At 38.3% G+C, this 72,089-nt stretch overlaps 2 protein-coding genes across 2 annotated transcripts; one reads left to right on the plus strand and one right to left on the minus strand.

The window, feature by feature from the left end:
* The first annotated feature begins 43,694 nt into the window (after positions 1-43,694).
* On the plus strand, positions 43,695-49,541 carry LOC100804721 (uncharacterized). The gene is made up of 6 exons (XM_003556848.4): positions 43,695-44,194; positions 45,370-45,515; positions 47,200-47,368; positions 48,300-48,398; positions 48,819-48,901; positions 49,010-49,541. Exons 1-6 carry the CDS (start codon positions 43,727-43,729, stop codon positions 49,134-49,136), a joined length of 1,092 nt encoding a protein of 363 aa, XP_003556896.3. The 5' UTR covers positions 43,695-43,726; the 3' UTR covers positions 49,137-49,541.
* Positions 49,542-51,158: 1,617 nt separating this feature from the next.
* Positions 51,159-52,191, minus strand: LOC102659563 (myb-like protein J). The gene is made up of 2 exons (XM_006605540.2): positions 51,482-52,191; positions 51,159-51,396 (listed from the first exon to the last, which is right to left on the minus strand). The coding sequence occupies exons 1-2, from the start codon at positions 52,189-52,191 to the stop codon at positions 51,159-51,161; spliced, it is 948 nt and encodes a 315-aa protein (XP_006605603.1).
* Positions 52,192-72,089: the final 19,898 nt, after the last annotated feature.

The raw sequence follows: 72,089 nt of genomic DNA on the forward strand, positions 1-72,089 counted from the left end.
AGCCCTCTGATGGCGAGGATATGTAGTCCTCTGAAGGCGAGGACGTGTAGCCCTCTAAGGGCGAGGATGTGTAGTCCTCTGAAAGTGAGGACTTGTAGTCCTCTGAAGGCGAGGGCGTGCTACCCTCTGAAGGCGACGACATGTAGTCTTTTGATGGTGAGGGCGTGCAGCCCTCTGAAGGCGAGGACGTGTAGTCCTCTGAAGGTGAGGACGTGCAGTCCAAAAAAGGCGAGGACGTGCAGTCCTCTGAAGGCAAGGATGTGTAGTCCTCTGAAGGCGAGGGCGTGTAGCCCTCTGAAGGCAAAAGCGTGTATTCCTTTGAAGGCGAGGGCGTGCAGCCCTCCGAAGGCGAGGACGTGTAGTCCTCTGAAGTGGAGGACGTGTAGTCCTCTGAAGGCGAGGGCGTGCAGCCTTCTGAAGGCGAGGACGTGTAGTCCTCTGAAGGTGAGGGCGTGTAGCCCTCTGAAGGATAGGACGTGTAGTCCTCTGAGGGCGAGGGCGTGTAGCCCTCTGAAGGCAAGGACGTGTAGTCCTCTGAAGGCGAGGACGTGTAGTCCTCTGAAGGCGAGGGTGTGTAACCCTCTGAAGGCGAGGACGTGTAGTCCTCTGAAGGTGAGGACATGTAGTCCTCTGAAGGCGAGGGCGTGCAGCCCTCTGAAGGCGAGGGTGTGTAGCCCTCTGAAGGGGAGGACGTGTAGCCCTCCGATGGCGAGGACGTGTAGTCCTCTGAAGGGGAGGACGTGTAGTCCTCTGAAGGCAAGGATGTTTAGTCCTCTAAAGGTGAGGGCGTGTAGCCCTCGGAGGTTGACGATGTGTAGCCCTCTGATGGCGAAGACGTCTAGTCCTCAAGGGTCCACCCGTTTGAGATAGCAAGAGATTGACTCATTGAGAGGTCCGGTCATTCCAAATTCAAAAGGATTGGACAGTAGATGTAGGAAATCTATGTAGTTAACATGATTTTTAGGGATCCAGATGCATGCAACCTTTGTCTTGAAATGAGGTAAATGCGGACATCGTATGCAATAATGCAATGTAATGGAAAGTTGTACAATGTTCATGACATTCTTTCCATATTTTGTGATTTTGATTTTGATTTGATTTTTTCGGAAAACACAGATTGACTGTCCTTTTGAAAGAGGTAATAATTCATGCAACCTCATCCTATCTTTTGCAAATCTCTTCGAGAACTCCCTCAGAGTGTATGTTCTGTTTGATTTACACACTTAACCATTTTGGAGTGATGGCAATGGAACCGTTTGACGTTTAATCAATCCATTGAAATCCTAGGGTTTGTCCCCCCTTTTTTTGTTTAAAAACATCGACGTGTGAGAACTTTTGATCTTCCCCTAGGTTCGCTCGAGGCTTATGCAATGCCCCTCATTGCCCCAGTATAGGGCTTTGAGATATCAACCTTGTCTTTTGTCATGACCTTGTAGTAAGGAAGAAACTGTGCAGGTTCTCAAAAATGAATTTTCAAGGACAAGAAACATTTGAAGGATTTTTTTTCAATTGATAGATTAAGTCAAATGATTCCTATTTTTGATAACTCACATTCTCTCACAAAAAAGACAAACTTTCAGGAATGATAAAATGAGGTCACATGAATGTTTGTACTTTATTTGAGACACAACCAATCAAATGCTTTTTTTCTTTTATTTTGAAACTTATTGTTTTGAACTTTACTCGTCATTTTACGGCACCCTCACCAAATGTGTAGCACGAGTAATTTCTGATTGAACAATCTTGGAAGTCCAAACTGAAGACCGCAGGTCGCTGGAGCAAACAAACCAATGGCTTGCACCCACATTCCAGTGGAAGCAAAGATGTAATTACGAGAGGATGAGGGACAAAGATGTCAAATATATTTTATTTAGCATTGTAACTGTGGTTTACAATAATGGCATAACCTTGAAAGTCCTGATGAGTCATTAGAGACATCTAACAACAGCTTTCAAAATTGCCCCATGTGTGGTGTTGCTTGTCAATGTTTAGGATTCACAAGCGATTCTCCTCGGATTTCAGTCTGCCTGCATTAATTAGACTTTGCACCTTACACTTCAAGGTCATACAGTGCTCAATGGAATGTCTTGGAACTCCTCCATGATATGTGTGACATCCTGGAAATTTCTACCCGGAATTTTGTAAACGACGCATTTTGAATAATTATATATAAGTATTATTCAGTGTATATGTATATATATACTCCTGGTAGAAGTAGGTATATTGGGGGAAAGATACGCGGGTTAGGCTAATTAAGGAAGAGAAATCCATAACTGGATAGTTATAGGTTAATTCTCAATTAATTAGTCTAAAAAAAAAATATCGTTTTGCATGCAACTTAAAATTTAACAAAACCAACCTCTGAACCACGCTCGGGGTTTCATTTTGAGCGTTTTGATATATATATTGCCTACCTTCGAAAACTGGCCCCGATGGGTGCAGAGAAACGCGAGGGACTGGAACCAGAGAAACTGCACGCAAACCAAGGCAGGATTTTAGCATTTCAAAAAGGTAAGATTTTTCTCTTCTTGTGATTGAGTATGAGTCACATCAAGAGAAAAAGTGGGCCCCTTTTTGCTCCACTCAGAAGGAGACATGTGGCACAGCTTTTAAAAAAAAAGAAAAGAGGAAGCCTTTTTAAACTAAAACCCACGTTCTCTCTCCTCACTCAGCCAAAAAGAATTCAGAAGCTTTTCTTCCCCTCTCTCTCACGTTGCTATTCTCTTCTTCTTCCTCACCATTGAAGCTCCATCAAAGCTTCAACCTTTGCTCACCATTTCTGCCCCAAATCGCGAAAGGAAGCCATTTTCGGAGTCGTGAAGCGCACCTCTACATTGTGGGACTTCAAATTTCAGGTTTGGGTAGACTTCTTTTGATGCAAGCTCCATTGGAGCTTGTAGGCCTAGTGTCACACCCTAATTTTGTCCGGGGATTATTACTTGATGACATGCAACCTTTGGTTAGCCGCTTTGAGATACTTGGCGTCCTTTGTTGCACAATAAATGAAGTCCCGAGACGTGTCAGAAATCAAAAGGAAGCAGGCTTGCACGATACGTAAAATTCCGTGGTGTGGCAGAAATCGAAAAGATGTGTTTTTGCGCAATCCGTGAGTTTCCGTAACTCCTTCGAAAGCTAAAAAAGAGTAAATATATATTCCGTAAGGATTCGTAACCTTGCGGAAGGAAAATAAGTATCGTTACGAAATTCGTAAAGTTTCGTAACGTTACGAAAAAAGAATTACCAAAAAAATAGAAGGGGGTGCATTTAGTAAAAAAGGGGTACAAATAGCAATCTGGCCAACTTATGCCTTCCAGATCCTTCCTCCATAAGGCTGTTGCTTCTGGAGGAAGCAACCTTGCTTGCCTGGGCGAGCTGGGTGGCAAGCTCCTCCCCTATTTTGCTATAAATAGGGGGAGGAGTGAAGAAAAAAAGTGTTCAGCCTTCTTGGCACTTCTCCCTCTCTCAAAATTGCTGAGGAAAACTATTTCCGTGAAGAAAATCCAAGCCAAGGCGCTTCCGTAACGTTTCCGTGAGTAATTACGCGAAGATTCTCGACCGTTCTTCAACATTCATCGTTCGTTCTTCGTTTTCTTCAGTCTTCAACGGGTAAGTACCTCAAACCGAGCTTTTCAATTCATTCTATGTACCCGTGGTGGTCCACATTTTGTTTCATGTATTTTTATTCTCGTTTTCATTCGCTTTTTATACCCCCTTTTGACGTGCTTAAGCCATTTATTTAAGTCATTTCTCGCCTAATCTAAAAATAAAATAAATTTCCACCGATCGTTTGAATTGTATCATCCGTTAATTTCAGTTAAAATGAATTCCGACCGTTCGGTCGTGCCGTAACCACGTTGGAAATCAAAAAAGACGTAAAATAATAATATAATAATAAAAAAAATATCTTTTAGTAAAATAAAGCAAAAAATCAATCGGACGTTTTCTCTTTGGGATTTCTCATTCTTAATTGAATTGACTAATAACTAATGTGAAACTAAGGCTAAAATCAACTCGCCTAGTTAAGCTCGTCCACAAAAATAGGTTTTTTTGAAAGTTTATCATTTCAGTTTCTTACTAAGTAAAATGGATCATTTTTAAGGTCCAACGCCTTAAAATGATCACCCTTCAAGTAAAAAGAATCGCTTGATTCACGCACAACGAAGAACTACGTAGGTCTGATTTACTCTTTGATGGAGGGTACATAGGAGCAAGAGCCTCGCTTTTGTCGACCTCAAAAAATAAAAAGAAATAAAAGTTAAGGTAATACAATTTCCACAATTCTAAAAAAATAGGCTGTTGTCCTTTGAGACAAACGTGAGAGGTGCTAATACCTTCCTCAAACGTAAATACAACTCCTGAACTTAGAATTTTCATTTTTGACCGGTTTCCTTCGGTTTTTCCGACGTTTTCTACAAATAAACGTTGGTGGCGACTCCGCGCACCCTTCCTCCTTTGGAAAGCGCACTCGTGAGCCTCGCCTCGCTAGCCCGCAAAAGGGCACGTTGCGACAGTTGGCGACTCCACTGGGGACTATTTTTGTGAGTTAGGCCTATTTTAAGGAATTGTGGATTTGTGAAACCTTGTGTGTGCTTTTGTTGAACTGTGTAAAATGTAAATAACTGTTGTCTATTTCGCATTCTTTACACTGCATTCTAAGCACCCACGGGTTTGAGTAAAAAAGGGCCCTATACCCGGGTTCATGGGAATTTAAGGAGTGGAGGTGAATCTATCATCATGCTAGGTCTCCGACTTGCTTGATAATAGTGAAACCTCGTCTAGAGCTTTCTCTCTTTATAATGTGTTGTCGCTGGTATTCCATACCGCCACAATATTATTATCTTGAGTGATAATACCTCTAGAGAACGGCCGTGTGAGTTATAAATTGTTGGGAAGTAATTATTAGAGACCCCTAGATATTGTCCTATAGGTTCCCAAATAGGGGCAAAGAGCAAACACGCTCTTGTGCCATTCTTTCTCATGCATTTTTGGTTTATAGTTTTTGCTAGTGATGTTTGGTTTCTTTAGAGTAATACGTAAACCTTTTTAATGCTACGTTGAGGCGCTATCATGCCCAAAACGTAGCATTAAAAATTGGGTCTCTACGGTCTCGTATGTATGAATTACCCCTTTTTCTTGTTTTCTTTCCGTTTCATGCATACGCATCGCATCATTCATGTCGGAGTCTTGATCCTCCCCTTTTTTAGGTAAATGATGGGGACAAATCAAAACGGCAAAAGGTTTTATCAAGTCAAGGTTAAAACTCTAGATGCCACTAGCCTCAAGGAATTAGGACGATTGATGGGACCTCTCCAAAGGCAAGCCTTCCGCAAAGTGTACAGGAAGATTCTAGATTTGGCCGCAACGGAAGTATTTACGGAAGCTATCGTATCCCTCGCCCAATACTATGACCAGCCATTGAGGTGTTTCACGTTTGCGGACTTCCAAATGGTACCAACTATTGAAGAGTTTGAGAAAATATTAGGATGCCCTCTTGGGAGGAGAAAACCGTATCTTTTCTCCGGCTTTCTTCCTTCCTTGAGCAAGATTGCAGCTGTGGTTGGTGATTCAGCAAAAGAGTTGGATCGCACGAAGCAAACTCAGAACGGCGTAGTGGGCCTGCCTCGGAAATACTTGGAAGGTAAGGCAAGGGATATGGCGAGCCAAGAGAAGTGGGGCCCGTTTGCAGATATTTTAGCTTTGCTGATTTTTGGGGTTGTCCTTTTCCCGAACGTCGACGGTTTGGTAGACTTAGCCGCCAATGATGCTTTCCTCGCATATCACCATAGCAAGGAAAGTCCAGTGGTGGCTATCTTGGCAGATTTGTTTGACACCTTTGACCGGAGGTGTGAGAAAAATAGTGTGCGGATTGTCTGTTGTTTACCCGCTCTCTGTGTGTGGTTGATTTCACACCTATTCCAACAAGACACGAGACACCCGTGTTCGCTTCAAAGCTATCGCTCATGCGCCGAAAAAGGAAGAGTCGATTGGGACCAACATTTGGCTGGGATAGGGGGCAACGCGATCAATTGGTTTCCTTGTTGGAAGGAAGGCAAGGAAGGAGTTCTTTTCTCGTGTGGGGACTACCCTAATATTCCATTGATAGGGACTAGGGGGTGTATTAATCCCGCACTCGCCATAAGACAACTAGGGTACCCCATGAGGGGAGCGCCAACCGAAGAAAGCTCTCGCCTTTCCTTGTGAGGAATCTAGACGCACAAAGTCTCAAGGCGATACAAAGAGTCCACAAGGCGTGGAGAAGTCCGTTGAGGAAAGACAAGGAGCTTAAGGGCATCCGTAATGGCATCATCGGAGGTTATCATGGATGGCTAAGAATTCACACGCGGGGGTTAGATTGGCTCTCCAAGTTGAAAGTTATCGATGAGGAGGACTTCGAAGCTCCGAAGGAAGATGAAGAAGTCCGAGCTCTAAAATTAGAGTTAGGGAAGGCAAGACTCGCCAAGGAGAAGTTCAAGTCAGCTGCTACACATATCCGGAAGGAGTGCACCGAGTTACAAGAGGAAAACGCGGCCACTGCAAAAGCCCTTGAACAAGAAACCAAAAGGGCCCGCAAGGAGGAACATGGCCGAGAGAAATTCCGAGGAGCATTGTGGGGTAGCAACAATGAGCTCAAGCTCCGAAGAGAGGAGAGAGATCGGTCACGGGTGCATGGCATGATCTTAAAAGAAGAGTTAGTTGCCTGCGCGAGGTCCAAAAGAAGTTTGGCTCAACACTTGGAAGCCACGGAGCAAAGCATGCTAGCTATCATAGGGCAATACAAGGAAGAATTGAACCAGTCTATGGCCCATGAAGAAAAGCTAGTGGAGGATTTTGCACAAGTGTACGCCGAAAAAGAAGCAAGAGGGAGGGTGATTGATGCGTTGCATCAAGAAGCGACTATGTGGATGGATAGATTCGCCTTGACCTTGAATGGAAGTCAAGACCTCCCGCGTCTATTAGCCAAAGCAAAAGCCATGGTCAAAGTATGTACGGCCCCCGAGGAGATTCATGGGCTAATCAATTACTGTCAACACATGATAGATTTGATGGCCCATATAATTAGGAATCGTTAGGTTCTCTTGTAACACCTTTGTATAATCTTGGCTAAATGAAAGCTTTGTTCTTTTTATAAAATGAGAAGTTCTGGACTCATCACGTTATCTAAAACCCTTGGGGTGGATCCAAGTGCTCCGATCATCCATTTGCATACTCATGTTTTGGTGGCATACTCACCGTTGTTTATTTCTTTAGGAATTTCATCATAACTAAGAAAACACCAAGGCACCCCTATAACACTCGATCCAGGAAAATGGATAATGAAGAGGGTGTGCAGGAACAGATGAAGGCCGATCTATCGGCCTTAAAAGATCAAATGGCTTCCATCTCGGAGGTCATGTTAAAACTCCAGAAAACCATAGAGGATAAAGCCACGGCAACCGCCTCCAGTACGGTTAGGGAAGCGGAGCCGGTACCGCAACCCGCTTTAAATCCGGGCCGAGACAGAAACACGGCCGTGTTTGGTCGAAGGTATAGTCCGCAAGCTTATCCTTATGGCTTGCCTCCGGACTTCACTCCCCGTGCCACCTCGGAAGATTTAAGCCAAGCCCTTACTTTTGAGGGGCAACTCCCGCCTTATGATGACTATCCCGGGCAAGACGATGAGGAAGGAGATACCCATCTTGGCCCCCTGCTCCACCTCAAAGATCCGTCCCCCCATGAACTACCCCAACCGAACATAGTCCGCCATATCCCAGCCTCACCCACACCCGTAAAAGAATCTGTTCCCTTCGCGGAAGATAAGGGAAAGATTGAGGCGCTTGAAGAGAGGTTAAGAGCAGTCGAGGGCCTTGGCAATTACCCATTCTCGGACTTAGCGGATTTATGTCTCGTGCCCAATATCGTCATTCCTCCCAAGTTCAAAGTACCGGACTTTGATAAGTACAAAGGGACGACATGTCCGAAGGGGCATCTTCAGATGTATTGCCGAAAGATGGGGGCGTATTCTGCGGACGAAAAATTGTTGGTCCATTTCTTTCAAGACAGCTTGGCCGGGGCAGCTGTAGCATGGTATACCAATCTGGAAGCTTCCCAGATCCGATCATGGAAGGACTTGGCAACTTCCTTCATTAGGCAGTACCAATACAATACGGACATGGCTCTCGATCGGAACCAGCTTCAGAGTATGACTAAGCGAGAGCATGGGTCCATTAAGGAATATGCCCAAAGATGGAGAGATCTTGCAGCCCAAGTCGTACCGCCCATGACGGAAAGGGAGATGATCACAATTATGGTAGATACGTTACCCACGTTCTACTATGAAAAGCTGATAAGCTACATGCCAGCTAATTTTGCGGATCTCATCTTCACCGGAGAAAGGATTGAATCTGGACTACAGAAAGGCAAGTTCGAATATGCTTCCAATGTGGCCCCCAACAACAACAGAAGAGCCCCAGTAGTGGGCACGAGGAAAAAGGAAGGAGACGCCCACCCAGTCACCACCTCCCCGACGTGGATGAAAGCACCCCAAAATATCCAAAGCTCATACCAGCCCAATCCCCCAAATTTTTTAATCCGAGCCGGGAATTCCCTCCCGACTCAAGTAAAAGGACCACCCGCAGCAGAAAGAGCGTCGGCCCAACGCACGGCTCCAGCCGCTCCCCGCCCAGTTAATAATACAACCCCCGGCGCGACCTATAAATATGCACAGCACCCGCCCCTGAATGATAACTTCTCCCCTATTCCCATGGCATACTCCGAGTTATGGCCTTCATTATTGGAGAATCATTTGGTGGTGGCCATACCCGGGAAGGTCTTCCAGCCACCCTACCCCAAGTGGTACGACCCGGGTGCCAAGTGTGTGTACCATAGTGGAGCTCCCAGACACAATATTGACTCCTGCATCCCGTTCAAGTATAAAGTGCAGCACCTGATTAGTGCCGGCTGGCTAGCGTTTCAGGAGGAAGGCCCAAATGTTAAAACCAACCCGCTAGCTAGTCATGGAGGGGCTAGCGTGAACGCCGTCGAAAAGGACGGGCCATCGCGGGCAAAGAGGATAGGAGAGGTGGTTACTTCTAGACGCTTCATTTATCAATCACTACAAGCGGCGTGCATGGTCTCCCGGGGTGGAGACGAAAGGGATGAATGTTTGTTTCACCTCGGGGAGTCGCATGACATGGAAACCTGTCCCGTGGTGGAAGAATTGCTTCAGCGGCTCATGGATTACGGGCAGCTTGAAGTGTCCGTAGGAGGGAGGGAAGAACCACAAATTTGCATGCAGTCGGAAGAGAAAGGTTCCTCTAACCCCCAAGGCCCTAGTGATATGTTTTACTAGGAAAGGGACCGGCTCCACACCCATATACCCCCGGACGGCGCCCAAGCCAACGCCATTTGCATATCAAAGTAATAAGGCCATTCCGTGGAAGTATACCCCTCCCGCGTCTAGCGAAAGAGTTGCAACCGAAGTTGACTCCCTATCAGCTAAGGTAACCAACATCACCGGCCTCAGTGGCGTAACCCGCAGTGGTCGGGTGTTCGCTTCCTCTCACTCGGTGGAATTGCCCTCTAAAGGGAAAGCACCCATGGTCCAAGAGCCCACAGATATAGCCACCCCCTCGAAAGAAGTAGATCCTCCAGTGGTAAGAGGGGCCGAAAAGAAAGAAGGACTTCAAGGAAAAACAGTGACTTTGGAAGAGGCCCATGAGTTCCTCCGCCTCATCCAACAAAGCGAGTTTAAGGTAGTCGAGCAACTGAATAAAACCCCAGCAAGGATCTCTTTGCTTGAACTACTCATAAACTCCGAGCCTCATCGTGCGCTATTGATGAAGGTCCTTAACGATGCCCATGTAGCACATGATATCTCAGTGGAGGGTTTCGAGGGCATCGTTAATCATATAACCACCAACAATTATATCGCGTTTGCGGAAGAAGAGATTCCCGTTGAGGGAAGAGGACACAACAAGGCTCTACATGTGTCGGTGAGATGTATGGACCACGTTGTCGCAAAGGTACTTATCGACAACGGATCGAGTTTGAATGTAATGCCGAAGACCACTTTGGAAAAGCTTCCTTTTAGTGCGTCACGTTTAAAACCCAGCTCGGTAGTGGTGCGAGCCTTTGATGGTACTCGGCGGGAAGTGATGGGGGAAATCGACATTCCCATTCAGATAGGCCCCCACACTTGCAACGTGGTGTTTCAAGTAATGGATATAAATCCCGCCTATAGCTGCCTCTTGGGAAGACCGTGGATTCATGCCCTGGGAGTGGTCCCCTCAACGCTTCACCAGAAATTGAAGTTTGCAATGGGTGGACTTTTAGTGATAGTGTCGGGTGAAGAGGACATGTTAGTGAGCTGCCCATCCTCCGCACCATACGTAGAAGCGGCGGAAGAATCATTGGAAACGTCTTTCCAATCCTTTGAAGTGGTGAGCTGCGCCTCTGTGGAACCAAGTCCGTCGCTACCTTCTCTCTCCAAAGCAGCCATAATGGTGGTGCGTGTTATGCTCAGGAACGGATTTGAGCCCGGAATGGGTCTAGGCAAGGACTGCCTCGGGAATGCCGACGTGGTCGATATCAAGGGAAATCCATACAAGTATGGATTAGGCTATGAACCCGGGATGCCGGGGAGGAGGAACGTGCCGTCAAGATTTCGGGCAGATAGGGTATGGCCCGGCCGTATTAGCCAGTGTTTCACCAGCGCTGGAATGGTGTCCGAGGAGGAGGTGGCAGCAATAGAAGAGGAGTTCCCTCAAGACCCACCAAGTTTTGTGCAACCATGCCACCCCGATTCCCAAGTGGGGAACTGGCGCGTGATAAGCCAGTCAGAAGTCTATATCGCTGATTCAATGTAATTGGAGCCTATAGATTTCCTTTCTCTTTTGTTTTGTGAAACCTACCTTATTAAATAAACGAAGAGATCTTGTTTCATCTGTTCTTGCGGTCCCACCTTTTCTCATATCATTTTTCATGTTTTTTGTTTCTTTTGTCTTGTTTGGTATAGATATGAGGGTCGATTCTTTGAGGATCCTAACAACGAGGGTTTGACAATCGATTTCGATTGAGATATAAGCCAAACGATAAACGAGGAAGAGGAAGAGGACGTCCTGTCACCAGAGTTGGAGAGGTTGGTCGCTCAGGAAGAACGTGAAATGAAGCCTCACCAAGAAGAAACCGAATTGGTAAACTTGGGGACCACGGAGGAAAAGAAAGAAGTAAAGGTAGGAACTGGTATGACCGCGCCTATCCGTCAAGGCTTGATAACCCTTCTTCAAGAGTATCAAGATGCCTTTGCGTGGTCATATCAAGACATGCCCGGTCTAGATTCCGACATTGTGTAGCATAAGTTGCCTTTGAATCCTGGGTCTTCCTTGGTTAAGCAAAAGTTACGAAGAATGAAACCCGAGATGTCCTTAAAAATTAAAGAAGAAGTAAGGAAGCAGTTTGATGCAGGTTTCTTCGCTGTGGCGCGGTACCCGGAGTGGGTGGCCAACATTGTCCCAGTCCCGAAAAAGGACGGCAAGGTTCGAATGTGTGTAGACTACCGGGACTTGAACCGAGCCAGTCCTAAAGACAATTTTCCCCTGCCACACATTGATATATTGGTAGATAATACAGCCAAATTCGCCCTTTTCTCATTTATGGATGGTTTCTCGGGGTATAATCAAATAAAGATGGCACCCGAAGATGTAGAGAAGACCACTTTCATCACCCTATGGGGGACATTCTGCTATAAAGTGATGGCCTTCGGGCTGAAAAATGCTGGGGCAACCTATCAGCGTGCCATGGTGGCATTGTTCCATGATATGATGCATAAGGAAATAGAGGTCTACGTAGATGACATGATTGCCAAGTCTCGGACTGAGGATGAACACCTTGTCAATCTGCGTAAGCTGTTTGGAAGGTTGCGGAAATACCAATTAAAACTAAACCCAACCAAATGCACCTTTGGGGTGAAGTCGGGGAAGCTGCTAGGATTTATCGTAAGTCAGAAAGGGATAGAGATAGATCCCGAGAAAGTAAATGCCATCCTTGAAATGCCAGAACCAAGCACGGAGAAGCAGGTTCGGGGGTTTTTAGGCAGGTTGAATTATATCGCGAGATTTATCTCGCAACTCACCCATACCTGTGATACCCTATCAAACTCACATCTTGAGATTAGCCAACTACTTTGACAACATTTCCTTCCACCACATACCTCGGGAAGAGAATCAAATGGCTGATGCATTAGCCACCCTGGCATCCATGTTTCAACTTGCCCCACACGGGGATCTGCCGTACATCGAATTCAAATCTCAAGGCAGGCCGGCATATTGTTATGCAATAGAGGAAGAGCGGGATGGGAAACCGTGGTATTTCGACATCAAGCAGTATGTCGAGAACAAAGAATACACACCAGGGATTTCTGACAATGACAAAAGGACGTTGAGGAGATTGGCTACTGGTTTCTTTGTAAGTGGTACCATCCTGTACAAACGAAACCACGACATGACCCTCCTACGATGCATAGATGCCAAAGAGGTGAACTTCATGATTGAGGAGATCCACGAGGGTTCCTTTGGGACACATGCCAATGGGCAAGCTATGGCCAGAAAAATCCTTAGGGCCGATTATTATTGGCTCACCATGGAAAGCGATTGCTGCACTCATGTAAGGAAATGCCATAAATGTCAGGCATACGCGGACAATGTCAAAGTTCCGCCACATCCTCTGAATGTTATGTCCACCCCTTGGCCTTTTTCCATGTGGGGAATAGACGTCATTGGGGCCATCGAGCCCAAAGCGTCGAATGGTCACCGCTTCATTCTTGTGGCGATAGATTACTTCACCAAATGGGTCGAAGCAGCTTCTTATACTAATGTCACAAGGAATGTGGTAGTTAGATTCATAAAGAAGGAGTTGATTTGTCGATACGGACTCCCCAGGTAGATCATTACTGACAATGGCACCAATCTGAACAATAAGATGATGCAGGAGATGTGCGAAGACTTCAAGATCCAGCATCATAACTCTACCCCTTATCGGCCAAAGATGAATGGAGCAGTAGAGGTTGCAAATAAGAATATTAAGAAGATTGTTCAAAAGATGACAGTGTCATACAAAGATTGGCATGAGATGTTGCCTTTCGCCCTGCACGGATATAGAACCTCGGTACGAACTTCTACTGGGGCAACACCGTATTCCTTAGTTTATGGGATGGAAGCAGTACCCCCGTTTGAGGTGGAAGTTCCTTCTCAGAGGATAATAGCAGAATCCGGCCTAGAAGAGTCGGAATGGGCTCAAGCACGCTACGACCAACTTAACCTTATTGAAGGTAAGCGTTTGACAGCCATGAGCCATGGGCGTCTGTATCAACGAAGAGTAAAGAACGCATTCGACAAGAAGGTACGTCCACGCAAGTTCAACGAGGGGGACCTCGTGCTGAAAAAGATGTCCCACGCTGTTAAGGATAGTCGAGGCAAGTGGGCCCCGAATTATGAAGGACCTTTCGTGGTGAAAAGAGCTTTTTCTGGGGGTGCTCTGATACTCACCGACATGGATGACGAGGAGCTGCCCTCGCCCGTGAACTCCGATGTAGTTAAACGATATTACGCTTGAAGTCTGGGGCAATCGAGAGGACCATTGCATGTTTTTTATTTTTGAGTTGTTCTCGTTCTTTTTGGTTTCCTCTAGGGATTCCCATTCACTGTATTTGTCTCGTTTCTTTAAAGATGGGCAAGGTTTCAGTCCTCCCTTTGTTTTCAAACCTTGTGTTTTAGATTTGTTATAACTTGAGCCCTCTTCGCTCGGTGTATGGGGTGCCCCAAACGCTTATTTAAAATTGAATCTAACCAGCCCTCACTAAAATAAAGTCATCGCATTGGGAACATTCATACATGCACATACACATGCATATTTTGTGGTAACAGGGGCAGGGCCTTCTTAGGTCACGGTTAGAAGTCAAGACAAGTTGACTGCGGAAATCAACCAAGGTAAGACGATGACCGGACACGATTGGCCACGGATTTTGTTTCCTACTTGCAGGTACATAGGGACGGATGCAAGTGGGGATAGGGTCACGACCGACCGATCGTTGCCCCTTCCCGGCGCTAAACAAGCAGAGAACATCGCTGCAAGGCAGCCCAGTATCCTTTGCATTCGCAGTTTCTTTTACTATTGTTTGTTTTAAATAAGTAATTGACACCTAATTCTAATTTAAGTAGGTTCAAGTAGGCAAACGCTAAACCGTAAGGGAGGGGGAGACATGGTCAATGTTCCCCTCAAAAAAAAAATGGCAGGTTAGCTCGCCTGGGCGAGCAACCCCTGCACCCAAATTATAAAAACGAGGGAGGGGAATGTTTTGGCATCCAAAAACTTCCCCTCCCCCCCTCATTCAAAAGAAAGAACGCGAAGGCTTGCGGTTCTTGCTCCCTCAAGCCACTTTCGGTTGCCTTTTGCTTTCATTTTTGGTGTTATTATTCACTCCAACAAGTAAGTATTCAATCCTTGATGTTTTTAGCTTCCCATTGGTATATTTTCTTCATCTTTTGGTGCTCCAAATTGTGAGAATGTGCTTATATTTGTGGGGCAGTTTTGGTTTGTTTTTATGCTTGTTTTCTTGAGTTGAGGATTTGAATGAGAAGGCCTTAGGCCTATGCTGTATTCTTAAGCAATAGGGCATGCCACATTGTCCCCATCCTCTTGCAATTTATGTCCAAACATGCGCTCACCAAGTGCTCGGTGAAATGCCCCAATGATGTATGAATATGATTTTGTAAAATTGGGAGAGTGGGACTGTTTCTTATACGTAGGTACAGCATAGGAGATTCAAAATAGGTGCCCAAATGAAATTCCAAGCTTAGGAACCCAAACTTGTAGCTTCAATGCAAGGAAACATGCTTATGGCTAGGAATCCAAAATTTGGTTTTAGAATTAGAAAAAACATGAAAATTAGGATTTGCTTGTGAGAGTTTTTGCTCGAATTTGGGCTGCCCCATGTTTTATACTTTACATAGAGGTAGTGTGGAAAACACCTTGCAATAGTGTGTATACATAGGTAAATATAAGGAGCATGAAATTCCTAGCAAAGTGTGAATAATTGTCTTCCTAAATGAATGTATGATAGTGTGGAATGCCTTTTTGAATGCAAATATGTGCAGGATGTAATTAGCTTTCCAATATGCATATAAATAAATATGAGTGAAACAGTAAAAATTTGTATGGTGTACTTCAAATGTATGTAAGTAGTTTGTGATAGCAAATGTTTAGGATATAAATTAGGTGTAAAGTTTGACGCAACACTTTGAGCACGAAAGTGTGTTTTCTTTTTTCATAGTGTATATAGGTGTATGGCAATTAGAATATGTTTGATGCTCTTGTATGTTGACATGAGTAATAGGATATTTTCTACACATGCGCGTGTGCATAAATGGGTTACATGAGTTTGGTCTAAATCAGGGGGGTTAGCACGACATTTTTGCATTAAGATAAGCATTATCTTGTAAAACTTACTTCCAAATGTTTGTTCTCGCAGGAAATGGCCCCGAGGAAACTTGCCTCAAAGAGATCCAGGAAGGATAAAGCGGTCGAAGGAACTAGTTCCGCTCCCGAGTATGACAGTCACCGCTTTAGGAGCGTTGAACACCAGCAGCGCTTCGAGGCCATCAAGGGATGGTCATTTTTCCAGGAGCGATGCGTCCAGCTCAGGGACGATGAGTATATCGATTTCCAGGAGGAGATAGTTCGCCGGCGGTGGGCATCACTGGTTACCCCCATGGCCAAGTTCGATCCAGACATAGTCCTCGAATTTTATGCCAATGCTTGGCCTACAGAGGAGGGCGTGCGAGATATGAGGTCTTGGGTGAGGGGTCAGTGGATCCCGTTTGATGTAGATGCTATCGGCCAGCTCCTGGGATATCCTTTAGTGCTGGAAAAGGGTCAGGAGTGCGAGTATGGCCAGAGGAGGAACCAGTCTGATGGGTTCGATGAGGAGGCCATCGCCCAGTTGCTATGTATACCGGGGCAGGATTTTTCCTGGACTGCTGCCGGGAGACGGGTGCGGATCATGCGCACCAACATGACCACCCTGACTCAGATCTGGATGACTTTGCTACTCAGCAACATCCAGCCCAGCGACCATAATTCCGACCTCCCCCTGCCGAAGTATCAGCTGGTGTACGCCATCCTGACGCGGATGAGCATTCACGTGGCTCAGCTAATCGCTGATGCCATCTATATATTTGCAGGTATGGCACCTACCAGGCACCCTCTAGACCCGGATAAGTCCAACAGGGCCCTGGGATTTCCCGCCTTGATCACAGGACTCTGCCAGTCGTTCGGAGTCCCTGTCGCACCTAGCAAGGTGATTCGGCCGCCCATCACCCGAGCTTTTATTGAGAAGTATTGCACGCAGAGACAGGTCCAGGGGGATGCTCCGCAGGCTGCAGACGCGCTACCACCTCATCAGGCCGGTCCAGCCGGATCGTTTGATACGGAGCAGTACTTGCGGCATTTGGTTCGCCAGCAGGAGGCCAACCACCGGGCACATGTACAGACCCATGATTGTCTTTATCAGATGAGCCTCAGCCTGCAGAGCCAGGGCTTTACTTCTTTTCCGTGCCCTACTCTGGACCAGTTCAGGGCAGAGGTCGCATGGCCTGGAGATTGGCCTGAGGCCCGAGCAGGAGAGGCACCTGCAGAGGCACCAGCAGAGGCTCCCGACGAGGCTCCCGACGAGGCAGATGAGGCCCGCGAGGACGAGGAGATGGTCGATTTACTTGATTTCTTAGGAGGGAGCGGAGCCACATGATTGGGAGACCCCTTGATCCATATTTCTTTTTGTTTCCATTTGTTTTTTCTGTTACATATCATCTTATTTTTGTTTGACTAAGGGACTAACGTTTGTTTCATGTTTTGACTTTTTGTTTTGTACATACATATCGTTTGAGTTGTTACGTCAGTAATTGCTTCGTTGTTGTCAATAGTGTTTGTTGAAATTCCAGAACCGTGTAGAGTTTTTCATTTAGGAACGTCGTCCTAAAAATAAAGTGAACCAAAAATCCTAATAAAAAGAAAGAAGCGTTGTGAATAAAAGTCATGTTCATAAAGAAAAGAAAAAGGTTTTTATTACATGTATGTAAAAGGAAAATGTGTATAGAAGGTTTTTGTGTGTAAATGATGCGTGGAAAGGAATTCTTGTGTGTGTGAGCAACGAGTGTATATAAAGAAACTTTTGTATGAACCATAGGTGTGCGTTGGAGAAAAACGAAAAAGATCTTTGAATGTAAATAGGGTTTGACCGTGTGACGTAAAGAGAGAGAGTTCCAATGCGTGTACAGAGAAAGTTTGTCATGTATAAAAATATAGATGTACAAAGAAAGGTTTTCCTCATAAAGGACCACAGGTGTATAATTTTAGTGAATATATATAAAAATAAAACAAAAAGTAAAAAGAAAGAAAGACCGCGAAGGTCGACATGTTAAGAAGTATAAATCATTCGTAAAGAGCAAACGCATCTTCTGGAAACAAGGGACTGATGCTAGGAGTTTATTTTCCGGAATAAACCGAGATAAGAATGGATGAATGCATTGAACTGATGAAAGAACATAACTTGGAAACGTTGGGTCTGTTTGTGTAAATTCCCAACCGTAGTGTCATAATGCCATAAACGGGATGCTTGAGGGCCCACCTGGCTGTAGCCATGACTAATTTTGCACGTTGTTTTCAAATCATCATTGTCACGCGTGCCTTATGGAATAATGTGGAAGTTCGGCCTGAGAACGACACCTTGACACCCAAATTTGTTCTACCCCAGATATCAAGATTGAGTTCCCACGATAAAAGACCCCATTGAAACACAACCTTAGACCTTTTTGAACCTTGGCCTATCAAAAGAATCCTCCTCCTTTTCCCCAAAGCAAAGGACAGCGGAATCTCCTCAAGGGAGAGCAAATAGAATGCTAAACCTGATTTCCCAAAGAAAGGGATGGGGAAGGAAAAGTGAAAAGAAAGAAAAGGAAGAAATGAAAAGAAAGAAAAAAGAAAAATGAAAATAAAGAAAAGAACAGAAGAAAGGAAAGAAGGATTCCCGATCAGAGATCGAAAAGAAGTGAAAAGGGAAAAGAAGCAATTCTCGATCAATGAAATAAAGAGGACAGAAATTCTTCAAAGCCAGATTGCCACTCAGAATCATTCTTGACTGGCAATATCCCACCCCACATGAACAAAGAGGAAAAGACCGAAACACCCAGCTTCCTCTCTAAAAAACACTATCCTCAAGAAAATCCTATTGGTCCGTGATCGTACGTTTGATCTTTGATTCGATAGGAAATCGTGTGCAAAATGAAGTCATGGTGCAGTTATGGTTTGGGAATAGGATAAAACACTTGCCTGTGTGAGTTTTATACACTATGAGTGATTTATTTTCAGCTTAGCCCGATGTTTCCCCTGCATGTTCATTTGAAAGCTAAAAGTTGACATCCTACCCTTCATTCTCGGTTACAAGGAAGATTACCCTTGGCACAAGTATATTGTTTCTCTAAGATGTGGTGCTCTCGCGAATGATTTATTTTTCTTTGCAAAAACGCATGTTTTCTTTTTAGGTGGAAAAAACCCGGTGGACCATTCGGTCCTGCCAACCCTTTTTCGGAGCCCCATGAATTGCGTTTTCGTTCATGTGTCCTCCACCTTCGAGTTTGGAGCCATGCGTAGTGATTGCTTAGTGCAATTCTCCATTCTCAACCCTTTTTCGGAGCCCCATGAATTGCGTTTTTGTTCATGTGTCCTCCACCTTCGAGTTTGGAGCCATGCGTAGTGATTGCTTAGTGCAATTCTCCATTCTCAATCTTTTTCGGAGCCCCATGAATTGCGTTTTCGTTCATGTGTCCTCCACCTTCGAGTTTGGAGCTATGCGTAGTGATTGCTTAGTGCAATTCTCCATTCTCAACCTTTTTCGGAGCCCCATGAATTGCGTTTTCGTTCATGTGTCCTCCACCTTCGAGTTTGGAGCTATGCGTAGTGATTGCTTAGTGCAATTCTCCATTCTCAATCTTTTTCGGAGCCCCATGAATTGCGTTTTCGTTCATGTGTCCTCCACCTTCGAGTTTGGAGCTATGCGTAGTGATTGCTTAGTGCAATTCTCCATTCTCAACCCCTTTTTCGGAGCCGCATGAATTGCGTTTTCGTTCATGTGTCCTCCACCTTCGAGTTTGGAGCTATGCGTAGTGATTGCTTAGTGCAATTCTCCATTCTCAACCTTTTTCGGAGCCCCATGAATTGCGTTTTCGTTCATGTGTCCTCCACCTTCGAGTTTGGAGCTATGCGTAGTGATTGCTTAATGCAATTCTCCATTCTCAACCTTTTTCGGAGCCCCATGAATTGCGTTTTCGTTCATGTGTCCTCCACCTTCGAGTTTGGAGCTGTGCGTAGTGATTGCTTAGTGCAATTCTCCATTCTCAACCTTTTTCGGAGCCCCATGAATTGCGTTTTCGTTCATGTGTCCTCCATCTTCCAGTTTGGAGCCATGCGTAGTGATTGCTTAGTGCAATTCTCCATTCTCAATCTTTTTCAGAGCCCCATGAATTGTGTTTTCGTTCATGTGTCCTCCACCCAAGAGTTTGGAGCTATGCTTCATGATTGACTAGTGAGGACCCTCTAGTGCAATCCTCCATTCTCTAGAGTTTTTCATCGTCAAGGGCGGATCCTCTTGACTGGGAAATGTGATCTTTGTTATGTTCCCGATTGTTTCCTTTCCCAAATGTGTATATGTATAGTTTGTTGTTCTTGTTGTTGTTTGTATTTTGTTTTGTGTTGTGCAGAAAAGAAGAAGGAGTAGAGACGAGAGTCGTCATCACGGAAAGGGCAGGACGGACGAAATCAGTGTCTTATCTTTGCTTTCCTCTCATCTCCGATAAAAGGTAAGTAAAGAGGGGCAACTGTCATACCCTAATTTCGTTCGGGGATTATTACTTGATGACGTGCAACCTTTGGTTAGCCGCTTTGAGATACTTGGCGTCCTTTGTTGCACAATAAATGAAGTCCCGAGACGTGTCAGAAATCAAAAGGAAGCAGGCTTGCGCAATCCGTGAAATTCCGTGGTGTGGCGGAAATCGAAAAGATGTGTTTTTGCGCAATCCGTGAGTTTCCGTAACTCCTTCGAAAGCTAAAAAAGAGTAAATATATATTTTGTAAGGATTCGTAACCTTGCGGAAGGAAAATAAGTATCGTTACAAAATTCGTAAAGTTTCGTAACGTTACGAAAAAAGAATTACCAAAAAAATAGAAGGGGGGTGCATTTAGTAAAAAAGAGGGTACAAATAGCAATCTGGCCCACTTGGGCCTTCCAGATCCTTCCAGCCTTCTGGAGGAAGCAACCTTGCTCGCCTGAGCGAGCTGGGTGGCAAGCTCCTCCCCTATTTTGCTATAAATAGGGGGAGGAGTGAAGAAGAAACAGGTTCAACCTTCTTGGCACTTCTCCCTCTCTCGAAATTGCCGAGGAAAATTATTTCTGTGAAGAAAATCCAAGCCGAGGCGCTTCCGTAACGTTTCAGTGAGTAATTACGCGAAGATTCTCGACTGTTCTTCAACATTCATCGTTCGTTCTTCATTTTCTTCAGTCTTCAACGGGTAAGTACCTCAAACCGAGCTTTTCAATTCATTCTATGTACCCGTGGTGGTCCACATTTTGTTTCATGTATTTTTATTCTCGTTTTCATTCGCTTTTTATACCCCCTTTTGACGTGCTTAAGCCATTTATTTAAGTCATTTCTCGCCTAATCTAAAAATAAAATAAATTTCCACCGATCGTTTGAATTGTATCATCCGTTAATTTCAGTTAAAATGAATTCCGACCGTTCGGTCGTGCCGTAACCACGTTGGAAATCAAAAAAGACGTAAAATAATAATATAATAATCAAAAAAATATCTTTTAGTAAAATAAAGCAAAAAATCAATCGGACGTTTTCTCTTTGGGATTTCTCATTCTTAATTGAATTGACTAATAACTAAAGTGAAACTAAGGCTAAAATCAACTCGCCTAGTCAAGCTCGTCCACAAAAATAGGTTTTTTTGAAAGTTTATCATTTCAGTTTCTTACTAAGTAAAATGGATCATTTTTAAGGTCCAACGCCTTAAAATGATCACCCTTCAAGTATAAAGAATCGCTTGATTCACGCATAACGAAGAACTACGTAGGTCTGATTTCCTCTTTGATGGAGGGTACGTAGGAGCAAGAGCCCCGCTTTTGTCGACCTCAAAAAATAAAAAGAAATAAAAGTTAAGGTAATACAATTTCCACAATTCTAAAAAAATAGGTTGTTGTCCTTTGAGACAAACGTGAGAGGTGCTAATACCTTCCTCAAACGTAAATACAACTCTCGAACTTAGAATTTTCATTTTTGACCGGTTTCCTTCGGTTTTTCCGACGTTTTCCACAAATAAACGTTGGTGGCGACTCCGCGCACCCTTCCTCCTTTGGAAAGCGCACCCGTGAGCCTCGCCTCGCTCGCCCGCAAAAGGGCACATTGCGACACCTAGGATCTTCTTCATCAATGGATTCCTTTGCTTCTTGGAAGATGAATGGTAGCGGAATGGAGAAAGGGAGAGAGAGAGGAGACGCCACTTCAAGGAGAAGATGAGTCTAGAAGAAGCTCACCACCATAGGAGGCCATGGATAAGAGCTTGGAGGAAGAAGGAGATGAATGAAGGGAGAGGGAGAGAAGAGCACGAAATTTTGTGCTCTAAATGAGCTTTGAAATCTGAAGTTTAATATTCAAATGATCAAAGTTAAAAAAAATGCACACACATGACCTCTATTTATAGCCTAAGTGTCACACAAAATTGGAGGGAAATTCAAATTTCACTTGAACTTGTGGAGCCAAACTTTGGAGCCAAAATTTCACTAATTATGATTAGTGAATTTTAGTTATGGTTCAGCCCACTAATCCAAGATCAATTCCAAGATTCTCCACTAAGTGTGCTTAGGTGTCATGAGGCATGAAAAGCATGAAGGACATGCACAAAGTGTGACTATATGATGTGGCAATGGGGTGTATTAATTGGATTGGGCTTCTACCAATTCAATTAAATTTATTTCCAACCACATACATCAAATATCCACTTAGTGCATGTGAAATTAAAAAACTACCCCTAATACAAAAACTAGTCTAGGTGCCCAAAAATACAAGGGCTGAAAAATCCTATATTTCTAGGGTACCCTACCTACAATATGGAGCCCTAAATACAAGGACCAAATATAATGACATCCTAGTCTAATATGTACAAAGATAATTGGACCCAACCTTGGCCCATGGGTTCAGAAATCTACCCTAAGGTTCATGAGAACCCTAGGGCCTTCTTCAACAGCTCTAGCCCAATCTTCTTGGAGCCTCTTGCTCATGGTTCTAGTGATTGGTCCCTTCCTAGGGAGGATTGCATCATCTTTCTCACATAATTTCGTGGGTATTGGGTGTTTGGGAGATATGATGGGTAGTTTTATTAGGTTTATGCCTTATGGTAGTTATTTGTGAAGAAATTTGTGAAAGCATGCTAAACTTGTCATGTTTGGTGTGAGTCAAGCTTACCCATTCTGTTTTAGGGTTTTATGATGATGCTTTGTGATGTTGTGTGCTGAAATTGCTGATGGAAAATTGATAGAGATGAAGGGTAGAGTTAACCTAGGGTTGAAAAGTGAGAATGTAGTGATATGAGTGGAAAAGTGTGATGCTTTGAGGGTTTGAAAGGCTAAATCTGGATTTAGTGGTAATTGGAGATTAAAGTGAGTTAGTCCTAGTTTGAAATGTCATTTAGGACTTATGGGAAAGCTTGGGCTGTGCAAAGGAGGAAAATGAGTGACAAATGGCTCTTTTCTTTCACATTTGTCACTCATTTTCCTCATTTGCTTTTGATTCGGTAGAGTTTTCGTTGTAAAACCAGTTTGAGCGAGTTTAGATTAATGTTATAGACTTGTTTGAGATGAGAGTTTACTCCAAAATTACCCCATTCTCATTTTCACTTCTCAAACCTTGAAAATCCATTAAATTGAGGGGTATACCTAGATTTTGAGTTGCTTTGGTTTGAAGCTTGTCTTTGGTTTAGATATGATTTATACATGATTTAGGACTTGTAGGATCCAATTTGGGCAAAATTGGATGATGGCAAGAGTGATTTCGAAAATCTGCACTATTATGCAGAATTTTGCTGTTGAAATGTGCAACAGAATTTTGTGCTTGTGCAGAAAATGCTTATGCATGGCTGGTTGTGGAAAGGGTGGTACATATTGAGTTCTGGACGTTTTCTAGCAGATCCCAATGGTCAAAATGTAGATTTATGTATTAGGGACCTCCAGTAAAATTTTTGAGTCGATCCAACGGTGAATAGATTGGAACGAAGAGAATGTTATTGGGGTATTTGAGTAAGGAAAGTTGTGGTATTGGTTTGTGTTTTGGGCAGAGTTTTCTGCCTCTGCCCTGTTTTCTTGGTTTTTGATAGTTCATGATGTTGGATGTTGAATTTCTTGAATGTTGTGGAAGCTTGGAGGGATTGATGGGGACCCGGTGTTGAGAGGAATGAGGATATGGGCTACGTGGGAGTACGTGAGCTCAGTTGAAGGTGGGCAACTGGGGATGGTGGATTTACGTGGGATTTGTGGATGTGGAGAGTCGACTTGCACCTAGTACCACATATGACGGGTACCCCATAATCCTACAAGCTTGAAGTGAGAAAGTGTGGAAGAGTCAGTCTTCCTACTTTTATTCGTTGACCACAGAGTGGTACCTGGAGATATGTCGCGGGGGTCAGGAGACCTTGGGGACGTCAGGTGGGGTGTTATTGCCCAAAACCAAGCTTGACCAATCCCGACCCACCCCGGGCATAGTCAGTCAGTGAGAACCTGTGACATACCTAAAGAGGCGAGCTCCTGGCAGTCAACCGATAAAAGAACAAAGACCACAAAGCAAGGAGGCTTGTGTGGTGGCTGGCCAGCTATGGATCTTGAGTGATATTTGGGATATGGCCTCTGGTAATCGATTACCAAGGGTGTGTAATCGATTATAAGGCTTAAAAATGAAGATAGGAAGTTAAGATGGTCTCTGGTAATCGATTACCAAGGATGTGTAATCGATTACCAGGCCTAAAAATGGGATCAGGAAGTTGAGATGGCTTCTGGTAATCGATTACCAATGGGTGTAATCGATTACCAGGCTTAGAAATAGAGACAGTATGTTGAGGAGGCCTCTGGTAATCGATTACCAATACTGTGTAATTGATTACACAGAGTAACAGGTCACTGGTAATCGATTACCAGTTATGTGTAATCGATTACACAGTGCATATTGCAGGTTTCCATGTTCTGAAGCTGTGTAACTCGAGTTTGGCCTCTGGTAATCGATTACACAGTGCATATTGCATTGGTAATCGATTACCAGAGATGGAAAGCCGTGAGGCACACCTTTTAATTGCGTGTAGTGGTTATGGGACGCATTGTGTTGCCACTGTAGTTAGATCTCTCGTGAAAGAGTCTACCCCTTTCTTTTATTTCTTGTAGATCACGATGGCAGCGCAATTAATCCATGACCGAGTGGAGATGGAGTGCCTAGAGGGAGTTTGGGAGACCCTCGAAGGCAATGCGAGGTGCCGATTCCGGGGCATGATTCGATTCACGGCTACTTCATTGGTACATCCAGAGGAACCAGCACGCACGCTTCAGCGCACTGTGGAGTGGATATTACCTACACCTACTCCATATCTACTAGTTGAGCCAGTCCAAGTGATAGAGGTGATGTCATCTGAGGAAGACCCTGAGGAGGACCCAGAGGAGCTACATCCTGAGCCTGCTGTGGATGCTCTTGACTTTCTAGAGGGTGATGAGGACCCACTCCCTGAGGTGGATTCTCCCGAGGACGTCATGTCGGAATCTGAGGCAGACTCTACGGAGGAGAGCGGTCCTGGAGAGATAGCGACTAGTGGAGGTTCTTCATCATAGCAAACGACTCCTTAGACTAGGTTTATATACTTTTTGGGGGTGGGTGTATCTAGTACAGATAGTTAGGTTTACTCTTTTGGTTTTTGTATGGGTAGACCTATTGTATAGGAATTTGATGATTGTATACATGTGGCTGAAGCCACCATAGTGGATACCTTTGCTCTGGATGTCACTATGTATTTTGCGAAACTCCCATATTTTGGACAGCTTTAAATGATGAATGTACTTATGATTAATCTTGTTATTTGAAAAGAATGTGTTAACAAACTTTATTTGCAAGAGAGTTTACCGACCGTATTTTATTTTATTATTTTACACGTGACGACCTAAAATGATGGCTGGTACACTTTTATTTTTTGAAAGAGCAAAATATTTTAGAGGTTATGCGTGATCAGAAAGAAATGACTCCGAATAAAGTTGTGAATTGGCCATTCAAGACTCTATAGTGATGATTTTCCGTCTGAACTTAATTACTGTGAAAAAGAGAAAGAAACGAAAAAGAAAAAAAATTCCCATGGTTTTTGTTATTTAAATCACTACTTAAACCAACCATTATTTAGGGACGCCACAATATGCATATGTTGCGTTCGAGTCATATCCTCAGAAAAATAGAGGTTGAGGAACCTTGGCTGGGGTTATAGCAACCATTGAATTATCGAGTAGATATGGGAGCAAGTTAGCATATGACACCGGAATTTGGGGTGAATCCTACAGGCTTTTTGCTGCAAAATTCCTTTTTGGTTGGTGTTTTGGTTTGTGCTAAAGGTGGTGTTCATCATTGGAAGTGCAGTAGACAGACTTTGTGGTTGATTTAGGGATGGTCTTTGTGGATGATTGGGTGAGAGGGACTGTTATTGGCTGAGTAATGACATTGTTGGGCTGATGGGAAATTTGATCGTGTAGGAATGGCAATCATAGCTAGGGTTTCTCCCTCATTCTCATCCTCTTCATTTGCCCCAGCTTTCTCACTCATCAAAGTAGGATGATCAAATTTGCCTCTTTTCAGACCCGCTTCGATCCTTTTGTCGGCAAAGACCAAATTCGCAAAGCTTGAAGGTGCATACCCCACAGTTTTTTCATAGTAAAACACTGGTAATGTGTGTACTATTATTGTGATAATCTTTTTCTCCGTCATTGAGGGAACCACTTGGGTTGCCAGATCCCTCCACCTTTGGGCGTATTCTTTGAAAGATCCGTGCCCCCTTTTTGCACATGTTCTGTAGTTGCATCCTATCCGAAGCCATTATACTGACACTACCTAACGAAGGCAACCATTAGGTCCTTCCAAGAATGGACTCAGGAAGGTTCCAAGTTAGTGTACCAGGTAACAGCTACCCCAGTAAGACTTTCTTGGAAGAAATGTATCAGCAGTTCCTCATCTTTTGCGTATGCCCCCATCTTCCGATAATACATCTTTAGATGGTTCTTGGGGCAAGTATTCCCCTTATACTTGTCAAAGTCTGGCTGGCACCTTGAACTTGGGAGGAGTGATGATATTGGGTACTAGGAACAACTCTTCTAGGTTAAAAAAGGCATAATCTTCGCCTCCTTCAATGGCCTTGAGCCTTTCCTCTAGATGATCCAACTTTTCCATTTCTGCCATAGCATGAGGGTTTTTAACCGTTGTGGAATGCGAGGGGTGTGGTTGTGGGTGATACTGAAATCCCTCCAAAGTGTTTTGCAGGGGTATACCACAAACTGCTTCCCTTTAGTGGCATACCTGAGGCAAGGCTCAAAGTCCGCTAGATAGTGGTGGGGCATTCCATGTGTCTCCCCCATGGGTTGAGAGACATGTGCATGATCAGTTTGAGGTTGTCGGCTTTCAATGAGTATAGGAGCAGAGTTATTGACATTGATGAGAATCCTGAAACTGACCAAATACAGGCTAAAGGCTCAAGTGGAGAAGGACGAAGGCCCAAGTGGAGAAGGATAAAGCCCCCGAGTGGAGAAGGGTGAAGGCCCAAATAGAGAAGGATGAAAGCCCAGAGTCAGAGACACTATCAAGACTATTAATTGTTGCTGAAGGCCCAAACTAATTTGAAGGCCCAAGTTAAATATGTTTTTTAGTTATAATTTTTATTTATTGTAATTTTGACCCAAACTGTTTAGAAGGCCCATGTTTATTTTTATCTTTTGTTCAGATACACTATAAGTATTGGTTTTTGTTTTCAATAAAAAAACTTTTGGCATCTGATAAAATTTGGTGAGAGCTTCTCTCTGGGTTCCTTGTTGAACCAATCTCAGACTTATCAAGGTAATCCTTGTGGCGTCTATCCTGACTTATCTTCCTTCACTGGAAGTGGCGTCATCCAAAACTCTGTAGCCTGTATCAAGCGATCCGCTCCTAGGTAGGATCACATCATCTGGTATCAGAGCTTCAGCTCTTGATATAGGTTCTATCCTATCCTATTATTTTTCTTTGTAATTTGTCCAGGTTCGTGTTTTGTCATTGTTCTGTTATTTGTTTTCTTGTTTGCGTCTTGTTGCGTTCTTGTTTGTGTCTTTGTTTCGTTCTTGTTCTTGTTCTTGTCACGTTTTTGTTCTTGTTCTTGTTTCTTGTGTCTTTCAGACTTTGTGTCAAAAAAAAATCTGTTTGAGTTCTGTTTCAAGTAAAAAAAAAAGTTGCAGAAATTTTTTAAAAAAAGAAAAGAAAAGAAGGAAAAAAAATGGGTGTTTGATCTTTGAAAACGAAATTGCGGCAGTTAGAGGCTTTTTTTTGGTAGAAAATCGTGTACCAAATCCCCTTATCTGAATTCTCCTTTGAATTCTGAGCATTTTGATATATAGTGGGCCTCAAACGGACAATCGTAGCAAAAGATATGAGCATTTGAAGTTTACTTGTCATATCTGTTATCTTATCTGTTATCTTATCTATTATCTTATTTGTTATCCTATCTGTTATCTTATTTGTTATCATATCTGTTTTCCAAATTAAATCTAATTTGTTATCCAAATCCAATCTAATCTATTATCCAAATCAAATCTAATATATTATCCAAATCAAATCTGATCCTTTATCCAAATCAAATCCAATCTGCTATCCAAATCAAGTCCAAGTTGTTATCCCAAATCAAATCTGTTACTCAGTTTGTGATAATTATATTGTCTTTCCTTTTATTTTATATTATTTTGTGTCTAATTTGGTCCATCCAGGAACTTAAGAGTGAACACGAGTGGTAAAAGGAAAGAGGGATACATTACACAAAAGCCTATATTGAGAGCATCAAACACGAGTGAACTACCATCAAAGAGAGAAACATGTGAGTAGAGTGTGGTGAGGTCCTGAATTTTTTTTAAAAAATTACTGCAAAATTCTTTGTTCCTTAATCATGGCAGGAGCTGGTGACAATGGTGGTGTATATCATCAACTGGACGGATTTCAGCGCTTATTACTGGACGCGATGACTACACAAATGCAACGTTTATTGAAACGTAACAATGAAGAGCTCTACAGGCGAATAGAATGACTAGAGCACCAAATGAATCCAAATGTTGGGAGACCTTATGGTGGCAACAGAAGGGTCAATGATGGATCGAACCGAATAGAGGGGCAAGATAGAATTAAGGGAGTAAAACTCAATGTATCCTCTTTTAAAGGTGTGAGTGACCCAGATGCCTACCTTACCTAGGAGATGAAGATTCAGCATGCATTCTCCTACAATGATTATCTGAAAGAGCAGAAGATGAAGTTAGCAGCAGCTACATTCTCAGACTATGCCCTTGTTTGGTGGAAGAAAAATCAAAGAGAGATGAAGAGAAAAGAAGGGCGGGAGATAGATACATGGAATGAGATGAGAAAGGTTATGCGAAAGAGGTATGTTCCAACTAGCTACAGTAGAACCATGCGACAGAAACTCCAGAGGTTATCCCAGGGAAGTTTGATTGTTGAGGACAAGGAGATGGAGATGGCACTAGTGAGGGCCAACATTGAATAGGACACGAAAGCAGTGCATGATGGCTTCACCAACAAGATTTCTTTCCAGCACCATGACCAGAAAATTATTCATAAACCTCTATCCCTTAGAGAAGTGTGTGATGACCAAATCAGAAGGAGAGAAAATAGAGAACAAGAGAGAGACAATAGTGAGGCATCACAAAGGAATAGAAAAAGGAAGAGTGATACACTTGAGAGATGGAGTGATACCCAAGAGAGAGAGAGTGATAATTCTAATCAGTTAACTATTTATGTTTCTCCTAGTGTTCAACCCTTAGTGCAGGAATTTAAAAATGTCTTTCCTAAGGAGATTCCTCATGGACTGCCACCTTTAAGTGGCATAGAACATCAAGTTAATCTCTTTCCCGGAGCTTCATTGCCTAGCAGGCCAACTTATAACAGCAAGCCCCAAGAGACTCAGCATAAGGATGCACAGGCCAAAGTTAAGTATGTGAAAAGATTGTATGACCAAGTGAAGGTGCAAATTGCAAAGAAGAATGAAAGTTATGCCAAGCAAGCCCACAAGAAAAGGAAGGAAGTGGTACTTGAACCCGGTGATGATCCTGGGTATTTGAGGGCAAATGTTTTCCAAGAAGGAGGGAATGATGAGAATCCTGAAACTGGCCAAATACAGGCTAAAGGCCCAAGTGGAGAAGGATAAAGCCCCCGAGTGGAGAAGGATGAAGGTCCAAATGGAGAAGGATGAAGGCCCAGAGGCAGAGACACTATCAAGACTATTAATTGTTGTTGAAGGCCCAAACTAATTTGAAGGCCCAAGTTAAATATGTTTTTTAGTTATAATTTTTATTTATTGTAATTTTGGCCCAAACTGTTTAGAAGGCCCATGTCTATTTTTATCTTTTGTTCAGATACACTATAAGTATTGGTTTTTGTTTTCAATAAAAAAAACTTTTGGCATCTGATAAAATTTGGTGAGAGCTTCTCTCTGGGTTCCTTGTTGAACCAATCTCAGACTTATCAAGGTAATCCTTGTGGCGTCTATCCTGACTTATCTTCCTTCACTGGAAGTGGCGTCATCCAAAACTCCGTAGCCTGTATCAAACGTTCTGCCCCGTAAGGTTCACATCAAACATCCTCACTAGGAGTGCATGCCACATTGGGTGGTGTATAGTTGGGAGGCAAGCCATATGGTGGGAAGGCGTGCTTGTTTTGAATTTGCACATAATAGGGGCCGCTCGTACTTCCCAAATCTTTGCCTACCATAGTTGAGGTTGGATGATTCATTTGGTTGAGGCCAGATGGGGGCATCGGGTTCGCCTTAGCAACAGCGCTGGTAGCAGCAACTGCAACCGCATTGGCTTCCATTATCTTCATGCTCATCATGGCCTCCATCATTGTGGCCATTTTCTCTTTCATGGCCTCCATCTCGGCCTTCATCTGCTTTTGCACCTCCTCTACTTCACCCATTACTCTAGCTCTAGCACGGGTTCGGTAAGGGCACCGTAAAGCGTGTTCTTTCCTTTTAATAACAATAATTAAGTTCATTTTTTTTTCAAGGAAAGAATGCAATGAGCAATGCAACCAATGAAAAGCATGGATGTATACGAATGATGCACAGTTGAAGTATTGCGAATTTTTACGCAAGACATGGGGTTGAATCAATTTAGATTTTCAACATGGTCCATGACATCTTTGTCAAGGTGAAACTAGAAGTAACAAGGACATTAACAGTCCTAAATGTGTTTGGCAGTAGACGAAGCAGCGATGTAACCTGATCCATCTTTTGCCCCAATTTTTGCAAGATGGTTACTTCCATACTTCAACTTGACTTGATGAACCATTTTCGTAAAAGCATGAGCTTGGTTCAACCCCATAACCCAAGGAATGGCAATTTCAATTGCCAATAATTTGACAACATTTCACAGAGATGAATGACTCGAGCATACTTAAGCTATGCATGGCAAATGTAATTATGAAATTAAGATGCCCGAAGAAACATCTTTTCTTTGTTAACCATGCATTAGGTACCATGTTCAATCATTTTGTTTTTAAGTGAAACGGGTTTATGATCCCAACATGGTTGGCTCATGGTACCGAACATATGCAACTAAGAATGCAGCGTGAATTTTCATGCTTCCTTTTTTATTTTTGTTTTGTAGAGGAAAATGCAAGGATCATGCATGAGTAAATATGAAAACAAATGGTATGCAAAAAACATGTTAGATGTAGATGCATGGTGATGAAGTGACTTATGCAAAATGCAATGCATGAATATGGTAAGTGACAAATGCAGGAACGATATGTCCATTATGATGCAATGAAGAGATGCTTATGCGGTGCATGATATGAATGCATTTACGGACACGAGAGACCGAAAAATCATATCTTCTTACTTGTGCATTTGGGGGCGCAGTGCCCCATGTGTACAATTAAGAAGGTGATATGGACCTTCCAGCTTCCCGTGACAAAAGACGAGACCAACATACAACGCATGCGTGATGACATCATGTAGATGCGCAAAAGCGCAACAGGGGGATGTACACAACATGGCAATATCCTCAAATAATCATACAACAAAGGCGTACATGACATTTAGGTAATATGCATGGCAGTGTTTAAAACGCACGCAGCGTGTTCGTTTTGTGCCCCTATTTTAGGGACCTAAACAGGAGGAACTAAAAGGCTTTTAGTGATAATTCCCAAGGTGGTCATATCTCTCTTGAGGTTTCTAGAGGTATCATCCCCTTCGAAAAACATATTGCGGCAGTAGGGACTACCAGCAACAATATGTTATCAAAGAGAAAAAACTCTAGATAAGGGTTCACTGTTAACAAGCAAGTCAGAGACCCAGCATGACCACAGATTCACCTCCACTCCTTATGTTCCCATGGACCCGGGTATAGGGCCCCTTTTCAACTCACCATGTGTACAAATAGTGTTGGTGTTTGTGTGCATCAAATGAATAAATATCTATCTCATGCATACATTTCAAAAACACACTAAAAGCATCAAAGAGTTATATATAAGAACGTAAGAGAAATAAAAGGAAACCGACAAAAGAGGAAGTCATGATATTGCAAGAGATTAGAAGGTCTAACTCTCTAAAAACAGTCCTCAGTGGAGTCGCCAACTGTTGCAACCTACCCTTTGGCGGGAGGGCGACGCGAGACTCACGGGTGCGTCTTCCAAGAAAGGAAAATGTGCGGAGTCGCCACCAACATTTACTCGAGGAAAATGCCAGAAAAACCGGAAAGGTGGGGTCTACGAAATTTAAGTGTGAAAGGTTCGGGAGTTTTTTTTACGCACGGGGAAGGTATTAGCACCCCACGCGTCCGTCACAAGGGACGGCAGCCTTTAACCAAGTGTGCAATATCATGTCTTTGATTTGTTTTATTTTCCCTTTTTACGTTTTTTGTCTTTTTATGCCTTTTGTATTTTTTATCTTTTTGTGGTCGACAAGGGTGTTTCCCTCGCTCCTACGTATCCTCAATTGCGATGAGGAAATCAGACCTACGTAGTTCTTTGAGAACTAAACGTTGGTTAAGTTGTTTTGATCTTTTTCCGCAAGATCGATTTTAATCGCACAAAAGTCGTTTAAGGTGTTGGACCATTTAAACGATCTTTTGATTCTTTTGAAAGGAGAGAAACGTTAAGGTGTTGGACCATTAACGTTCTCTTTGTTTTTGAAAGGAGATAAACGTTAAGGCGTTGAACCATTAATGATCTCTTGGGGTGGTCGACAAAAGCAGGACTTTTGCTCCTACGTATCCTCAATTGCGATGAGGAAATCAGACCTACGTAGTTCTTGCAAAAGCGGTAAAGTTACATGTTGATTTTATGCTTTTGAACTGTCCATGTTAACCGATAAATGCAAAGAGGACCGTTTAAGGCGTTGGACCTTAAAACGGCCTTTAGTGATTTTTGCGAAAAAAGCTTGATTTGTGAGTTGATTTTAGCTTTAGTTTCACTTTGGTTATTAGTCAATTCATTCAAGGAAACTTCCAAAGAAAAACGTTTGATTGATTTTCTTTTATTATTTTATTCAAAGATATTTTTTATTATTTTCTTATTATTTTTTCAAGATATTTTGATTATTTTATTATTATTTTTCCTTTTTTGGTTTAACTATGGTTACAATGCGAATGACCGGTTAGATTTTGCTTTAACAGTGATTAAACGACATTACAACACAAATGATCGGTTGAAATTCATTTTATCATTTATTAGGCGAGATAACGACTTAAATAAACGGTTAAAGCATGTTATAAACGGAAGAAAAGAAAACCGAAAGTGAACGAAATAAAGATGAAAGCTAACAAAACAAGAAATGAATTGAAAGTCTCGGATTCAGAAACTTACCGGTTAAAGAACAAAGAACGAACGAAGAACGAATGAAGAACGGTGAAGAACGGCGGAAAACCTTCATGGATTTGCTCACAGAAACATCTCGAAAGCATTACGGAAGCACCTCGGCAAGGGTTTTCTTCACGAAAAATTTTTTTTTCACCCAAAATAGCTGAAATGCATAGCCAAGGGGGTTAGGGACCCTTTGGAACAACTTCCCTTCGCCTATTTATAGGAAAAGGGGGAAGAGGTTGCCGCCCAGCTCGCCCAAGCGAGCTGGGTTGCTTCCTCCTTAAGTAACCCAACTTCCAAAATGTTCTAGAATAGCCCAGCTTCCCAAATGCTATTTGCACCCCCATCTTGATAAGTTCACCCTCCTCTTTCCTAATTTACAAAAAAGTTACGGAAGCCTTATGGAAGCATATAGAACTTGACTTTCTTCTTTTTTTCTCTTCCTTCGCACCCTTATTAAGTGAAATATTCTTTTTAGGGTTACGGGAATTTTACGGAAGCATATAGGACTTGATTTTCTTCTTTTTCCTCTTCCCTTTCACCAATATTAAGTGAAATATGTTTACCCAAGGTTTTCGAAAATTTTACGGAAGCATTACAGAAGCCCCAGAAACTATTTTTCAACAAAACGTGGAGGATCTTGATAAGTTCACCCCCCCCCCTTTGCTAAATACACTCTCATTTATTTACACACCCCCCACTTTGCTAAATACACTCCCATTTTCGTGTTTTTGATCGGTTTCTTCCCGAAACATCCCAAAACTTTACGGATTATGCAACGATACTCTTTTTGCCCTCCGGAATGTTGTGGGACTTTACGGATTACGCAAAAATGCTCTTTTTGACTTCCAAAATCTTGCGGAACTTTACAGATTGCGCAACAATGCTTGTTTCGAGGGTTCTAAAGGGAGCAAACAAGGTTCAAGGACCGACCGCCAGTACTCCCGGACGAAATTAGGGTATGACACATAACAATCTATGTTGCAAAACCTGCCCTCTAGAAATGAAGTAAAAGTGGTCTTTTATTGTTTTTGGTCACTTCTTTAATGTGTTTTAAAAAATGGAGTTCCAAAAGTTTTCTTGTTGGCTTCATTGACATGAAAAAATATGGGATTGAATCATTATTTGAACCAAAATATCTAAGACACATGACAATCTAAGTGCCAAAAGTTGCACCCCTGGAATGAAATTTTAATGTAAAAGTAATTTTTTCTTGTATTTGGCTGCTTCTTTAATGTGTTTTAAGGCCAAATGGAGATCCAATAATTTTCTTGTTGGATTCATTGACATGAAAAATATGGGAGTGCATCATTATTTGAACCAAAATATCTAACACACATAACAATCGAGGTGTCAAAATTTGCCATCATGGAATGAAATTTAGAAGTAAAAGTAATTTTTTCTTGTTTGTGGCCATTTTATTAGTGTGGAAGGCCGAATGGAATCCCAGTGTTTTTCTTGTGTTTCATTGACATGAAAAATATGAGAATGAATCATTATTTGAAAAAAAAAACTTGATACAGATAACAATATAGGTTCCAAAATTTGCTCCCATAGAATGAAATTTTTGAAGTGAAGTGATATTTTTCTTATTTTTGGCCACTTCATTAATGCGTAAGGCTGAATGCAATCCCAAAAGGTTTTTTGTTTGTTTCATTGACATGGAAAAATATAGGAATCAATCATTATTGGAAAAAAAAATACCTTATACACATAACAATATATAGGTTCCAAAATTTTCCCCCATGGAAGGAAATTTTGAAGTGAAGTGATTTTTTCTTGTTTTTGGGCACTTCATTAATGTGTAAGACCGAATGGAGTCCTAAAAGTTTTCTTGTTTGTTTCATTGATATGAAAAATATGGGAATGAATCATTATTTGAAAAAAAATACCCGATACACATAACAATATAGGTTCCAAAATTTGCCGCCATGGAATGAAATTTTGAAGTGATTATTTCTTTTTTTGGCCACTTCTTTAATGGATTTTAAGGCCAAATGGCTCCCTAGAGTTGTCTTGTAGGCATCATTGACATTAATAATATGGGATTAAATAATTATTTGAACCAAAATATCTGACAAACTTGTCAATATAGGTGCCAAAAGTTGCCCTCAAGGAATGAAATTTTGAAGGAAAAGTAATTTTTTTCTTGTTTTGGCCACATCTTTCATGCATTTTTAGGCTGTATGGAGTCTCGAAAATTGCCTTGTTAGCTTCATTGACCTGAAAAATATGGGAATGAATTTTAATTTGAACCAAAATATCTTATACTCATAACAATCTAGGTGCCAAAAGTTGCAATCATGTAATGAAATTTTAAAGTAAAGGTGATTTTTTTTGCCACTTCTTTAATGTGTTTTAAGGCCAAATGGAGTCTGGAAATTAAGTGTTCTTGTTGGCTTCATTGACTTGAAAAATATGGTAATATTATTTGAACCAAAATATCTAATACATATAACGATCAAGGTGCCAAAAATTGTCCTCATGGAATGAAATTTTGAAGTAAAAGTGTTTTTTCTTGTTTTTACCACTTCTTTAATGCATTTTAAGGCCGAATGTCTCGATAGTTGTCTTGTTGACTTCATTTACAAGAAAACAATGGGAATGAATTATTATTTTAACTAAAATATTTGATAAACATAACAATTTAGGTGCCAAAAGTTGCTCTCATGGAATGAAATTTTGTTGATTAAAATAATTGTAACTCACAAGGATGTAGAGGAATGTTGTACTTTTTTTTATAAAATATTATCGATTTAAATACAGATTTTGTAACAGGTGGAAATCTTAAAAGCAATAACAAACTTCCTAAAATAGCCACCATCTTAAACTACTAATAAGTAACTAAAAAATAAAATAGCAGTCCTAAAACTTGGTTAAACAGTAGCAAAAGAAAACTGATATCAACTTCTGATACACAGTTCAACACTCCTCCTTGTATTAGTGGTTGACCAGTCCAAGCTTCTCCATTGGTAACTCAAACTTGCTTCTTGGAAGAACTTTGGTGAAGATATCTGATAACTAGTCTTCAGTTTTGCAGTACTTTAAGCACACTACACCTTTCCTCTGTATATCTCTGAGAAAAATAATTTGATTCTACAATGCTTTGTTTTTCCTTGAAAAATTGGGTTTTTTGAGAAGGCTATGGCTGCATGGTTGTCCACCATTGCTTTAGTAGTTGTCTCTTACTCCAAGTGCAAAGCAGTTAGTATTTTTCTTAGCCATAAGGCTTGATTAACAGTTGTTGTGGATGTTATAAATTTTGCTTCAATTGTTGACTATGCAAGAAGTTCTTGTTTTTTTTAACACTAGGAGAATATCTCTAATAAAAACTGAAACTATAGCCTTAAGTGTTTTTCATGTCATCTAAAGATCATGTCCATGTTAAGTCTTGCTATGTCCAAGTCATGTTAGATTATACCAAATAGTTAAGTCCCTAAGGTTTTGATGTTAACAAAGTATAAATTTTATGTGTTAACCTTTCATGCTTAAGCTATAGGTTTATCTTTCTCTATGACATACAAGCAGAAAGGATGAGTAGAAAGGCTTTGGACTATAGCTAAAGTATCAGTCATTGGACGATACTATCCCAGCGTCTAGTCCCAAGAAGGCAAGTGCTTTAGCACTTGGCTCATAGTCCAAAGGCAATAGAACAATTACTCAATCCTCAAGAACTGAGAGTTATCATCAGAAATTAACATTCATGGTTCAGTAAGCAATTCGTGCCATAGTGCATAAGAGGGAAATTTTGAATTGTCATCTCTTGACATTCTTTATTACTTTTGTTATGTGCAATTAACGTTGTATTTGAATTGTACACTGAAAGTCAGCTTTGAGCACAAGGAAACATTGGTAAGATGTACTTCTATGAAGATATGTTGCAGAAGATGTTTATGGTCACCATGCACTCTCTCTCTCTCTCTCTCTCTCTCTGCATAGTAATGTGCCATATGTAAAGTGTGACACCCTCTACCCCACACATATATGTACTAATAATAAAAGGAATAAAAATGTAGAATTAATTAAAAGTTTTTTTAAAACACATTTAAATAAAAACATTTCAAAATGGTAAAAGGCTCACATTCACTTTTCTAACATCATAATGGAATGTGTCCAAATAAATAATAAGATCATCTCGACTCAAACAAGGTCGTCCAAGACTTCATGCAATTAATATAGAAATCTATGTCTCAATGTCACATCTTATCAGAGTATTGTGTTCTAACGCTGTCGCAACCTTCCCTTCGACGGGAGGGCGAGGCGAAAGGTAAAATTGTGTCTTCTCGTGAAGAAAAAGCGTGGAGTCGCCACCAACATTTATTCGAGGAAAACATTAGAAAAACCAAAAAGAGGTCTGTGAATTTTGAAAATAAGGGTTCAATAGTTTTTTACGCATGGGGAAGGTATTAGCACCTCGTGCGCCTATCACAAGGGACGACAACCTTTAATCGAGTGTGCAAAACATGACTTCAAAATTGTGTATTTTTCCCTTTTTTATTTTTTTTATTTTTTTGGGGTCGACAAGGGTGTTGCCCTTGCTCCTACGTATCCTCAGGTGCGATGAGGAATTCAGACCTACGTAGTTCTTTAAGTCTGAAAGTTTGTGGACAAATCCTTTTCAAGAAGGAGGGAGTGATGAGGACATAACCAAGGGCAAGGACCATGAAGCACTTGAAGGTCCCATGACCAGAGGCAGACTTAAACAAGCCCAACACGTCATAGAGACAAGGCTGGTCATTTGTATAGCTGCCATTGATGATGATTGAAGGCCCAAGTGGAGAAAGATGAAGGCCCAGAGGCAGAGGCACTACCAAGACTACTAATTGTTGTTGAAGGCCCAAACTAACTTGAAGGCCCAAGTTAAATAAGTTTTTAGTTATAATTTATTTTTATTGTAATTTTGGCCCAAACTGTTTAGAAGGCCCATGTCTATTTTTATCTTTTTCTTCAGATACACTATAAGTATTTGTTTTTGTTTTCAATAAAAGAACCTTTGACATTTGATAAAATTTGGTGAGAGTTTCTCTCTGAGTTCCTTGTTGAACCAATCTCAGACTTATCAAGGTAATCCTTGTGGCGTCTACCCTGACTTATCTTCCTTCACCGGAAGTGGCGTCATCCAAAAACTCTACAGCCTGTATCAAGTGATCCGTTCCTAGTCAGGTTCACATCAAAAAGATTGATTTTAATTGCGAACAAAAGTCGTTTAAGGCGTTGAACCTTGAAACGATCTTTTAAATTTAAAAAGAGGAGAGCATTGTTAAGGCGTTGGACCTTGAAACGATCTCAAGTGACTTTAATGAAGAGAAATTCAGTTATATGTTGATTTCATCTTGGTTTTATTCATTAACTTTCAATCTCTTTAAAAAGATGATTTACGACATTAATGATTGGTTGAAACTTACTTTACAAGAAGAAAAGTTATTACTGATGGTAGAAGAATGAGATGAAGATGCGCAAAGCAACAAAGAGGACCCCTAAGGGTGCATAAACCGTATCCAAATCCTTAAAACAAATACTAACCGGATGCCGAACGAAGAACGATGTAGAAGTCGATTAGGGTCGCAATTCGGTAGCACCTCGACCTCGTTTTTCTCTTCTTTCTTCTTTTTCACTCTGATTTCTCTCAAAATACTCTTAGTACTGAAGGTCCAACCCCTTCCTCAGCCTCCTTCATGCCTATTTATAGGAAATTAGGGCACTTGGTGGTCTTGCAGCTCGCCTAGGTGAGCTGGTTATTTCACCCCTAAGCTATAAAAAATGCCTAAAATGACCTTTTTGCCCTTCCCCTTGGGTATTTTCCGCATCCTTGACCAAAACATCGAATGATCTTTTATTTTATGCGGTAACTGGTGTCGAACAACTCAATTTGGCTAACGAGAATGAAAAAGTCCATGAATGATAATCCTCGGACAAAATTAGGGTATGACAAGCACCCTCTAGCATGAGGTTCGCCGTAGTCATCCACCTAACCATTTGCTCCCACGAACACAAAGTTTGAAATCATCACATGATCCAAATACAAATAGCACACAGGGAGTGAGTTATCACATTCTTAACAAATACAGAGAAACGGTACAACATAGATATACATATCATATAAATAAATTACAACTTACTTAAACACAGTTCACGTCATTCCACCACTTGTCGTGTAACACCACATCTCAACACAACACGTCTCATTCATTTTCACATCATTCACGTACTCAAGGGTCAAACACAATATCACTCAACCAATCAATATCAGTCAATACACAAGTGTTATGCAACATAGATACTAAGAATCAATCCTATATGCAATGTGGTACCATGTCAGTGAAAAACCTCGTTGGGCAACTAGGTGTACATAACAAGACAAACCACACACTATTAAGTCAGGTCACTCTCACAAGGTAAAATCATAGGGAGACTAGTTAGGGTCACGCTATTTTGCGAGAATGCTCCAACCATGTGGGATCGACACAAGCTTAAAGGAGCACTCAAACCGGGTGTACTTACCCTCAAGGCCTATACTCTGAAGAGTCCATCAGGGTCTCTCCCTTCTGATTCAGGTTCAACCTAGAAAACATTTTAGCACACAAACTCTATCTATGAATTGTACAAAACACACGACTCCTCAATTGTTCTCAAAATAATTTTATCTTGTCGTGCTTGTGATTAAATTCGTCGAGTCCCCATAGTGGTTCTCATCACAATACTCGTTGAACATTAACTCGTCCCCCTTAAAGGGTCTTATAGTCGTTTGATTGTACGATTCATAGCTCACAACTCAGTGCATACAACATCTCAATGCACATATATATTACAAGTCAATACATACTCAATTTATCACATACACTCGGTCTCAATCACATTGGTATAATCCCAATTTAACATGTTATCACACCTCATGAACCATATACACTTTACCTATGAACTATGCAATACACACAACTATTCAATTATTTTCAAAATTATTTTAACTCATCGCGCCTCAAAGTGATTCAACTCGTCGGGTCCCCATAGTGGATCCCATCATAACACTCATCACGCAAAAACTCATCGCCCTTAAAGGGTCTTCAATTGTGTGATTTCACATTTCATAGCTCACAACTCAATACATACAACATCTCGATACACACGTATCTCACCATTCATCACAGGTTCAATTTGTCACTTACTGACAATTTGAATCACCATTTCATAATCTCAATATAACAATTTATACAAAATGCTTCTCACAACATGGGGAGTAAAACCCCTCAAACAATTCCACATAATCATATTAAAATCAATTAATCAAAATCATAGGTCAAAAACACGAAAACACCAAAAGCACTCAATAGTGATTTTGAATCCTAGTTTAAATTAAATTATTTTTTTAGGAAATGAGCATTGTATGCTAGTTTAAAATCACTTCATAGTGATTTTGAATCACCACAAAATGTGATTTTTTTTAATTTAGACTAAAGGATTAAATTGAATTAATTTTTAAAAAATAGAAAAACAATTGAACAAAAAAATTAAAAGATCAAATTGAATCTAAAAAATAAATCAAAAGATTAAAAAACTAATTTAACTAGAGAAAAAAAAGACGATGAAACTCAGATGGGGTGAATTGGTTTTTAAATCAAATCAAACTTAAAAAATAAAATTTTGAAAACTTTCTTTTCCAAGGATCGTATTACAAACTTTTATTAAAACCAATATTCAATCATCCTTAACACAAATCTCTTTTTGTTAAAGTTCTTATTCAAAAAGATATCTTCTTTAAACTTCAACAAATTGGTCAAGAATACAATGAGAGAAAAAAATAAGATCAAGAGGAGATGTACACCAATTTATACTGGTTCACTCTATCTCTAAAAAACCTACTCCAGTTATCTCATTCAATCTGATTAGATTTTGATTATACATGTAGAATTCTTACAAGCAATCATAATCAATTTTAGTTCTTCCCCAAGAGAGACTAAGGTACCAACCCTAGAGTCCTTTGTGAATAAGAGCTAAGAGACCCTTAACCCAAACTAGAAAAAACTATTCTAGCATGCTTTCAAAAATTCATGCATATCAACATGTAAAACACACGAAAGATTGAGTCAAGAAGAGACACAACCTAATCAATCACATGCAAGAACCTTTGCCTGGGTGAATGAGTTTCTTCTTGATCTCACAAGAAATTCATAACTCACTTTTTACATGAGAGCTTTAGAAAACGAAGTATAGAAGAAGTGAGTCACACACACTATTCTAAGCTCTTTTTCTTCTCTCTTATTTTCTTCTTAGAAGGGAGAACACATGGTGGCTATTTATAGAGAAAACAGTTATGACTGATTGTAATCGATTAAATAGCCAATGAAATGGATTATTTCGAAGAAGTAATCGATTATATTATCATTGCAATCAATTAAAGTATTCTCCCCAACACTTGGAAAGGTTTCAAAAATAATGTAAGCGATCAGATTCTTGATGTAATCTATTAAAGTATTCTTGGGAACACTTTTAAGAACAAAGTAATCGATTACAATCACCTAGTAATCGATTAAAGTAGAGACTCATGAAAAATCATACATGGTCTCCACTGAACAATGCAATCGATCACAAATAATTTGTAATCAATTAAACTAAAACGAGAATATCTCTGAAAGCTACAAACACTTGAGTAATTGATTATTATCACCTTGTAATCGATTAAAACAAAGACTTTTATGCACTGAAGATGTTTCTAACTTTAGAAACAATCTTCCTACCTCTACATGATGATGCATGATGTACATATGAAAAGATAGAGACTAAGATAAAACAATCAATACAAATACCACTCAAAAAGTTGGGCATGTAAAAAGACAAAACTTCTTCCTGCTCCAAAGCTTAATTTTTATGTTGCTCCCCCTATCTCTAACATTAACCTTCTGTTTTATCATACTCACTTAAGTGCATCCACAATGGTATAAGGTTGTTTATAAAAAAATATATATTATTTTGATGTGTTACATATAATTTTGAATTGTTTAAAATTAAAAAGAGTTGCTTATATAAATAATTATTGTTCATGAGTGGTTAAACTTTGTATTAAATATAGGAGAGAGAGAAATGAAATATTTGGTTAAATAACTTGTTAATAAAAATTCATATTGAAGAAAATTAATTGAGTTGCTTAAGATTGATGTAACATAAATTAGATTGTTTGTATGAAGATCGTTGAATATGTTCTTAGTAACTTTTGTTAAGAGGCAAGCTCACTCTAATCCACACTTGCTTGCAAGGAGGACAACAAACCAAGCTAAACTTAGTTTTTCATTATAATTTTCATGTATTTACCAAACTATCATGAATGAAGTGGTTTTGCTTCTGTAAAAAAAAAATTAATTTGGTGTTATATGTCAAGATGCAATGTCATTTCAAATTGATATGTGTATAAAAATTGTACGAAGGATTAACTTGTTCTAATAGACACACTATAAAGATCAAAGTGAAACCTTTTCAATTTAAATTACTAAAATGAAAGCTAAAATAAGGTAAGGAACTAAAATTTTATTTTAACTCAAATTATATTATATACATAATTTGTCAATATAATATTTTTTACACAAATAATTAGTTAGAAATCACATATCTACCAAAAATCCTTGGTACAAGATTTTATATATATATATATATTCAAGAACAATGTATAAAAAGTAAATTCAAAACTTTTTATACTAATAATTATAGAGAAATTCATCAAAAAAAAGTTATAGAGGAAAAAGATTATGAACTGATAATGTAAAATAGTTTTACACAATTATCCAATCACAACTCATCATGTATGGTAAGTATGTTGACTTTTATAATAATTAAAAGTCATTCAAATGATTAATTGAGATTGGATAGTGTAAAATCATTTTACACCCATTTAATGTATAGTCATATAAGAATTTAATTTATATACACCATTGACCAATTAAAATGATTATATATACAATATTTAGAGTTTAATAATAATTTTAGTATGTCGAAACACAAATCATAGTTGATATGACTATTAAAATAGTTATCATAAAAATAAATAAACGTATCATAGCTGAAAACCCCTTGACCTTGACCAAATACCCTCTTAGCCAAGATAAGGAGCTTAAGCAACATGATAAGAGGTTGATAGTATGGGTCAGCCTAGACCAAATACCTCAAAGGCATAGGTCAAGCACCTCATCGGCAAGACTAGACTCTTTTTTAACCATACAAAGAGATTATGATGAAGATTAAGTAAAAAAAACACAAATTACGTGTAAACATCATCAACTAGCGAAGTGCCTTCGTAGGTATTCACTCTCACCGCAAAGGATGAGAAGCACATGAAGGAAGGAAAGAGCACAACACCCCATCTCAGTAGGAAAAATTACCTTAGTATCCTAGTGAGATACTCTCTATACAAATTAAACTTTATGATTAAATTAATATTTTGGTAATATTAATCACCAAATTAAAATAATAATATCAAGTTTGCCGAGATAAATTTCACGCTCTATTGAATGACACGAAGAAAGGGCATATATGCGTGTGTATGTATGTTGTTGAGGTTTATCCAAAACAAAACTAGATGTGGAAATTGGAATAGCCATAGCCATAAGGCAGCACCCACCGTTGCACTGTTGACTATGCTGCTAGCTCAACCCATTTTCCTCTCTCGCAACTTTCCCACTCTCAACAACAACCACCGAAATTCGAGAACTTCACTTCAACTTCACAACCCTCCTGAAGTAAGAGTTTCACCGCAAAGAACGCCAATAATAGCCTCTTCTGGTTGTTTTGGTTGCTTCGTGAAACCGCTTGATGTCAGAACCAAAAAAGCCACGTTGGGTGCGTTTCTTAAGAAAAAAAAAGGTGGTGTCCATATTTGCCATAGTTTGAAGGAAGAGAGTGAGGTTGGTGGGAATAGCAATAATCCAAGAGACTGGACAACCTCCATTTTGCTCTTTCTACTGTGGGCTGCGCTAATGTACTATGTTTTCTTTCTCACCCCAAACCAGACCCCGGTATGTCCCTACCTATTGCTTTCTAATTTGCAATATGCTAATAATCGTTTACTCTTTGCGGCAACTTTTACTAACCTTAACCCTTAGACACATGTAGTTTTTACACAATTTAACACTAGCTATAAGTGTTAGCACAATTGGTAGCAGATGGCTGTGTTCCTTAAGCATGCTGATAGGGGGTTCGATTCCCTGACCGTGTGTATGGAGAAGACTTTGTTTGGAGAGGCAAAATCTCATGACTTTTGGCTATGGGATACCTTGCTTCCAAAAAAAACAAAAAACAACTGGTTTTAGATAATTTTATACTAAGTTACTAACTAACCTTAACCATTGTAATTATGACAAACACAACTACAACTAGTTTTGCACGATCTTACACTAGCCAACTTAAAAGTATATATGTATGTATATGAGAAGTCGCAAGGGAAGTCAGTCCCTGAGTTACAATATCATGTGTTGACGTAGTGGTTACTTGTTATTTTTCTTTGCCTTATAGATGGCAGAAGTTTTAAGAATTTAATCAGAAAACGCCGACATACCATCATCAAATTGTAAAGTTTGTTGTATGATAATATTGTTAGCTTTTGTAATAATTGCTCTGAAAGTCATATTTAACCCATGATTTCTAATTGTTTGACAGAGTAAAATTAAACTCAAGTTTTAAAATGCCAGAGTAACATTAGGATCTTCACTGTGGTTATATCCATTGTTTGTTATCATTTTGGATTGGAGATTGGTTTTAGTATTGTGGTTTGGAAGGTCATTTCTGCAATTTCAGTAATCATGTTGCAATTGCAACTGCAATTTAAAACCATGGTTTGGATCATTTGTTTTATTTGACAAAGAAGAAAATGCAAATGGTGCTATCTCCATGTTCTTCAAAATTATGATAACGATCATTCTTGAGCAACTAATGCTTGCAAAATTATTTATCTGAGCTGAAGAAGAATGAAAATATGACTTCTGCACTGGTCATATCAATTGTTTGACCAGCCTATTTTATGCTAGTGCAGGCTTAGACTGTGTACATCTTTAGGCATTCAGCATACTCTTTGGTCCTCTTGTGAGAGCACCAAAGTATCCTTTGCAGTTTCTATCTCCCCATGCCTATATTTTTCCTTTCTTTTTGTTTTAATCAGTGAGGTTACTTTTTTTTTTCTTTTATCTTCATTCAGTCAAGGGACACGTATTTCTTGAAAAAGCTCCTGAATCTGAAAGGAGATGATGGTTTCAGAATGAATGAAGTGCTAGTATCATTGTGGTATTTAATGGGCTTGTGGCCGTTGGTATATAGCATGCTCTTGCTTCCTACAGGAAGAAGGTACTTCCCTTTGGTGTATATTTTTCTCTTAACATAAATAATATGGTGTCTTTGATCAGATTTCAAACCACTCATAAGCTTCTACATATTAGTTTAAGCTTTTAGGCAAGTTGTCCTTGAAATGGTAAGCTGTAAGGGACTCTGTCAAGGACAAATCTCTTAAAAGCTTAAGTTGTTAGGCTGATGTTCATGAATAGTTTCATTTTCATAAACATCTTTGCCATGCATCTACTGTTACTTGCTTTTGTAAAAATTATAAAATCAATTGGAAGGTTGATGATTCAGGTCTTCTTAAACAGGGTCAATATTTTGAATCAATGTTGTCAAACCAAGATTCAAATAAAAAATTGCAATTTGTATTGAATTATAAGATTCAAATACAATGAAAACAACTTCAAATGTTTTATACAAATGATGTATAATGCTCAATTTAACTATTTTAAACTAGAAATAGGTAAAACAACTTAGCCATAAGTGTCTCAAAACACAATCATGTCATAACTGAGTGTGTGAAGCCTCTATCCTGGAAGAATGAAAGCAGAGCAGTGGGATAGTCAAATAGAGTGCATGCTTTAAACGAGTGTGTGACTAATAAAGTAGTGGAATAATTAAAAAGGATAAGTTGAGTAATTATATGCAATGCAATAGAATTTGTATTTATTGGAGATAACTGTGAAATTCCGGCATATAGAAACATAGATGACAGAAAGTTAAGAAGTGGAGATGAGAGTCTGACTAGAGAAGAGAGAGAGAGAGAAATTGAAGTCACTCGTACTATTTTCACCTCCTATTACATTCCCTTTTTCCCTTATATTCCTTACACATCCAACAACGAACTCTGATTCATATTGCGTGAGTTCATTCTTGGTGCCTTAATTTGCACATCACCCTCCACATGTCCTTGTCCTTGAACTAATTTGATTCCTGCTGAATTGCTGATGCGGCTGTCAGTCGTTGTATGGCTGACTTCATCGTGCAATTTTCCCATTTTCTGGCATCTCTCATTTGTTATCATGACATAGTGCTCCTTTAGTTCCTTTTCATTTATATGACTTCTTAATTTCTTTCACCAGAGTTGGTGAATGAAAAGTGAGAAAAAGAATGTACCAAATTGTGTGGTTTGTATTGGTAATACAAAATTGCGTTGATTCATTCTTATATCATAAGATTCAAGATCATTTGAAGTTCATTATATTATACACATCACTAGCTAGCCGAATCAATTCAAATTGTGAATTGTAAATTTTGATTTAATTTGTAAATAGATATTTCTTTAAGCCTTGCTACCCTCCCTTGTGGCAAACCATCAAAACTTGAAACACTAATGAACTGGAAATCCATGATGTAACATTTGACCCTTGTTTTAGGGCGAGTACAATAGAGTTTTCTTTCAGGATAAATACAGCTTAAGCTCTATATATACTCACAGTTTCAAACCACTCCATTGTGCTTCGTGAAAATCAGTCAAAATGACTTATTTGACAGAATAGTAGTTTGAAATAACATACCCCATCCCTGCTATTTTAATTCCACATTACTGCTTTGAATGCCATTTCAAGAACTTTACAAGTTGCCACATGTAACATATTATATTGAGAATGAATGATTTAGTATTTTCATATGTATATGTCTTATTTGACAATGCCTGAAGCTGATTTCATATCTTCCATTTGTTGTTCTACAGCTCAAAAAATATTATTCCTGTATGGCCGTTCCTGATACTTTCATGTTTTGGTGGTGCATATGCTCTTTTTCCGTATTTTGTACTTTGGAAACCGCCAGCTCCCCCTGTTGAAGAAACTCAGCTTAAAACATGGCCTTTGAATTTTCTGGAATCAAAAGTAACTGCAACGGTAATGCTCATCTAAACCTCATCTTGCAAAGTTGCTGCAGACAAATCATAGTAATCTAAATAATGATTCCATGGTTAAGTGATTTTGCTTAGGCTAATGCCCAAGAATAAACACCCGGTTGAAGTCATGTTTATTTTTGGAGAAAAACTTAAAATGTTTTTAAATCATCATATATTTTATTCTTTCTGGTAAAACAATTTGCTTAACCATAGTTCAATTGCTGCAGGCTGCAGCAAAGCACCCCTATTTGAGCTTTGCTCTTCTTTTAAGTCTTTTGACTCTGCATTGGCAATCAAATAATGCTTTATCTTAATACAATTTATATTTGAATTGAAAAATGAACAAATGCCATGGCAAAGGTTGCATTTATAGTGTTCCGTATAATAACATATCATCATAATTGTATGCCATAAACAAACACATACACTACCTGGAAAACTCGCATTTAATGGTTTTACATTACGTAGTATGGTGTGTAGTAAAAGCAAACTAAAAATATTGGGAAGGTTTTCATATAAAAATCTCGCATTTTTAGCCTTAATATTAGAGGAATCAATCTTTCCTTGATATTTTATATTTCCTCTTCCCGTTATTTTTATTCTTGAAAGTGTACCCAATCAATAAAAGCAGTATATGAAGCTGGGGATGCAACAAATCAATTTCACAGTGAACTGAACCAACCATTATTGTTTAGAATTGTTTTTAAAACCCCTGAATCCAAGAGATTTCCTTTGGCATGTATTAATCCCTATTGAAATGGATTAAAAGACTTCCCTTCCTAAACATGCTGTTGGCATGCCTTTATTATGAAATATCTCATGGGAAGAACCCTATTGACTATTATTTAGCATAAGCACACATTCACACTATACTCTTCATTTTTATTTTTTATTTTATTTAATTGGAGTATGTAACTTACCTTGCACATCAGATATCACTTGCTGCAGGGGTAGCCATCATAACTTATGCTGGTCTAGCTGGACAAGATGTGTGGAAAGAATTTTACCAGTACTTCAGGGAAAGCAAATTTGTAAGTTAATGCTCAGCATGTCAAGAAGTTGGCATGACTATTCATTGTATCCTCAACTACTATATACTACTCGACTATTCTATTTTAACCTCCAACTTCAGTTACATTTTAAAATAAAAAACAGAGCTATATATACAACTAACCTCCAACTTAAGGCACAGACTGCCTATTTTTACACTAGTTCATTATTGAAGCTTTAACAATGCCACAAGACTTTTCCATTCTGACCATGCTGATCTTTGCTAATGTAGAATCAACAATTGCTAGTCTACTGAAACCTAATAACTAGGCCAAATTTACGGCTAAATTAGAATACATGTTCTTATGCGCTCATTTTCATAATCTACATTAATCCATTCTTTCCAAAATAGGAAATGGGAAATACTCTTTAGGTGCTAAAATCAGGTTTTCATGTTGCAGATCCATATTATGTCCATTGATTTTATTATACTTTCCACATTTGCACCATTCTGGGTTTACAATGATATGACAGCTCGAAAAAGGTATGCTCCTTGCCATATAAGTTTTTATTTCACTGTTTACAACAGATCCTAGTCCTAGTTATATAAAACAATCTATAGAATATATTTTAATGCTAATCCAATATGCAGGTCTGACAAAGGTTCTTGGCTTCTTCCCCTATCATTGATACCATTTTTAGGGCCTGGTTTATACCTTCTCCTACGGCCATCATTATCAACAGTGGCCATTTCACAAACTCCTGTTGAGCCAGAGTAAAGTTCCATGTGATGACTGTCAACAATACAAGTATACACTTTCCATGCTACAAATTTGAATTTGATTTCAAGTTTGGTTCAGAAAGACAATTTCATTGTACAGAGTCCACAGCATGGTGAGAGCAGCTTGCCACCCTACTCAATAGTCCATAAAAGTATTGAGATCCCTCAGCTTATGCATCATCTGGGGAGATGGAAAGAAATTTCACATTTACCAAGATTTTTATTATTAGATGAGACCCAGTTTCTAAGAAAAGAGCATTATTGCTTCTGTGACATTATTAGCCAATCATAATCTAAGTCCTCAAGTAACTCTAGGAAAAATTCCATTTTAAGGTCCTTAGAAATGCTTATTTCAGCAACAATAGAAGCATAAAAGCTTTGCAATCTGGCTATTGCATTCAAAGATTATGCAGTCCTTTTTATTTTGGGCCAAGTGTTCCTATTTAGGAAGTTATATTTTACACCACTTTTTTATTATTATACTAATTGCATCCCCCTTTATTTTTTTAAGTGTTAGTTTCAAAATTACCCTTGTCCAACCTTGGAAGTGATTTACAAATCATCATTACTAGAAATTTAATTTCGGAATTACAGATGGCTTTTGAAATTTAATTCCTGAAAAACATTGAACTTGAGTATTTAAAAACCCTTCTGGAACTATAGTTTTAGAATGTATAAACACTTCCAAAATTAAATTTGCAGGAGTAATATGTAATTTACTTTCAAAACTAAATTTTCACAATACTATTTAATACATTTCGAAATTAAATTTCCGAAAGTGTTTAAAAACTCTTTGAGAACTTTACTTTTAAAATGTATTTAATACTCTTCCGGAAAAATTAATTCTAAAACCTAAATTAATTTGATTCAAGTGTTTAATATATTTTGGAATAACAGTCCAGAGGAAGTGGCATACTCATCTTCATTGGGAATAACAGTTGAAAAAATAAGGTTAAATAACTATTTAAGTAGATCCTGAACTATATGAAAGTTTTTAATAACTTAATTTTTTTAAATCAGGGCTCTGAACTATAAAAAAAAAAAGATCTCCGGAGCTAGTTTTCACGGCTTGAAAGATCTAACAAATGACAATCTATGGCAGATTTACATAATGAAGGACTCAATTGAAAAAATTACTTAAAAGTTGAGTAAAATGTATTTTTTCATGGAAATTTTTTATTTTTAGGTTGCGTTTGATTTGCTAAAGAATAAGGGATTGGACAACACAAAAATATTTATCCAACATGTTCCATCAGTAGTTGTACATATGCATTATATACATGCCAAGTAATGGATAGTTTATTTATGAGCAATCATTTCACTTGATAAACAAGTCATGCTGAGTGATATTAGAGACACACGCGCACACATATATACTAAGTGGATGGCAATGCAAATAACCTAGTTTTTACTTTATTCAATTAGCTTAAAATAAAAGTTAATTTGACCAAAATAAAACTATTTTGTAAAATAGCTTATTTCACTAGGTTAGATGATTTTGCTTTAAGTGACACTTCCAGTTGGTGTAACAATCATCACAGTAATTTGGTAGCGAAAGAGGGTGTGCAACGTAAGGGAATTTGTGTTTGTTTAAGAAAACTGTGAAACTGTGCAACATAATAGCTACTTGTCTGTATTGATTTGTCTGTCTTGTTATTTTAGCAAATCAAACGCACCTTATAGTTTTTATTCTTTAACTTTCCTGTTTCTGCTTTTGAGCTGAGTTATATTTAGTTCAAAAGTATGATGAATTGCAGACATAATAGGGGGAAAAAGTTGGGATGTAATTGTAATGAGTAGGGAAATGCGATACTTATGTTACTGCAATGTAAACATGTACAGAATAAGGTAGCATGGACTGTGCGAAAAATTACTAGGTAGTCCAGAAGCACTAAATCTTTTGAGTACTTACAAAAGGGAAACAAATAAAGAGCTCTGAATGAATATTGATTCGGCAGAGCATGAGAAAATGAAAATTAAATCTTTCTTCATCAGCCAAGTGATGTGCGAAGGAAGGATGTCAGTATGTTGCAAGATTTGGAGGCAAAACCCAATGTTGGTGAGGTGGTGGAACTTGATCTTGCAAGGTCATGTCATAAATGCTCTTTCTTTTTGCCTTTTTGTTTGAGGCTCGCAGATGAAGAAAGTATTTTTGGGTATGACTAGCAACTTGGGTTGAGGTTCTAGTCTTAACAGCATACCTTGCAATATTCTTCCAACCTCCCTTGCCATAGATTGCAAGCCCTTGAAGAAATAACCTGTAATGAAAATGAAAGAAGAAAAACATAAAAAGTTTATTGATATGCAAAATCTAATAGTTTGAGAGATTAAATAGAATAGTACATGTGTTCTTCATTGGTCCATCTGTTGCAGCGATTGTGAGATGATGATGCCGATGAAGTGGAGGGTCGGTTCGCTGTCTGTGTCTGTGGAAGAAGGGTGATGTGCCCTGCCGGAGTGAATACCCTAGGTGAAGTGTTGTCTGGCAGTGACAGGGGTGGAAGGTGAACAAGGGTGTCTTGCAACAACATCGGAGTGGATAGGGGAAGAAGGCTAGGGGCAGGGGCAGTGTTCTTTGACTCCAACAACTCTTGCAACAACATCGGAGTCGAAAGGGAAAGAAGGTGATCGAGGGTTTCTTCGGCCGACGGAGAAAGAAGCCTTGGGGCAGTGTTCTCTAACTGATCGAGGGTTTCTTCTATCGGAGGAAGGTAAACGAGGGTGTCGTCCCACTCATCGAAGCCGCCGTGAAACTGTGTATGCGGCAACATCGATTCCGTCGGGGGAGGCACTGACAAAGATGACAACTTGGGAGGAAGTTGAACGAGGCTGTTCTCCAACTCAAACACCTGCAGCTTGTTGTTGTCGGAGCCACCATCAGAATCAGAATCACCACTGTGAACATGGGTGGCGTCCTCCAACGGAAACATCATCGATGGGGCAGTGTTCTCTGAATGAATGAGGGTCTCCAACTCTTTATACAGTGCCTCCTCCTTGTCGAAGTCGAAGCCACCGTCAAACTCAAACTCGTCGTCGTTGTTTCCTCTGAACATTCTTTCTTTCGTTTCAACTCAATAACCACACAAAACTAAACAAAACCCTTTCTCGTCTAATTTCTTTCTTTCTTTCTTTCATAAAAATCTGATCCTTAAATTTCGAACCAGGAAATGCCAATACGCGCGTCTTCGCTTCCTCTTCCCTCCTTCCTTTGTCTAACGGCTACTTTAAAACCAACGGATTCGATTCGGCTTGTTCAAAGAATCCTGCCTTTTGAATCGTTGGATGTCTTTTGCTTGTCTTGTCTTTATTTTTTTCTTCTTCCTTTGTAAAACTTTGCCAATTTTATCATCACTTCTATTTGTTCTCTTTGCCTATAAAAAAGATAAATGTATTTATGGTACTTCAACTTTCATCCATTTGACATGGGTCGATATGATTTTTTTTTAAAATATTTGATAATTGAACTATATAAATAAACAAATGAATATTATGCATAAGAAAATGACTTAAATATGTTTTTAAGGATATAATGAACACAATGAGCAAAGAGAAATTAAGGAATGTTTGTTTCATGAACTATTTTGTTATTCCCAAGAATACAAGACCAGAAAAAATTGTCTCATGTTTATTATGAGGTCATAAAAAAATTAATCTTGGATATGTTTTATTCCTACAAAAGATATAATCTCATATTCTACCAATACTTAGTCTTGACAGAAAAGGTAGGGAAAAATTATTTTCATGGGACAGAAATACCTCTTCATGAGTAAAACTCCATATTTGCCCTCTTACTAACCATTATCTCACTACTTTTTCATTGTTCCTTGATGATACGTGCTTAAATTTTTTTTGGATCCTACAAATTTTGTTATTGTCGAATTAATGTTTCCGCATTTTGATTTACTATCAATTTTGTTCTTACATTTTACGATAATTTATCCTTTCCCTCCAATGCCCCTTTTTAATAGGCAATTTTTGTTCATCTTTCAATTACCATTATCATCAAACACCTGAGGAGGAGAAGAAGGGTGTAACAAGAGTTTTTGTAATATGGGCATTTTAGTAATAGTAATATATATTCACATGAAAAAAAAAACTCAATTAAACACGTTTTAATCATTCCTGAGAATATAAAAAATAATCTCAACCAATTTAAATACCCTGGAATAAAATTTCCATGTTATATTCCTAAGAAAAAAAAAATATTCTTGGGAATAAAAAAAAATTATCCATGAAACAAACGCTCCCTAAAACTAGCTTTTCGAAAATTCCAAGGACTTATAAAAATATTTTTTTCAAGGACTACAAAAAATAATTAACCAAATTTAAAGGACTAAAACATATTTAAACCTAAAAAAATATAAATAAACAAATTTTCTCAATTACTTCTAGTTATCCTAGTGTTGGTGGTCCCTTTTTAAAACAAAAAATAATTTTTATTCTTACTAAATAAAAAAACAATTTATATTTTAAATAAATTAAATATCAAAACAAACAGACACAAAAGATAGGTTCTTCTACCCTCACAAGCACACTCAAAAGACACTGGAATTTATTGTTGTTTCATCTTTTTCCCTAATCTCTTAAGAAAATGTGAAAAAATCGCTCAGGAAGTGACAAAAAATTGTAATTTTTGGGGGTGTTTAGTCGTCAAAAATTGTTTTGGAGAAGGGTTTAACCGTAACAAATTGTTTAATTCATTTGTAATCAAATTACATGTGTAAGTTTGTTAGCTACGTTAGATTATCGTCTAACGAAGTTACTTTTGAGGACCAACAAAAATATGTTTTATTTTTACAATGACCAAATTAATATGAAATTTTTTGTGAAAACGAATGTAATACTTTTAAAATTTTGAAGGAATCCCAAACATTTTTTTAACCAAAAATAAAATATTGATATTGTCATGAAGCGGAAGTCAAATACCATTTTCGGTCCTATATATAAATATTTTTTTGATCCTAATTATAAGAAAGATATAATTACTTTGTCAACATTCTTTTTTTTTCTTAATTAATTGTCATGTCTATTAAGACTAAATTCTATGACAAATCAGAATGGAGAAAGGCTTGAGTGGAAAAAACCGAGGTCCTGAATCTCAAGATGAACAACAGATTCTTAGTTGGTTTCCACCACGTGCTGGTAAGATGAAATGTAATATGAACATGAAAACCTTAGGTGTGCCACATTAAATGAAAAACTGAGGATTTCATGAATGATCTGACTTTACAGGGGATCATCCTTTTACATGGGTACTCAGGTGTACCTCATTAAAACCTCTTCAGCAAAAACCCTTATTTTTTACAAGTGGGAAAAATACTAAAGTAGGAAAAAGAGTACACTACCAGGTTCTAACTATAGTAGGGTCTTAAGTGAGTTGCATTCCAAATCCTAGGGACCACCTTGCCTACCATGTCTTGAAGCTTGTACGCGTTGTTCTACAAGGATTCAGTGATGCAGAATGAGCCTTCCCTGTTTGGTGATAGCTTTCCTTTTGAGTTGTCTTTCATGGCATCTCCTTGGAGCCTCCAAACCAAGGCATTGGGCTTGAAGCTACATTTCTTGAGCTTTGAGATGCATTTCCAAGTTATTCTTTGTTTGCAGGCATTTTCTTGAATTCATGGTTCACTTCTGACTTCCTCAGTCAGGTCCAACTCCATCGCCAATGATTCTGAGTTGTTGGCCACGTTGACCATGCTTCTGCGGAGTGAAGGTTCGCCAATTTCCATAGGTATCATAGCATTGGTGTTGTAGTTAACTTGAATGTGGTTTCTTGTGTGGTAGACTGGGGAGTACAGTGGTATCCCCATAGCATGCTCGGGAGCTCGTCTACCCACAGCCCCTTAGGAATTATTGACGTTCTTTTGTGTAGCTTGACGAGGATGACCTTGTTTGTGGCTTCTACTTGCCTATTGGCTTGGGGATGCTCCGCTGAGGAGGTCAGGTGTTTGGTACCGAGCTATTGGAGAAATTCTTCGTACCCCGTTTTAGTGAATTGCCTTCCAAATTTGGTCATGATGGCTTGAGGTAAGCCATACCTGGAGATAATGTTCTTCTATGTGAACTTCTGAACCTTTTGGGCCGTTATTTTTTGCAGGGGGTCTGCTTCAATCCACTTGGTGAAATAGTCCACCATGGTGAGGAGGAATTCGATTTGGCTTTTGGCTATAGGAAATGGTTCGAGAATGTTCATTCCCCACATGGTGAAAGGCCAAGGGGAGGTGATGTTATGGAGCTCCTCAGGCAGCGCGTGGTGGATATGGTTGAACTCTTGACATTCTTTACACTTTTTGACATACTTGGTGCAAACTGCCCTTAAGGTCAGCCAGTAGTATCCAACTCGTATGACCCTTTCACCATGCTTCATCCTCTGGTGTGCATTCCACATATCCCCCTATGTACTTCGTGCATGACGTATGTGACACCCTCTACCCCTCACATATATACTAACAAAGGAATAAAAATTCAAATATTAATTAAAAGTATTTTTTTACATTTTTAAATAAGCCTTTCAAAGGGATAAAAGGCTCACATTCACTTTCTTCTACATCATATTCAAACTTGTCCAAATAAATAATAAAGTCATCTCGGTTCAAACAAGACCATCTAAGACTTCATACAATTAATATAAAACCCTATACCCCAATGCTACATCCTATCAGAGCGTTGTGTCTCGACGTCCTTCAACACAAGGTTCCTTAAAGCAATTCACCTAGTCATCTGCTCCCCCGAACACAAAGTTCAAGATCATCACAGGATCCAAACACAAACAACACACGGGGAGTGAGTTATCACATGACTAACTAATAGAGAAACAAGACAACTATATATATATATATATATATATATATATATATATATATATATATATATATATATATATATATATATATATATATATATATATATATATATATATATATATATATATATATATATATATATATATATATATATATATATATATATATATATCATATAAACCAAATAAAACTTACTTACACATAATTCACGTAATTCCGCCACTTTGTCATTCAAGGTTCACTTTTCATCCATCAATCACACTTTTCAATCATCAATCACATTACACAAGAATCACACGCTCTGATCAAGACATAATAACACATCAATTTCATAATAAACAATTAGCAAGTGCATGAGACAGTTATGCTAAGACTCAAGCTTATATGCAATGTGGTACCATGTCAGTGAAAAACCACCCTAGGGCGCTTAGGAGTACATAACAAGACACACCATACAATGGGTTTGTCAGGTTACTCTCACTAAGTAAGATCATAGGGAGACCAGTTAGGATCACGATGTTTTGAGAGAATGCTCCAATCATATGGGATCGGCATAGGCTTAAAGGAGCACTCAAACCCGAAGACCCCCAAGGCCTACACTCCGAAGAGTCCGTCAAGGCCTCACCTTCCTGATTCATGTTTAACCCCTAAAATAATTTTTGCACGCAGACACTGCTTATGAATTATATAATACCCACCACCTCACACTCGTGTTTCAAACACGTACAACATATTGCGTTACAATTTGACACTGGTTCCTAAATAGGAAACCTACACTTTCTCTTTAACACTGGTTTCTAAATAGGAAACCTACACTTTCTCTTTAACACTGCGCATTTACACTTTTCTCAAGATAACACTGGTCGGGTTATTGTACAATTCACAGCTTACAACACAAATAATGTCACATCAAGAGTTAATCACACACTTATTCACAACCAAAACTCTTTCACAATTTCACATCTCATAATGTCACAATTCACCATCACATGTTTTCACGTATCTCACAATTCAACACATGTTCTACTTTACACTTTTACTCAATCTCAATAACAATATTACAATCTCAAGGCAACATATTATTCTACAATTCCTCACATATTTCATTTATAAGCACTGTTCATGAATTATACAATACCCACGACCTCACCCTCGTATTTCAAACACGTTTAACACATTGCGCTACAATTTAACACTGGTTCCTGAATAGGAAACCTACACTTTCTCTTAAATATTGCGCATCAAAGCTTTTCTCAAGATAACACGGGTCGGTTTATTGTATAATTCATAGCTCACAATATAATTATTGTTACATCAAGTGTCAAACACACACACTTATTCACAATCAAATATCATGCCCACAATTTAACATCTCATAATATCACATCAACCATCTCATTTTTACATGTATCTCGCAAATTGACACATTCAACTTTGTACTACTCAATCTTCACAATAATATTATAATACCATTATAATAACTTATTACACCTTATAACTCATATACACATCACGCAATAATAATATTTGCATGATACAAAACATATATATGTATATGTATATAGTAAATTAAACTACATTGTTTTTAATCAAAGAATTTCTAAAACAATTAATTTAATATTACATCAAAAGAAATTACCACTAAGCATTAATCTTACAATTTTCTTTAATTTATTATTCTAGTATTATAATAATTATATACACATAACATGTTGATCATCGTCGTAGAAAAATTAGAACAAGATAATAATTTGTATAAAATAATTCATTGAATAATATTATTTAAAATATAATTTACGTTAATAAAAAGAGCTTAATTTTTCTAAGGGGTTCATACTCAACACAACAAGAATACATCAATTTCACAACAATTTCTCATTGGAACATCAACTGATTCATCAAACATATATAATTCACTGTAATAATTATAAGGATAAAATGAAAATTGCGAAAACACCTCAAAACCCATTCCAATTGATATCTCTAGGGATCTCTACACATGTTCTCACTAATCCCCAATTGTGAATAACTCATCCCTTACCTCTAAGCGGACTCACGTGTCTTCAGAAAGTGATAGCAGCATCTCTAGCATTCCCTGAGATTCCTCCAGTTTTTTCCTCTAACTGCTCCAATAGAGTTCCCAAACGTAGAGAAGGGATTGAAGCCTCCACTTGTACTATCTTGGTGCGATTCCTTTTTCTCTCTCCGTGAATATTATCTTGCAAATCCCAATGGTGAGGGTGTGCGGAACTGAACCGCGGACCACATGAAAATCCAACGGTTAACGAAACCGGGATCGTAGTTTTACTGAGACTGTTTTGGGTTTCTGCGGGAAAGGAAAGGAAAAGGCTACGATACGAAAGGTATTTCTCTCAGGTCAAACATGATATCGAAATTTCCAACGGTGAGAATGCTTGGAATTGGGTTGCTCAATTTTCACGACGATCCAACGGTGAATTACTCTGAGATCGTCGTTTTTCTGAGACAAGTTTGGTGGGCTGCGAGAAAAAGAAAGGATTTTAAGAGGAGAAGGGGAAAAACAAAAATGAGGGAAAGAAGAGGCATCGTCAGTCTGAAAACTAACCTAACATAGCTATTTATACCTAGGGTACACACAACTTATTATTACTCTATTTATTTGTTTCTAATATTTTATAAAAAAGAACTCTATTTTATTCCCTATCAAATGAATAAATCAAATGTCCTTTTTTTTCTTCTTCAAATCATTATTTCTCATTATTTATTTATTTATAAAAATCTGATCATTTTTCTAAAACTTTATTTATTTAAAAATAAAAATTCTTTTTAAATTGGCTTACGAAAAATGGGATGTTACAACGTACATCGTGTTGTCCTCTCTGACGTACTTCAATAAGGGTCTTAAGAAAATATGAAAAAATTGTTGAGGAAGTGACAAAAAATTATAATTTTTGGGGGTGTTTATCCGTCAAAAATTGTTTTGGAGAAAGGTTTAACCGTAACAAATTGTTTAATTCCTTTGTAATCAAATTACATGTGTAAGTTTGTTAGCTACGTTAGATTACCGTCTAACGAAGTTATTATTGAGGACCAACAAAAATATGTTTTATTTTTAGAATGACCAAATTAATACAAAAATTTTGCGAAAATGAATTCAATACTTTTAAATTTTTGTAGGGATCTTAAATATATTTTATGCAAAAATAAAATATTAATATTGTCACGAAGCAGAAGTCAAATACCATTTCCGGTCCTATATATAAGAATAAAAGACAATATTTTTTTGGTCCTAATTATAAGAAACATATGATTACTTTGTCAACATTCTTTTTTTTACTAATTAATTGTGATGTCTATTAAGACTAAATTTTATGACAAATTAGAATGGAGAAAGGCTTGAGTGGAGAAAAACCGAGGTCCTGAATCTGAAGATGAAAAACGTGTAGAAGCAAGCTTCATGATGATGAATCAAGTTGATTCAAGTAGTTTTGATGATGACAAAAAGCCCAAAGAATGATTTCAAGATTGAGTCAACAAGTTCAAGATCAAGTTTAATTTCAAGTTTCATGAGAAGAAATCAAGAAGATTCAAGAATCAAGAGAAGTTTGATTTCAAGATTCAAGAGAAGATGAATTCAAGATTCAAGAGAAGAAATCAAGAAGACTTCACAAGGGAAGTATTGAAAAGATTTTTAAAAAAAAAAACATAGCACAGTTTTGTTTTTCAAAAGAGTTTTTCTCCAAATTTTCTAAGTTACCAGAGTTTTTACTCTCTGGTAATCGATTACAGGAAACTGGTAATCGATTACCAGTGGCAAAGTTTGATTTCAAAAGCTTTTAACTGAATTTGCAACGTTCCAATTGTTTTTTAAATGGTGTAATCGATTACAATATATTCGTAATCGATTACCAGTGTATCTGAACATTAAAATTCAAATTCAATTGTGAAGAGTCACATCTTTTCATGAAATGCTTTGTGTAATCGATTACATGATTTTGGTAATCAATTACCAGTGACATGTTTTGAATAAAAATCAAGATATGTAACTCTTCCAATGGTTTTCAGGTTTTTCTCAAGGTTATAACTCTTCCAATGGTTTTTCTTGACCAGGCATGAAGAGTCTATAAAAGCAAGACCTTGAATTGCATTTCAATAACTTTTTGATATATTCTTTTACAACCTTTGAATCTCTTTGAACATCTTCTTGAACTTCTTCTTCTTCTTCCTTTGCCAAAAGCTTTCTGAGTTTTCTGGTTTCGAAACTTTGTTCTTTCACAGAAAACAAAAGTGTACTATTCATCTTTTTCATTCTCTTCTCCCTTTGCCAAAAAGAATTCGCCAAGGACTAACCGCCTGAGTTCTTTTTGTGTCTCTCTTCTCCCTTTTCCAAAAGAACGAATGACTAACCGCCTGAATTTTTTTGTGTCTCCCTTATCCCTTTTCAAAGAATTCAAAATGACACAGTCTGAGAATTCTTTTGATTCTTTCCTTTCCCTTAAACAAAAGATTTCAAAGGACTAACCGCCTGAGAACTTTGTCTTAACACATTGGAGGGTGCATCCTTTGTGGTACAAGTAGAAGGTACATCTACTTGGGTTGTTGTAACTGAGAACAAGAGAGGGTACATCTCTTGTGGATCAGTTAAAGTGGAGGATACATCCACTTGGTTGTTCAAAGAGAACAAGGGAGGGTACATCCCTTGTGGATCTTTGCTTGTAAAGGATTTTACAAGGTTGAAAAAAATCTCAAAGACCGCAGGTCGCTTGGGGACTGGATGTAGGCACGGGTTGTTGCCGAACCAGTATAAAACTCTTGTGTTTGTCTTCTTCTTCCCTACACCCTTTAATTTCCGCTGTGCACTTTAATTGTCGCTTTTACTTTTGGTTAAGTTTCTATTTCTGTTCTTTACTTTCTTAACTTTGTAATAAAAGTCTAATTAAATCTAGTAACATTAAGAAGGATAGTTTTTTAATTAGTCAAGGTACGTTAATAATTAATTCAACCCCCTCTTCTTAATTATTCCGAGACCACTTGATCCAACACAACGAATTCTTAGTTGGTTTTCACCACGTGTTGGTAAGATGAAATGTAATATGAACATGGAAAATGTTATAGTGAAACTTATTCCTGTTGAGTTCAAACGAGGTCCAATCAAGTTGTTTGGTCCTCTCTTAGTGGAATCTTCAATCTTTGTTGTTGAAGTGGGGGGAGGTACCAGCAAAAGGGACTCCAACGAGTAAGTTAGTAGTGCTTTGAGGTGTTTATGTGTCTATATCTGGGATGAGAAAAACGTACATGGGGATCTCTCCTTTGGGTCTATATATAGTGTGAATGTATGTGTATGAAGGTTTTGATGATGCCAAGATATAAGCAACACAAGATTACTTCAAGCCTAAATTCAAGATCAAGAAAAAGAAAATACTTAGTTTATTTGTTAAAAGAATCTCATTGGTTATAGAAGGTTTGGCCTCAAAACTTGATTTCCAAATGATTTTATAAAAAGCCTTGAAATAGTTTTTATCAGTACAAATAGAATATTTTTTCCACTGGTAATCGATTATCAGACATTGTAATCGATTACCAAAGACAAATTACTATAGAGGCTTTTCAAAAAGAAGTTCAAAATTTGAATTTTAAATGTTGTAATCGATTAGCACTTTCTTGTAATTGATTACCAGTAATGAAAACTTCATAAATTTAATTTGAAAAGTCATGAGCCCTCAATATATAATTGTGTAATCAATTACCAAGAAACTGTAATCGATTATTAGTGAGAAAATTTTTAAGAAAATATTTTGAAAAGTTACATCTCTTCAAAAGTTTTTGAAAAGCCACCAAGGGCCTTTAAATATGTGACTTGTCTACGAAAATCTTCAGAGTTTTTCAGAACCTTATTGTCTTATTCTCTCAGAAACAAATCATTGGTCAAACACTTAAAAATCATCAATTGAGTATTCTTCTAAGATAACTTGTATCATCTTCTCTAAAAAGAGAGAAAAACTTATGTACTTTCTGAAAAGAATTATTGTGATCAAGAGATTGTTTGTCTCTTGAATTGTGAGAACTTGATCTCAAGGGAGAGGAATCCGTAGGTGATTCAGAAGTTGTAAAAGACTTTTATAAAGATAGTGAGAATCTCAAGTGGATTGCTTAAGGACTGGATGTAGGCACAAGAAGTGGTCGAATCAGTATAAATCGAGTTTGCATTTCCCTCTTCCATTATCTCAGTTATTTTATTGCAGTTTACTTTTTTTTTGTGCATTTAAAAGAAAATTATTAAATTGATTGCTTCTTCTTCTTCTGCATTCTAAGCCAATCATACATCATTTAAAAGGGGACTAAAATTTGTTAATAGGAAAATTTTAAAACTTAATTCACCCCCCTCTTAAGTTATTGAGACCACTTGTTCAACATACAGGTGTCCAGTGACGAGGCAAGTGCGTGATGTTCGGAGGCATGTTGGCGAAGTGCTCCTCTATGCATTGTGGCTTAGTTTGCTGGTGCCCATTGGAACTACCATGAGTCGAGGACGTGGGGATCTCACGAGCCGAGTATGTGCCAAGTTCTTCGGTGGTAAGAGGGCCAAGAGAGTTAATTGTAGCAGGTTTCCCCCCATTGCCATCCCTAGGTACGAGTGGGTTTCCATGAAAGTTAACTTGTACCCAACTTGGTTTCAAACCCATGAGTCTATAAAGGAGTTGAAAAGGAAGGTCGACATGATGACCTCAGACGATACCAAGTTGTTCATCGTCGAGCCCTGTAGCATAGAGGAGCGCGTGTCTATGTGGGCATCAAAGGGTGAGGCTGATTTTGTGTATATGTATGAAGATTTATTTAAGGAGTTGAATGTTTAATTTCCCTTTTCGGATTTTGAATGCGAGATGTTGAGTTTGGTGAATGTTTCTCCCATGCAGTTTCATTCAAACAATTGAGCCTTTTTGCATGCCTTTCAAATTGTTTGCAAGAGTTTGAAAATCGAGCCCACTGTTAATAAGTTTATGTACTTCTACCAGTTCAAGATGGGTGTTAAGGTCAGTTGGGCTTCCTTGAATGCATTCAAATTGGAAAAACTATTCCAGTTGTATGCCCAATCTTGGAAAAAGTTCAAGTCGGGCTTTTTTCGAGTTCGTCTGAACCCTGATTGCGGGGATTCCAGAGAGTTGTTTTTTAAGGAGGATGAGAAAACTCCTAAGTTTCCTTTTATTGGCAACACTTTCCTTTTAAATTCAAATCCCGTCTTCACCAACTGTTGTCGACCCAAGAAGTGAAAGACATTGAGATTATAAGGTAATGGCCATGCGAGATGTTGTGTAAATTCGTTATGGCTATTCCGAATGGGTGTTTTCCTGATTGTGTTCTAAGTCATGAGTACTGTTATGCTAGCATCTCTTTTTATAAATTTGGGGAAGTATTGACTTCTTTGCAGAAGTTATGAAGGGATACGATTACAAGAACCTGAAGAGTTTGAGTGTTGATGACCAAACTCAAGTCAAGAAAACAAAAAAGAGGAAGCGAGTGAAGGACTCATCTAAGCCTGAGAAGAAAGTGAAGTCTATGGAAGGGTAGAGTGAGGTCGACAGTGTCAAGGTTGAGATCATTAATCTTGATGGACTTGAGGTAGCGAGCGGGGGAGCGGAATTGGGCAACACGATTGAGTGGCCCGTTGAGGTGTTAGAGAAAGACAAAGTTGTGGAGAAAGAGAAAGAGGCGGAGGTTGTTCAAAAGTCATCTGTGACTGAAAAGGTGGCAGAGGTTGCCCAGAAGTCAACTATAGCTCACCCAGGCGAATTTCTTTGCACCTCTTGGTTCTTATCTATAAATAGTCATGTCTTTGAAGCTGAAAAATGATCCAGTAGAAGAGAAAAATGTGAGAAGTTGAGAAAGAAGAAGAAGAAAGTAGAAAGTGTAGCCCAGAAGCTACAAAGTTGTGGCCGTGGATCGCATCCTTCGTCATTTCTCTTGTTAGTCTTGTGCTCTACGTAATGATCGGTTAGTTTTTCTTAAGGATTGAATGTAATATTTGTACCCTTATGTATCCCTTTTGATATTATATATGTATGAATCTTTTCTACTCATTAATCACGATTTCATTCTACTCGTAATGCTTGATTCTATTTGATCGCTAGTTTCATGAAATTGGATTTAAAATTTGATTGGGAAGTACTCTTAGAATTTGAATTGAATGAAGTTACTCTTTACGTTACGTTGCTAGGAATACAGCATAATGTTTTGATTGCAAAAAGCACGAGAATATGATTGTAATTCTGGGGTATTTACTTCATATGCGAGGGATCGATATTTAGTAAATATTCTTAGGTCCCAAGTGCGAGGGATCGACTTGGGGTAACTTGATATGTGCATTAGTAATGTTAGAAAATGATTCATATATGTTAATCTTATTAGGATACTAACGATATGAACGATGAAATTTAATCCTACGTTTTCTTGAAATAATTAACTTCGTTTTTATTATTTCTGTAAGTTTACGTATTTTTTATGCACTAAATTTCGTTAGTTCCGTTATTTCCATATATTCCACTATTTCCGTAAAATATGTTATTTATGCTATTCTTTTACTTTAAGTTATCTTTAGTTAGTTAAACCAAACCAATGACATTCGATGAAATTTGTACATGACTATGGAACTGATAACCTTTATCCGAATGAATTAAGTAACTTAAGTTTCTATGGAGATGAACTCTTTTTATAAATATGTAACCTACAATGACAATTGGTACGCTTGTCAAAAGTCTAACAGGCATGCTAGCGGCGCTCCATGCGAAGAGATCGACATTCTGCATTAGCACGTGCTCGATCTATTTCTGAAGGTGCTCCATCAAGTCTTTCCCCCATCTTGGTGCGTTGATGTGGCTCATTGCCAAGTTAGAAACAGTGCAACTCCTCAATCGGTGTTGGCCCAGCTCATTGTTATGCCTTCTATGTGGTTGACATCTATTGTGTCAGTGTGATTAGTGAGTATGTAAGACTTGATGAGTAGACTTTTGGCGTAGCACTCTCAGGCTTCCACTTGGCCTGGTTTTACCGTCACTATGTCACCACGTTGGTTGGGGAACTTTATTGGTAGATGGGGCATTGAGATGATCGTGCCTAGAGCATTCAACGTTGTTCTCCCGATCAGGATATTGTAGGTGTCAACGTCGATGAGGACATACTGGGCGAGTTATGTTCTTGACAATTCTCCTCATCTGAAGGTGGTCGCTAGCTCTACTGCATTGTGGGTGTGAACTTGCCCCTCTACAAAACTGATCAAGGGTTCGAGACAATGTTTTATAAGTTTTGGTGAGACATCTAACCTCTGAAAGTGGACCAAAAAAGTATGTCCACCGAGTTGCCTCCATTTATTAAGACTTTTCTGACATCCCAATTGGCGATGCCAACTGTGATAACCATCGGATCATTTTGCTCGGGATCGAACCTTGCAAAGTCGACGCCTGTGCACATTATTAGTGGGATTGATCTCCTCGAGCTTGCTGCAGAAACATGGTTCACACTTTTGATGGTGTGCAAGTGCCTCTTCTAGGCTGACTTGGTGGTACCTTCACCGACAAAGCCACTCGTGATGGTGTTGATAACCCCGCATCTTCCTCCTTCGTTGGTTGCTGAGGTGCCGACTTGATCTGGCTTTGCTTCTACCTGGTCCGATCTATCAACATGGGGTTGTTGTCCTCAGCCACTGTCGCAGCCACTGTAGCCGCCTCTGTTATTGTTAGGGGTGTATATGTAGTTGCCAAGGGTACCCTGTTGTATCAACTTCTTTATCTTGTCCTTCAGGGCCACACACTCCTTTATAGTATGGATAAGATCTTCGCATTGAGTGCTTCCTCCAGCAAGCTTACTCTACAAACATTTAACGACATGCAGTGTTGGTACTTTGGCTGTCAGCTAGACTCTTTGAAGGATTTTTCCTAGACGGGCTTTATTTTGTCCTTGTTGTGGTTGTCTTTTTTCTTCTCTATCATGCGCCCTTGGTTGCAGAAGCCGGATAACTCCTCTATTTGTATGTATCTCATTGCCCATGCTCGAAGTTCATCAAGATCTTTGGGTTGTTTTCGACAAAGGTTTGTCGGCGAATGGCCCTAGCTTGAGTGTCATGATCATAGAGTGTAGCGTGACACCAGGATCGAGGTCCCAAATTTTGATAGAGATGGCAACATATCTTTCCATTAAGGACTATAGGGACTCATCATTAGCTTGGCGAAGGTTAACCAAAACAATGAATGTCATGTGGTAAGGGCGGCTGATTGCATACTGTGCCCCGAAGCGTTGGGCCAAGGTTACGAAAGTGTCAATGGATCATGGGGGAAGGCGTTTGTAGCATGTCAGCACCAACCTTTAAGGGAGGTGGGAAAGACCTTGCACATCACTGTGTCGTCATTAAAGTGCAAGTTGACTTGCATGGTGAATGTATGCAGGTGCTGATTCGAATCTGAGGTACCATCGTATCGTTCAATGTTTAGAATTTTCCAGGTGGTGGGTAGGGGGGTATCCATGATGCCATCCATGAAGGGGTGCCAATGAACGACGTCATGGTGGATGTCGACTGATCTGAGTCGAGAATGGATTGGAGGGTGCTCGTGGTGATTATAGGAGGATAGTTGGGTGTGACTTTCTTGGGTATGTGTCTCGGCATGGGTGGGTGGTGGGGACGGGGAGCAAGGTGGATATGGTGGTGGTGGAGGTGGCAAAGCTAGGTGCTGGATTGCAAGCCAGGCTTTGAGGTTCGCATTTTCCTCCCTTAATTGTCGCATGTCCGCCTCATGTTGTTGCTTCGAAGCCTTCAAATCGGCCTCCGGTTTCTTTTGTAACTATTCCATCTTCTCTTGAATTTCTTGTATGGCTGATGTCTCAACTTGTGTGGAGCACACAGACATACTAGGATCGTCTCTTCTTATTGCCACCATTTTGTGGCCATAGGAAAATTTTTCCTCGGCCCCACGATGGGCCCTAAATGTTCCTACTAAGTTGAAATTAGGTCTGACCGAGTTGTTTGGTCTTCTCTTTCACAATGGAATCTCTGATATTTGATGTTGAAGCAGGGAAAGTACCTGCAAAAGGGACTTGAGCAAGTCAGTAATGCTCTGAGGTGTTTAATGTCTATATCTAAGATGAGAAAAACATACCTAGGGATCTCCCCTCTGGGTCTATATATAGATGTCTGATGTCAAGGCAGTTGCATGATATTTAGAGCCATGTTGGCGAATTTCTCCTCTATGCATCATGGCCAAGTTTGTTGGTGCCCGTTAGAAATGCTAGGAGCCGAGCACGTGGGGATCTCATGAGCCAAGTATGTGCTAAGTTCTTTGGGTTGTATTGTACAAAACTAATATTTAGATTATTGTATCGGCTATAAGCAGTAGCAAGATGGACTACTCTGAGTTCGGGGTCATTATCTCAAAGTGTCGAATTCTTACTAGTTTAACAAATTTTAGTGTTTTTTTAACAACGACAACATAGCTCAGTCAGAGAGGCAAAATTTTATATTGGTCCCATTTATTTTGATGAGTTACCTAATTGTATTGCTAAGCATGGCAGTTTGGAAATAAGATAAGTGACGTTTACTAAAAGAAAAGAAAAAAGAACCGAAGGTAATACAAAGGAAAGAAACGAAGAATAAAGAAATATAAAGATGAAACTTAAAAGAAACATAAAGCACAAAAGGATATGTCTTATCCATAAATAGAAAAGAAGAAGAAGAAGAAAATGAAGTAATGGCTTTGTATTAATAAAAAAATAAATTCAAATTTTTTTGACTAAAAAATAAATTCATTAAAAAATGTAAATAATTATTACATGCATACTTTTATATTTGTTATGTAAAATTTGTCTAAGTTATGAAACTTATATATATGGTGTCGATGAACATGTTTCGAGAAAGATAGAAGAGTGTATTCAAAAGTGATTAATATTTGAAACAAGATTCAAGAATTACAATGCACCATCAAAGTAATTCATTTTGATAGAGATTCATGTTTTGACAACTTTATCAAAGCACGTGTTGAACTTAAAGGCGCTCAGGAGCAAGGTTATTTCGAATTTTCAAAGTATCAGTTGAAGCGGTTACAAAGAAGTTACACGAAGACATTAGGTAGTATTAGATTTGTGTATTTAGGAATATTGTTGTACACTTTTCGAAATCATAGAATTCGACTATTGGAATTAGAAGTCTATAAATAAGATTTTTGACGGCCAATTATCGGTGGATTGAATTGTATCACTTAAATCCTTAAACACCGACAACACCTCACATCAAAATTGGCTATTGGTTCAGAAGGTCATCATGTATGTATTCATTTTCACCTTTTATGAATTCACGTCTCTTTACTTTATTGTATCTTTCTGAACCCTTTATTTTTTCAATCTCCATATCTTCTCAAAACTTTTACTTTTTCAATCTCTATTTCTGGTTACTATTGAAATTACTACTGAAGTATAATAATTATCAAAATTAACTTTTTAATTGAAAACACTCATAAAATCTACTTACAAATTATCTTACAAATCGTTATATAGTAATACTATGAATATCTTTATCAGAATTACTATTATTATATGTATTTAGTATTAGACAATTCTACGATAAGTTGAAAACTACGAACTTGCTTGTTTGATTAAAAAGAATTTACAATCAAGAATGATTTCTATGTCTCATCTTTAAACATTTATTTGTTAATAGAATCATTTAGTGAAAAGTACTTAGTTTGTTATAAAAATATATTTCGTTCCAGGAGTAAGTGTAATTTTCACAATTAACAAATTGACACACCCAGTGGGACAAGTTTGTAAAAAAAAAAAAATCGATCTTAAGAAAAAATCCTAATGAGAACTGTTTGGTTTTAAGAAGTGGTAGAATGACAACAAATAGTCAAAGAAACCGTAGTAATAAGAACAACAATAATAATAATATTGTAAACACTTCTACTAATAATAGTGGCAGTAGTGAGAAAAATCAAACAAATCCATCTTTCGGGGTAAGTAATGAAATGGTTATGGGTGTTAGTCATGCAAACAACAACCCCATAAATATAAGTGGCAAAGACATGATGTGTTCATGAGTCCCAACAACTACCGCTGAAACTTCTTTGCAACAAAATAATGTAGTGTCAACTACAAACACACCCACCATTTTCTACTACAAGACCATGGAGTATGCCACCATTGTCTAACGAAATGAATATCCCACAATTGAGTCTACCAATACCTCAAAGTCAAAATACAATACCACCTATTGTAGTTAGTAGGTGAACCAATAGGCTTCTAGAACTTGGGGGCAATAACCATTCTAATGATGTTGATCAGTTAAGAAATATGAGAGTTCCTATCGAAGATAGGATAACAGAAGATAACAACATGGTCTCCACAGGTGTTTCTAATGAAACACTAGTAGTTTTTAGACAACAAATAGGCCATAATAATCATGAGATGGTTAATACTTTGACAAATCACATGGCCTCAATTTTAAATCCTTTGTTGAGAACTACTAATTAAAGTTATCAACAAATGAATGGTATCCTAACTCGAATAGGAGATGCTTTGTCCATTCCTAGAAACCAACCCGTGGATAGACATATAATTCAGGAAACACCAATGCAAGAAAGAGCTAATAATAATAATAATAATAATCTTGAAAATGAAGTTAATGTCCCAACACGGTTAGTGGATGATAGAGAACAACCAAACCCTATTTTGGTGACTTGAAACTAGAATGCAGATGAAGTTTTGGTTAACAAGCAGCAAAATCCAATACTTCAAGGATAAAATGGCCCAGATATTTAGGCCTTGAATCAAATCAAAATCCTCAAGTTAATCAAATGATTAAACAGGCCTTGAATAGACATGGTTCCAAAACAGGAAATGAACATCAAAATCCTCAAATTAATCAAATGATTGAACCACCTTATTTTTGTTTTTGCCTTCCCTGATAATATTTTACAATCCGAGTTGCCAAGGGGTTATAAGGTACCCAAATTTTTAAAATTTGGGCATGAGTTAGAAGAGTCTACTATAGAACATGTAGCTCATTTTCAAATAGAATGTGGTGATTTAGCCATTGATGAATTTTTTAAAATAAAATATTTTCCTAGTTCTTTAACAAAAAATACTTTTATTTGGTTCACCACATCACCACCAAATTCAATATATACTTAGGCACCCTTTGGAAGGGTGTTCCATGAATATTTATTTATAGGAGAGACTAAGGTTAGTCTCATAGATTTGTCAATTACTAAACATTTCAATAGTGAACCAATTGAAGATTATTTAAATAGATTTCAACAAATGAAATATCGATGTTATACTTAAATTTTGAACATGAATTAGTTAGAATGGCTATTGCAGGTTTAGATTTTTCAATTCGAAAGAAATTGGCAAATCAACAAGTTAGAGATATGACACAACTAGCAGATAGAATAAGAAGAACCAATCAAATAAATTATGATAAAGAAAGGAACAAAAGATATGATAAAAGTAGAAGGGAGAAAATAACATATGTAGAAGAATATAGAGATAATGATAATTTTATAAATTATCAACATTTAGATGTTAATCAAGAAGAAGATGAAATATGCGTGACAAAATTGCAGCCTGGACCTCCTTATACTTGTTAAATGTTAAAATTGGAGGGAAAACAAAAGTTTCCTAATGCAAAATATAGTCTTGATGTTATTAAGACAAATAAAATATTTGATAATTGAAAGATAAAATATTTATATTTGCACCACATGGGAGATTTGAGAAATATTTTTTTTACATTAAATCACTTAAAAATTTAAAAACATAAATGTTGTGATAAATGTATTTATGGTAATTCAACTTTTTTCATCCATTTGATATGGGTTGATATAATTTTTATTCTTTTTAAAAAAAATTATTTGATAATTGAACTATGTAAATTAAAACTGTCACAAATTGTGAAAGATGAACACAATAAATTAGGAGAGACTAAGAATGTGTATTGGATTAGGATTTTAAAAGACTATTTTGACATATAAAATCTTATGAATTTTAAAAGACTTTGTAAGAATGTAATGAGTTTTAAGACTATTTTTTTAAAGACTTTTATGATTAAGACTTTGTAGTTCATATTTTAATGGATTTACAAAATATGAATTCATAATATTTAAAAGAACATTATAAATTTTTAAGATTTTAAAGGACTTCGTGAATTTTTAAAAAACATTCAAAATCATTGATAAAAACCACCTAACACTTTAAATAAAATAGATCTTATACAGAGAACCCTAAACATGTTACATAACAAATCAATTTCCCTTAGCATATTTGTAAGTACAATAGGTTCATTCCTCTTCAATCATCAATCATGTTAATTGTATAAAAACTACATGTCACAATGTTTGTTAGTAGTATGGATCCTTGTAGTCATTCCCACAATAAAAATCCCACCAAACAAAAATCATGTTCAACAATTGTTTCAAACCTCATTTATATATTTATCCACTTATACATGAGTCAACTTTTCACGTTCATTAAAACTATATATATTTCTTATGTTTATATATATATATATATATATATATATATATATATATATATATATATATATATATATATATTTATGTTCATTTATATGTATAAGAACATAGTCAAGATGCTTCCCAAACTCAAGAATTGGAAAATTATGTTACAGGGTGTGTTGACCATTGGTCGAAAGCGAAAAAAAATTATGAATGTCTACCGCTTTCAATAAAGAGAGAGGGGATTTGTGTGTTAGAAAAAGAAAAATATGTCAACTTGCAGGAAAAGAAAGAAAGAAAGTCATATGAAATCTTAAAGGTTTGAGTGAAATTGTTTAATGTGTATTTCTCATAAAAAGTCTCATGAAATTCATTAAAATCTATTCTAAGAAAAAATCTATCGAAATTTGTATACTTTTGAATTCCAAGAGACTTTTTTAAGTTGTAAAAATTTTAATTGAATACTAATGGACTTTATTGAATTTCTTAAAAAAATCCTAATAGTCTGAATACTACAAAACTTATTTCTATTATTTGAAAATCTTGATCAAATACCTCAAAACTTTTTTTAAAAAAAATATTTTAAAATCCTTTGAAATCCCAATTGAATACACCCCCTAAAAGTAATTTTTCAAAAATTTGAGGAATTACTAAAAATATTTTTTCAATGACCAAAAA

This window comes from Glycine max, chromosome 20, assembly GCF_000004515.6.
Source record: "Glycine max cultivar Williams 82 chromosome 20, Glycine_max_v4.0, whole genome shotgun sequence".
Lineage (NCBI taxonomy): Eukaryota > Viridiplantae > Streptophyta > Magnoliopsida > Fabales > Fabaceae > Glycine > Glycine max.

Coding starts and splice junctions, on each gene's coding strand:
- LOC100804721 (XM_003556848.4), top strand. CDS start 43,727: ATGTTGTTGAGGTTTATCCAAAACAAAACTAGATGTGGAAATTGGAAT. Junction 44,195..45,369: donor TCACCCCAAACCAGACCCCG/GTATGTCCCTAC, acceptor ATCTTCATTCAG/TCAAGGGACACGTATTTCTT. Junction 45,516..47,199: donor TTGCTTCCTACAGGAAGAAG/GTACTTCCCTTT, acceptor GTTGTTCTACAG/CTCAAAAAATATTATTCCTG.
- LOC102659563 (XM_006605540.2), bottom strand. CDS start 52,191: ATGTTCAGAGGAAACAACGACGACGAGTTTGAGTTTGACGGTGGCTTC. Junction 51,397..51,481: donor TGGACCAATGAAGAACACAT/GTACTATTCTAT, acceptor TTTTCATTACAG/GTTATTTCTTCAAGGGCTTG.